Genomic DNA, 72,089 nt, shown 5'->3' on the forward strand with positions numbered 1-72,089 from the left:
CACTCTAACTTTCTATGATTTGAACCTCTCCTGTGAGTCCAGTTTTAGATTCCGATGCTTCACTTCACGTTTACTGTATCCCCTGACCTTCTTATTTACGAAGAAGCACACAGAAATTGCATCCGAATTTATTACAAAAGGCACAATGCCGACTTAAGTACAAGAGGACTGACAGTCTAACTTTCTATGATTTGAACCTCTCCTGTGAGTCTAGTTTTAGATTCCGATGCTTCACTTCAGGTTTACTGTATCCCTTGGACCTTCTAATTGACGATGAAACACAGAAATTGCATCCGAATTTAACACATAAGGCACAATGCCGACTTAAGTACAAGAGGACTGACACTATAACTTTTTATGATTTGAACCTCTCCTGTGAGTTGAGTTTTAGATTCCGATGCTTAACTTCATGTTTACTGTATACCTTGGACCTTCTTATTGGTGATCACACACAGAAATTGCATCCGAATTTAATACAAAAGGCACAATGCCGGCTTAAGTACATGAGGACTGACACTCTCACTTTCTATGATTTGAACCTCTCTTGTGAGTCCAGTTTTAGATTCCGATGCTTCACTTCAGGATTACAGTATACCGAAGACCTTCTTATTGACGATGAAACACAGAAATTGCATCCGAAATTAATACAAAATGCACAATGCCGACTTAAGTACAAGAGGACTGACCCTATAACTTTCTACGATTTGAACCTCTAATGTGAGTTGAGTTTTAGATTAGGATGCTCAACTTCATGTTTACTGTTTACGTTGGACCTTCTTATTGATGATCAAACACAGAAATTACATCCGAATGTAATGCAAAAGGCACAATGGCGACTGAAGTACATGAGGACTCACACTTTCTATGATTTGAACCTCTCCTGTGAGTGCAGTTTAAGATTCCGATGCTTCACTTCAGGTTCACTGTAGCCTTGGACATTCTTATAGACGATGAAACACAGAAACTCCATCCGAATTTAATACAAAAGGCAAAATGCCGACTTAAGTACAAGAGGACTGACACATTAATTTTCTATGATTTGAACCTCTCCTGTGAGTCCAGGTTTAGATTCCGATGCTTCACTTCAGATCTACTGTATCCCTTGGACCTTCTTACTGGCGATGAAACAGAGAAACTGCATCCGGATTTAATACAAATGACACAATGCCGACTTAAGTACAAGAGGACTGACACTCTAACTTTCTATGATTTGAACCTCTCCTGTGAGTCCAGTTTTAGATTCCGATGCTTCACTTTAGGTTTCCTGTAAACCTTGGACCCTCTTATTGACGATGAAACACAGAAATTGCATCCGAAATTAATAGAAAAGGCACAATGCCGACTTAAGTACAAGAGGACTGACACTCTAACTTTCTTTGATTTGAACCTCTCCTGTGAGTTGAGTTTTAGATTCCGATGCTTAACTTCATGTTAACTGTATACCTTGGACCTTCTTATTGATGATTAAACTCAGAAATTGCATCCGAATTAAATGCAAAAGGCGCAATGCCGATTTAAGTACATGAGGACTGACGCTCTCACTTTCTATGATATGAACCTCTCCTGTGAGTCCAGTTTTTGATTCCGATGCTTCACTTCAGGTTTACAGTATACCTAAGACCTTCTGATTGACGATGAAACACAGAAATTGCATCCGAATGTAATACAAAAGGCACAATGCCGACTTAAGTACAAGAGGACTGACACTCTAACTTTCTATGATTTGAACCTCTCCTGTGAGTATAGTTTTAGATTCAGATGCTTCACTTCAGGTTTACTATATACCCTGGACCTTCTTATTGACAATGAAACACAGAAATTGCATCCAAATTTAATACAAAAGGCACAATGCAGACTTAAGTACAAGGTGACAGACACTCTAACTTTCTTTGATTTAAACCTCCCCTGTGAGTCCAGTTTTAGATTCCGATGCTACACTTCAGGCTTACTGTATACCTTGGAACTTCTTATTGATGATCAAAAACAGAAAGTGCTTCCGAATTTAATACAGATGTTACAATGCAGACTTAAGTACAAGAGGACAGACACTCTAACTTTCTATGATTTGAACCTCTCCTGTGAGTCCAGTTTTAGAATCCGATGCTTCACTTCAGGTTTACTGTATCCCATGGACCTCCTTATTGACGATGAAACACAGAAATTGCATCCGAATTTAATACAAAAGGCACAATGCCGACTTAAGTACAAGAGAAGTGACACTCTCACTTTCTATGATTAGAACCTCTCCTGTGAGTCCAGTTTTAGATTCCGATGCCTCACTTCAGGTTTACTGTATACTTTGGACCTTCTTATTGATGATCAAACAGAGAAATTGCATCCGAATTTAATACAAAAGGCCAATGCTGACTTAAGTACAAGACTACTGACACTCTAACTTTCTATGATTTGAACGTCTCCAGTGAGTCCAGTTTTAGATTCCGATTCTTCACTTCAGGTTTACTGTATCCCTTGGTCCTTCTTATTGACGATGAAACACAGACATTGCATCCGAATTTAATACAAAAGGCACAATGCCGACTAAAGTACAAGAGGACTCACACTCTAACTTTCTATGATTTAAACCTCACCTGTGAGTCCAGTTTTAGATTCCGATGCTTCACTTCAGATTTACTGTATACCTTGGACCATCTTATTGACGATGAAACACAGAAATTCCATGCGAATTTAATACAAAAGGCACAATGCCGACGTAAGAAGAAGAGGACTGACACTCTAACTTTCTACGATTTGAACTTCTCTTGTGAGTCCAGTTTTAGATTCCGATGCTTCACTTCAGGTTTAATGTATCCATTAGACATTCTTATTGACGATGAAGCACAGAAATTGCATCCGAATTTAATACAAATGGCACAATGCTGACATAGAACAAGAGGAGTGACACTCTAACTTTCTATGATTTGAACCTCTCCTGTGAGTCCAGTTTTAGATTCCGATGCTTTATTTCAGATTTACTGTATCCCTTGGACCTTCTTACTGGCGATGAAACAATGAAACTGCATCCGGATTTAATACAAATGACACAATGCCGACTTAAGTACAAGAGGACTGACACTCTAACTTTCTATGATTTGAACCTCTCCTGTGAGTCCAGTTTTAGATTCCGATGCTTCACTTTAGGTTTCCTGTGTACCTTGGACCCTCTTATTGACGATGAAACACAGAAGTTGCATCCGAATTTAATACAAAAGGCACAATGCAGACTTAAGTACAAGAGGACTGACATTCTAACTTTCTATGATTTGAACCTCTCCTGTGAGTCCAGTTTTAGATTCCGATGCTTCAATTCAGGTTTACTGTATCCCTTGACCTTCTTATTTACGATGAAGCACAGAAATTGCATCCTAATTTATTACAAAAGGCACAATGCCGACTTAAGTACAAGAGGACGGACAGTCTAACTTTCTATGATTTGAACCTCTCCTGTGAGTCTAGTTTTAGATTCCGATGCTTCACATCTGGTTTACTGTATCAGTTGGACCTTCATATTGACGATGAAACACAGATATTTCATCCAAATTTAATACAAAAGGCACAATGCCGTCTTAAGTACAAGAGGACTGAAACTCTAACTTTCTATGATGTGAACCTCTCCTGTGAGTCCAGTTTTAGATTCCGATGCTTCTCTTCAGTTTTACAGTATACCTTGGACCTTCTTATTGACGATGAAACATAGAAATTGCATCCGAATTCTATACAAAAGGCACAATGCCGACTTAAGTACAAGTGGACTGACACTCTAACTTCCTTTGATTTAAACCTGACCTGTGAGTCCTGTTTTAGATTCCGAATCTTCACTTCAGGTTTACTGTATACCTTGGACCTTCTTATTGACGATGAGTCACAGAAATTGCATCCGAATTTAATACAAAAGGCACAATGTCGACTTAAGTACAAGAAGACTGACACTCTAACTTTCTATGAATTGAACCTCTCCTGTGAGTCCAGTTTTAGATTCCGATTCTTCACTTCAGGTTTACTGTATCCCTTGGTCCTTCTTATTGACGATGAAACACAGAAATTGCATCCGAGATTAATAGAAAAGGCACAATGCCGACTTAAGTACAAGAGGACTGACACTCTAACTTTCTATGATTTGAACCTCTCCTGTGAGTCCAGTTTTAGATTCCGATGCTTCACTTCAGGTTTACTGTATACCTTGGACCTACTTATTGACGATAAAAACACAGAAATTGCATTCGAATTCAATACAAAAGGCACAATGCCGACTAAAGTACAAGAGGACAGAAACTCTACCTTTCTTTGATTTAGACCTCTCCTGTGAGTCAAGTTTTAGATTCCGATGCTTCACTTCAGGTTTACTGTATCCCTTGACCTTCTTATTTACGATGAAGCTCAGAAATTGCATCCGAATTTAATACAAAAGGCACAATGCCGACTTAAGTACAAGACGACTGACATTCCAACTTTCTGTGATTTGAACCTCTCCTGTGAGTTGAGTTTTAGATTCCGATGCTTAACTTCATGTTTACTGTATACCTTGGACATCCTTATTGGTGATTAAACTCAGAAATTGCATCCGAATTAAATGCAAAAGGCGCAATGCCGACTTGAGTACATGAGGACTGACACTCTCACTTTCTATGATTTGAACCTCTCCTGTGAGTCCAGTTTTAGATTCGGATGCTTCACTTCAGGTTTACAGTATACCTAAGACCTTCTAATTGACGATGAAACACAGAAATTGCATCCGAATGTAATACAAAAGGCACAATGCCGACTTAAGTACAAGAGGACGGACACTCTAACTTTCTATGATTTGAACCTCTCCTGTGAGTCCAGTTTTAGATTCAGATGCTTCACTTCAGGTTTACTATATACCTTGGACCTTCTTATTGACCTTGAAACACAGAAATTGCATCCAAATTTAATACAAAAGGCACAATGCCGACTTAAGTACAAGAGGACTCACACTGTAACTTTCTATGATTTGAACCTCACCTGTGAGTCCAGTTTTTGAATCCGATGTTTCACTTCAGGTTTACTGTATACCTTGGACCTTCTTATTGACGATGAAACACAGAAATTGCATCCGAAACTAATACAAAAGGCACTATAAAGGGTTAAGTACAAGAGGACTGTCACTCTGACTTTCTATGATTTGAACTTCCACTGTGAGTCCAGTTTTAGGTTCAGATGCTTCACTTCAGGTTTACTATATACCTTGGACCTTCTTATTGACGATGAAACACAGAAATTGCATCTGAATTTAACACAAAAGGCACAATGCCGACTTAAGTACAAGAGGACTGACACTAAAACTCTTTATGATTTGAACCTCTCCTGTGAGTTGAGTTTTAGATTCCGATGCTTAACTTCATGTTTACTATATACCTTGGACCTTCTTATTGATGATCAAACACAGAAATTACATCCGAATTTAATGCAAAAGGCACAATGCCGACTGAAGTACATGAGGACTGACACTCACACTTTCTATGTTTTGAACCTCTCTTGTGAGTCCAGTTTTAGATTCCGGTGCTTCACTTCACGTTTACTGTATCCCTTAGAACTTCTTATTTACGATGAAGCACAGAAATTGCATCCGAAATTAATACAAAATGCACAATGCCGACTTAAGTACAAGAGGACTGACCCTATAACTTTCTATAATTTGAACCTCTAATGTGAGTTGAGTTTTAGATTAGGATGCTTAACTTCATGTTTACCGTATACGTTGGACCTTCTTATTGATGATCAAACACAGAAATTACATCCGAATTTAATGCAAAAGGCACAATGCCGACTGAAGTACATGAGGACTGACACTCACACTTTCTATGATTTGAACCTCTCCTGTGAGTTCAGTTTTAGATTCCGATGCTTCACTTCAGGTTTACTGTAGCCTTGGACATTCTTATAGACGATGAAACACAGAAATTCCATCCGAATTTAATACAAACGGCAAAGTGCCGACTTAAGTACAAGAGGACTGACACATTAATTTTCTATGATTAGAACCTGTATTGTGAGTTAAGTTTTAGATTCCGATGCTTCACTTCAGGTTTACTGTATAATTTGGACCTTCTTATTGATGATCAAACACAGAAATTGCATCCGAATTTAATACAATAGGCACAATGCCGACTTAAGTACAAGAGGACAGACAGTCTAACTTTCTATGATTTGAACCTCTCCTGTGAGTCCAGTTTTAGATTCCGATGCATCACGTCAGGTTTACTGTATCCCATGGACCTTCTTATTGACGATGAAACACAGAAATTGCATCCGAATTTAATACAAAAAGCCAATGCTGACTTAAGTACAAGAGGACTGACACTCTAACTTTCTATGATTTGAACCTCTCCAGTGAGTCCAGTTTTAGATTCCGATTCTTCACTTCAGGTTTACTGTATCCCTTGGTCCTTCTTATTGACGATGAAACACAGACATTGCATCCGAATTTAATACAAAAGGCACAATGCCGACTAAAGTACAAGAGGACTCACACTCTAACTTTCTATGATTTGAACCTCACCTGTGAGTCCAGTTTTAGAGTCCGATGCTTCACTTCAGATTTACTGTATACCTTGGACCATCTTATTGACGATGAAACACAGAAATTAAATGCGAATTTAATACAAAAGGCACAATGCCGACGTAAGAAGAAGAGGACTGACGCTCTAACTTTCTACGATTTGAACTTCTCTTGTGAGTCCAGTTTTAGATTCCGATGCTTCACTTCAGGTTTACTGTATCCATTAGCCTTCTTATTGACGATGAAGCACAGAAATTGCATCCGAATTTAATACAAATGGCACAATGCTGACATAAGTACAAGAGGAGTGACACTCTAACTTTCTATGATTTGAACCTATCCTGTGAGTCCAGTTTTAGATTCCGATGCTTTATTTTAGATTTACTGTATCCCTTGGACCTTCTTACTGGCGATGAAACACAGAAACTGCATCCGGATCTAATACAAATGACACAATGCCGACTTAAGTACAAGAGGACTGACACTCTAACTTTCTATGATTTGAACCTCTCCTGTGAGTCCAGTTTCAGATTCCGATGCTTCACTTTAGGTTTCCTGTGTACCTTGGACCCTCTTATTGACGATGAAACACAGAAGTTGCATCAGAATTTAATACAAAAGGCACAATGCAGACTTAAGTACAAGAGGACTGACACTCTAACTTTCTATGATTTGAACCTCTCCTGTGAGTCCAGTTTTAGATTCCGATGCTTCACTTCAGGTTTACTGTATCCCTTGACCTTCTTATTTACGATGAAGCACAGAAATTGCATCCGAATTTATTACAAAAGGCACAATGCCGACTTAAGTACAAGAGGTCGGACAGTCTAACTTTCTATGATTTGAACCTCTCCTGTGAGTCTAGTTTTAGATTCCGATGCTTCACATCTGGTTTACTGTATCTCTTGGACCTTCTTATTGACGATGAAACACAGATATTTCATCCAAATTTAATACAAAAGGCACAATGCCGTCTTAAGTACAAGAGGACTGAAACTCTAACTTTCTATGATGTGAACCTCTCCTGTGAGTCCAGTTTTAGATTCCGATGCTTCTCTTCAGTTTTACAGTATACCTTGGACCTTCTTATTGACGATGAAACATAGAAATTGCATCCGAATTCTATACAAAAGGCACAATGCCGACTTAAGTACAAGTGGACTGACACTCTAACTTCCTTTGATTTAAACCTGACCTGTGAGTCCTGTTTTAGATTCCGAATCTTCACTTCAGGTTTACTGTATCCCTTGGTCCTTCTTATTGACGATGAAACACAGAAATTGCATCCGAGATTAATAGAAAAGGCACAATGCCGACTTAAGTACAAGAGGACTGACAATCTAACTTTCTATGATTTGAACCTCTCCTGTGAGTCCAGTTTTAGATTCCGATGCTTCACTTCAGGTTTACTGTATACCTTGGAATTACTTATTGACGATAAAAACACAGAAATTGCATCCGAATTCAATACAAAAGGCACAATGCCGACTAAAGTACAAGAGGACAGACACTCTACCTTTCTTTTATTTAAACCTCTCCTGTGAGTCAAGTTTTAGATTCCGATGCTTCACTTCAGGTTTACTGTATCCCTTGACCTTCTTATTTACGATGAAGCTCAGAAATTGCATCCGAATTTAATACAAAAGGCACAATGCCGACTTAAGTACAAGACGACTGACATTCCAACTTTCTGTGATTTGAACCTCTCCTGTGAGTTGAGTTTTAGATTCCGATGCTTAACTTCATGTTTACTGTATTCCTTGGACATTCTTATTGGTGATTAAACTCAGAAATTGCATCCGAATTAAATGCAAAAGGCGCAATGCCGACTTGAGTACATGAGGACTGACACTCTCACTTTCTATGATTTGAACCTCTCCTGTGAGTCCAGTTTTAGATTCAGATGCTTCACTTCAGGTTTACAGTATACCTAAGACCTTCTAATTGACGATGAAACACAGAAATTGCATCCGAATGTAATACGAAAGGCACAATGCCGACTTAAGTACAAGAGGACTGACACTCTAACTTTCTATGATTTGAACCTCTCCTGTGAGTCCAGTTTTAGATTCAGATGCTTCACTTCAGGTTTACTATATACCTTGGACCTTCTTATTGACGTTGAAACACAGAAATTGCATCCAAATTTAATACAAAAGGCACAATGCCGACTTAAGTACAAGAGGACTCACACTGTAACTTTCTATGATTTAAACCTCTCCTGTGAGTCCAGTTTTAGAATCCGATGTTTCACTTCAGGTTTACTGTATACCTTGGACCTTCTTATTGACGATGAAACACAGAAATTGCATCCGAAACTAATACAAAAGGCACCATGAAGTGTTAAGTACAAGAGGACTGTCACTCTGACTATCTATGATTTGAACTTCCACTGTGAGTCCAGTTTTAGGTTCAGATGCTTCACTTCAGGTTTACTATAAACCTTGGACCTTCTTATTGACGATGAAACACAGAAATTGCATCTGAATTTAACACAAAAGGCACAATGCCGACTTAAGTACAAGAGGACTGACACTAAAACTCTTTATGATTTGAACCTCTCCTGTGAGTTGAGTTTTAGATTCCGATGCTTAACTTCATGTTTACTATATACCTTGGACCTTCTTATTGATGATCAAACACAGAAATTACATCCGAATTTAATGCAAAAGGCACAATGCCGACTGAAGTACATGAGGACTGACACTCACACTTTCTATGATTTGAACCTCTCTTGTGAGTCCAGTTTTAGATTCCGATGCTTCACTTCACGTTTACTGTATCCCTTAGAACTTCTTATTGACGATGAAGCACAGAAATTGCATCCGAAATTAATACAAAATGCACAATGCCGACTTAAGTACAAGAGGACTGACCCTATAACTTTCTATGATTTGAACCCCTAATGTGAGTTGAGTTTTAGATTAGGATGCTTAACTTCATGTTTACTGTATACGTTGGACCTTCTTATTGATGATCAAACACAGAAATTACATCCGAATTTAATGCAAAAGGCACAATGCCGACTGAAGTACATGAGGACTGACACACACACTTTCTATGATTTGAACCTCTCCTGTGAGTGCAGTTTCAGATTCCGATGCTTCACTTCAGGTTTACTGTAGCCTTGGACATTCTTATAGACGATGAAACACAGAAATTCCATCCGAATTTAATACAAACGGCAAAATGCCGACTTAAGTACAAGAGGACTGACACATTAATTTTCTATGATTTGAACCTGTATTGTGAGTTAAGTTTTAGATTCCGATGCTTCACTTCAGGTTTACTGTATAATTTGGACCTTCTTATTGATGATCAAACACAGAAATTGCATCCGAATTTAATACAAAAGGCCAATGCTGACTTAAGTACAAGAGGACTCACACTCTAACTTTCTATGATTTGAACCTCTCCAGTGGGTCCAGTTTTAGATTCCGATTCTTCACTTCAGGTTTACTGTATCCCTTGGTCCTTCTTATTGACGATGAAACACAGACATTGCATCCGAATTTAATACAAAAGGCACAATGCCGACTAAAGTACAAGAGGACTCATACTCTAACTTTCTATGATTTGAACCTCACCTGTGAGTCCAGTTTTAGATTCCGATGCTTCACTTCAGATTTACTGTATACCTTGGACCATCATATTGACGATGAAACACAGAAATTCCATGCGAATTTAATACAAAAGGCACAATGCCGACGTAAGAAGAAGAGGACTGACACACTAACTTTCTACGATTTGAACCTCTCCTGTGAGTCCAGTTTTAGATTCCGATGCTTCACTTCAGGTTTACTGTATCCCTTGACCTTCTTATTTACGATGAAGCTCAGAAATTGCATCCGAATTTAATACAAAAGGCACAATGCCGACTTAAGTACAAGACGACTGACATTCCAACTTTCTGTGATTTGAACCTCTCCTGTGAGTTGAGTTTTAGATTCCGATGCTTAACTTCATGTTTACTGTATTCCTTGGACATTCTTATTGGTGATTAAACTCAGAAATTGCATCCGAATTAAATGCAAAAGGCGCAATGCCGACTTGAGTACATGAGGACTGACACTCTCACTTTCTATGATTTGAACCTCTCCTGTGAGTCCAGTTTTAGATTCAGATGCTTCACTTCAGGTTTACAGTATACCTAAGACCTTCTAATTGACGATGAAACACAGAAATTGCATCCGAATGTAATACGAAAGGCACAATGCCGACTTAAGTACAAGAGGACTGACACTCTAACTTTCTATGATTTGAACCTCTCCTGTGAGTCCAGTTTTAGATTCAGATGCTTCACTTCAGGTTTACTATATACCTTGGACCTTCTTATTGACGTTGAAACACAGAAATTGCATCCAAATTTAATACAAAAGGCACAATGCCGACTTAAGTACAAGAGGACTCACACTGTAACTTTCTATGATTTAAACCTCTCCTGTGAGTCCAGTTTTAGAATCCGATGTTTCACTTCAGGTTTACTGTATACCTTGGACCTTCTTATTGACGATGAAACACAGAAATTGCATCCGAAACTAATACAAAAGGCACTATGAAGTGTTAAGTACAAGAGGACTGTCACTCTGACTATCTGTGATTTGAACTTCCACTGTGAGTCCAGTTTTAGGTTCAGATGCTTCACTTCAGGTTTACTATAAACCTTGGACCTTCTTATTGACGATGAAACACAGAAATTGCATCTGAATTTAACACAAAAGGCACAATGCCGACTTAAGTACAAGAGGACTGACACTAAAACTGTTTATGATTTGAACCTCTCCTGTGAGTTGAGTTTTAGATTCCGATGCTTAACTTCATGTTTACTATATACCTTGGACCTTCTTATTGATGATCAAACACAGAAATTACATCCGAATTTAATGCAAAAGGCACAATGCCGACTGAAGTACATGAGGACTGACACTCACACTTTCTATGATTTGAACCTCTCTTGTGAGTCCAGTTTTAGATTCCGATGCTTCACTTCACGTTTACTGTATCCCTTAGAACTTCTTATTGACGATGAAGCACAGAAATTGCATCCGAAATTAATACAAAATGCACAATGCCGACTTAAGTACAAGAGGACTGACCCTATAACTTTCTATGATTTGAACCCCTAATGTGAGTTGAGTTTTAGATTAGGATGCTTAACTTCATGTTTACTGTATACGTTGGACCTTCTTATTGACGATCAAACACAGAAATTACATCCGAATTTAATGCAAAAGGCACAATGCCGACTGAAGTACATGAGGACTGACACACACACTTTCTATGATTTGAACCTCTCCTGTGAGTGCAGTTTCAGATTCCGATGCTTCACTTCAGGTTTACTGTAGCCTTGGACATTCTAATAGACGATGAAACACAGAAATTCCATCCGAATTTAATACAAACGGCAAAATGCCGACTTAAGTACAAGAGGACTGACACATTAATTTTCTATGATTTGAACCTGTATTGTGAGTTAAGTTTTAGATTCCGATGCTTCACTTCAGGTTTACTGTATAATTTGGACCTTCTTATTGATGATCAAACACAGAAATTGCATCCGAATTTAATACAAAAGGCCAATGCTGACTTAAGTACAAGAGGACTCACACTCTAACTTTCTATGATTTGAACCTCTCCAGTGGGTCCAGTTTTAGATTCCGATTCTTCACTTCAGGTTTACTGTATCCCTTGGTCCTTCTTATTGACGATGAAACACAGACATTGCATCCGAATTTAATACAAAAGGCACAATGCCGACTAAAGTACAAGAGGACTCATACTCTAACTTTCTATGATTTGAACCTCACCTGTGAGTCCAGTTTTAGATTCCGATGCTTCACTTCAGATTTACTGTATACCTTGGACCATCATATTGACGATGAAACACAGAAATTCCATGCGAATTTAATACAAAAGGCACAATGCCGACGTAAGAAGAAGAGGACTGACACACTAACTTTCTACGATTTGAACCTCTCCTGTGAGTCCAGTTTTGGATTCCGATGCTTCACTTCAGGTTTACTGTATCCCTTGACCTTCTTATTTCCGATGAAGCACAGAAATTGCATCCGAATTTATTACAAAAGGCACAATGCCGACTTAAGTACAAGAGGACGGATAGTCTAACTTTCTATGATTTGAACCTCTCCTGTGAGTCTAGTTTTAGATTCCGATGCTTCACTTCTGGTTTACTGTATCCCTTGGACCTTCTTATTGACGATGAAACACAGATATTTCATCCGAATATAATACAAAAGGCACAATGCCGACTTAAGTACAAGAGGACTGACACTCTAACTTTCTATGATTTGAACCTCTCCTGTGAGTCCAGTTTTAGATTCCGATGCTTCACTTCAGGTTTACTGTATACCTTGGACCTACTTATTGACGATAAAAACACAGAAATTGCATCCGAATTCAATACAAAAGGCACAATGCAGACTAAAGTACAAGAGGAAAGACACTCCACCTTTCTTTGATTGAAACCTCTCCTGTGAGTCAAGTTTTAGATTCCGATGCTTCACTTCAGGTTTACTGTATCCCTTGACCTTCTTATTTACGATGAAGCTCAGAAATTGCATCCGAATGTAATACAAAAGGCACAATGCCGACGTAAGTACAAGAGGACTGACAGTCTAACTTTCTATGAATTGAACCTCTCCTGTGAGTCTTGTTTTAGATTCCGATGCTTCACTTCAGGTTTACTGTATCCCTTCGACCTTCTTATTGTCGATGAAACGCAGAAATTCTATACGAATTTAATACAAAGGGCACAATGCCGACTTAAGTACAAGAGGACTATGACTCTAACTTTCTATGATGTGAACCTCTCCTGTGAGTCCAGTTTTGGATTCCGATGCTTCTCTTCAGTTTTACAGTATACCTTGGACCTTCTTATTGACGATGAAACATAGAAATTGCATCCTAAATTTATACAAGAGGCACAATGCCGACTTAAGTACAAGATGCCTGACACTCTAACTTTCTATGATTTGAACCTCACCTGTGAGTCCAGTTCTAGATTCGGATGCTTCACTTCAGGTTTACTATATACCTTGGACCTTCTTATTGACGATGAAACACAGAAATTGCATCCGAATTTAATATCCAAAGGCACAATGCCGACTTAAGTACAAGAGAACTGACACTCTCACTTTCTATGATTTGAACGTCTCCTGTGAGTCCAGTTTTAGATTCCAATGCTTCACTTCAGGTTTACTATATACCTTGGACCTTCTTATTGACGATGAAACACAGAAATTGCATCCGAATTTTATACAAAAGGCACAATGCCGACATAAGTACAAGACGACTGGCACTCTAACTTTCTTTGATTTAAACCTCTCCTGTGAGTCCAGTTTTAGATTCCGATGCTACACTTCAGGTTTACTGTATACCTTGGAACTTCTTATTGATGATCAAAAACAGAAAGTGCTTCCGAATTTAATACAAAAGTTACAATGCAGACTTAAGAACAAGAGGACAGACACTCTAACTTTCTATGATTTGAACCTCTCCAGTGGGCCCAGTTTTAGATTCCGATTCTTCACTTCAGGTTTACTGTATCCCTTGGTCCTTCTTATTGACGATGAAACACAGACATTGCATCCGAATTTAATACAAAAGGCACAATGCCGACTAAAGTACAAGAGGACTCACACTCTAACTTTCTATGATTTGAACCTCACCTGTGAGTCCAGTTTTAGATTCCGATGCTTCACTTCAGATTTACTGTATACCTTGGACCATCATATTGACGATGAAACACAGAAATTCCATGCGAATTTAATACAAAAGGCACAATGCCGACTTAAGTACAAGAGGACAGAAACTCTAACTTTCTATGATTTGAACCTCTCCTGTGAGTCCAGTTTTAGATTCCGATGCATCACTTCAGGTTTACTGTATCCCATGGACCTTCTTATTGACGATGAAACACAGAAATTGCATCCGAATTTAATACAAAAGGCACAATGCCGACTTAAGTACAAGAGAACTGACACTCTCACTTTCTATGATTTGAACCTCTCCTGTGAGTCCAGTTTTAGATTCCGATGCTTCACTTCAGGTTTACTATATACCTTGGACCTTCTTATTGACGATGAAACACAGAAATTGCATCCGAATTTAACACAAAAGGCACAATGCCGACATAAGTACAAGAGGACTGACACTATAACATTCTATGATTTGAACCTCACCTGTGAGTTGAGTTTTAGATTCCGATGCTTAACTTCATGTTTACTGTATACCTTGGACCTTCTTATCGATGATCAAACACAGAAATTGCATCCGAATTTAATACAAAAGGCACAATGCCGGCTTAAGTACATGAGGACTGACATTCTCACTTTCTATGATTTGAACCTCTCCTGTGTGTCCAGTTTACATTCCGATTCTTCACTTCAGGTTTACAGTATACCTAAGACCTTCTTATTTACGATGAAACACAGAAATTGCATCCGAAATTAATAGAAAAGGCACAATGTCGACTAAAGTACAAGAGGAAAGACACTCTACCTTTCTTTGATTAAAACCACTCCTGTGAGTCAAGTTTTAGATTCCGATGCTTCACTTCAGGTTTACTGTATCCCTTGACCTTCTTATTTACGATGAAGCTTAGAAATTGCATCCGAATGTAATACAAAAGGCACAATGCCGACGTAAGTACAAGAGGACTGACAGTCTAACTTTCTATGAATTGAACCTCTCCTGTGAGTCTTGTTTTAGATTCCGATGCTTCACTTCAGGTTTACTGTATCACTTGGACCTTCTTATTGTCGATGAAACACAGAAATTCTATCCGAATTTAATACCAAAGGCACAATGCTGACTTAAGTACAAGAGGACTATAACTCTAACTTTCCATGATGTGAACCTCTCCTGTGAGTCCAGTTTTAGATTCCGATGCTTCTCTTCAGTTTTACAGTATACCTTGGACCTTCTTATTGACGATGAAACATAGAAATTGCATCCGAATTCTATACAAAAGGCACAATGCCGACATAAGTACAAGAGGACTGACACTATAACATTCTATGATTTGAACCTCTCCTGTGAGTTGAGTTTTAGATTCCGATGCTTAACTTCATGTTTACTGTATACCTTGGACCTTCTTATCGATGATCAAACACAGAAATTGCATCCGAATTTAATACAAAAGGCACAATGCCGGCTTAAGTACGTGAGGACTGACACTCTCACTTTCTATGATTTGAACCTCTCCCGTGTGTCCAGTTTACATTCCGATGCTTCACTTCAGGTTTACAGTATACCTAAGACCTTCTTATTGACGATGAAACACAGAAATTGCATCCGAAATTAATAGAAAAGGCACAATGCCGACATAAGTACAAGAGGACTGACACTCTAACTTTCTATGATTTGAACCTCTCCTGTGAGTCCAGTTTTAGATTCCGATGCTTCACTTCAGGTTTACTGTATACCTTGGACCTACTTATTGACGATAAAAACACAGAAATTGCATCCGAATTCAATACAAAAGGCACAATGCAGACTAAAGTACAAGAGGAAAGACACTCCACCTTTCTTTGATTGAAACCTCTCCTGTGAGTCAAGTTTTAGATTCCGATGCTTCACTTCAGGTTTACTGTATCCCTTGACCTTCTTATTTACGATGAAGCTCAGAAATTGCATCCGAATGTAATACAAAAGGCACAATGCCGACGTAAGTACAAGAGGACTGACAGTCTAACTTTCTATGAATTGAACCTCTCCTGTGAGTCTTGTTTTAGATTCCGATGCTTCACTTCAGGTTTACTGTATCCCTTCGACCTTCTTATTGTCGATGAAACGCAGAAATTCTATACGAATTTAATACAAAGGGCACAATGCCGACTTAAGTACAAGAGGACTATGACTCTAACTTTCTATGATGTGAACCTCTCCTGTGAGTCCAGTTTTGGATTCCGATGCTTCTCTTCAGTTTTACAGTATACCTTGGACCTTCTTATTGACGATGAAACATAGAAATTGCATCCTAAATTTATACAAGAGGCACAATGCCGACTTAAGTACAAGATGCCTGACACTCTAACTTTCTATGATTTGAACCTCACCTGTGAGTCCAGTTCTAGATTCGGATGCTTCACTTCAGGTTTACTATATACCTTGGACCTTCTTATTGACGATGAAACACAGAAATTGCATCCGAATTTAATATCCAAAGGCACAATGCCGACTTAAGTACAAGAGAACTGACACTCTCACTTTCTATGATTTGAACGTCTCCTGTGAGTCCAGTTTTAGATTCCGATGCTTCACTTCAGGTTTACTATATACCTTGGACCTTCTTATTGACGATGAAACACAGAAATTGCATCCGAATTTTATACAAAAGGCACAATGCCGACATAAGTACAAGACGACTGGCACTCTAACTTTCTTTGATTTAAACCTCTCCTGTGAGTCCAGTTTTAGATTCCGATGCTACACTTCAGGTTTACTGTATACCTTGGAACTTCTTATTGATGATCAAAAACAGAAAGTGCTTCCGAATTTAATACAAAAGTTACAATGCAGACTTAAGAACAAGAGGACAGACACTCTAACTTTCTATGATTTGAACCTCTCCAGTGGGCCCAGTTTTAGATTCCGATTCTTCACTTCAGGTTTACTGTATCCCTTGGTCCTTCTTATTGACGATGAAACACAGACATTGCATCCGAATTTAATACAAAAGGCACAATGCCGACTAAAGTACAAGAGGACTCACACTCTAACTTTCTATGATTTGAACCTCACCTGTGAGTCCAGTTTTAGATTCCGATGCTTCACTTCAGATTTACTGTATACCTTGGACCATCATATTGACGATGAAACACAGAAATTCCATGCGAATTTAATACAAAAGGCACAATGCCGACTTAAGTACAAGAGGACAGACACTCTAACTTTCTATGATTTGAACCTCTCCTGTGAGTCCAGTTTTAGATTCCGATGCATCACTTCAGGTTTACTGTATCCCATGGACCTTCTTATTGACGATGAAACACAGAAATTGCATCCGAATTTAATACAAAAGGCACAATGCCGACTTAAGTACAAGAGAACTGACACTCTCACTTTCTATGATTTGAACCTCTCCTGTGAGTCCAGTTTTAGATTCCGATGCTTCACTTCAGGTTTACTATATACCTTGGACCTTCTTATTGACGATGAAACACAGAAATTGCATCCGAATTTAACACAAAAGGCACAATGCCGACATAAGTACAAGAGGACTGACACTATAACATTCTATGATTTGAACCTCACCTGTGAGTTGAGTTTTAGATTCCGATGCTTAACTTCATGTTTACTGTATACCTTGGACCTTCTTATAGATGATCAAACACAGAAATTGCATCCGAATTTAATACAAAAGGCACAATGCCGGCTTAAGTACATGAGGACTGACATTCTCACTTTCTATGATTTGAACCTCTCCTGTGTGTCCAGTTTACATTCCGATTCTTCACTTCAGGTTTACAGTATACCTAAGACCTTCTTATTTACGATGAAACACAGAAATTGCATCCGAAATTAATAGAAAAGGCACAATGTCGACTAAAGTACAAGAGGAAAGACACTCTACCTTTCTTTGATTAAAACCACTCCTGTGAGTCAAGTTTTAGATTCCGATGCTTCACTTCAGGTTTACTGTATCCCTTGACCTTCTTATTTACGATGAAGCTTAGAAATTGCATCCGAATGTAATACAAAAGGCACAATGCCGACGTAAGTACAAGAGGACTGACAGTCTAACTTTCTATGAATTGAACCTCTCCTGTGAGTCTTGTTTTAGATTCCGATGCTTCACTTCAGGTTTACTGTATCCCTTCGACCTTCTTATTGTCGATGAAACGCAGAAATTCTATACGAATTTAATACAAAGGGCACAATGCCGACTTAAGTACAAGAGGACTATGACTCTAACTTTCTATGATGTGAACCTCTCCTGTGAGTCCAGTTTTGGATTCCGATGCTTCTCTTCAGTTTTACAGTATACCTTGGACCTTCTTATTGACGATGAAACATAGAAATTGCATCCTAAATTTATACAAGAGGCACAATGCCGACTTAAGTACAAGATGCCTGACACTCTAACTTTCTATGATTTGAACCTCACCTGTGAGTCCAGTTCTAGATTCGGATGCTTCACTTCAGGTTTACTATATACCTTGGACCTTCTTATTGACGATGAAACACAGAAATTGCATCCGAATTTAATATCCAAAGGCACAATGCCGACTTAAGTACAAGAGAACTGACACTCTCATTTTCTATGATTTGAACGTCTCCTGTGAGTCCAGTTTTAGATTCCGATGCTTCACTTCAGGTTTACTATATACCTTGGACCTTCTTACTGACGATGAAACACAGAAATTGCATCCGAATTTTATACAAAAGGCACAATGCCGACATAAGTACAAGACGACTGGCACTCTAACTTTCTTTGATTTAAACCTCTCCTGTGAGTCCAGTTTTAGATTCCGATGCTACACTTCAGGTTTACTGTATACCTTGGAACTTCTTATTGATGATCAAAAACAGAAAGTGCTTCCGAATTTAATACAAAAGTTACAATGCAGACTTAAGAACAAGAGGACAGACACTCTAACTTTCTATGATTTGAACCTCTCCAGTGGGCCCAGTTTTAGATTCCGATTCTTCACTTCAGGTTTACTGTATCCCTTGGTCCTTCTTATTGACGATGAAACACAGACATTGCATCCGAATTTAATACAAAAGGCACAATGCCGACTAAAGTACAAGAGGACTCACACTCTAACTTTCTATGATTTGAACCTCACCTGTGAGTCCAGTTTTAGATTCCGATGCTTCACTTCAGATTTACTGTATACCTTGGACCATCATATTGACGATGAAACACAGAAATTCCATGCGAATTTAATACAAAAGGCACAATGCCGACTTAAGTACAAGAGGACAGACACTCTAACTTTCTATGATTTGAACCTCTCCTGTGAGTCCAGTTTTAGATTCCGATGCATCACTTCAGGTTTACTGTATCCCATGGACCTTCTTATTGACGATGAAACACAGAAATTGCATCCGAATTTAATACAAAAGGCACAATGCCGACTTAAGTACAAGAGAACTGACACTCTCACTTTCTATGATTTGAACCTCTCCTGTGAGTCCAGTTTTAGATTCCGATGCTTCACTTCAGGTTTACTATATACCTTGGACCTTCTTATTGACGATGAAACACAGAAATTGCATCCGAATTTAACACAAAAGGCACAATGCCGACATAAGTACAAGAGGACTGACACTATAACATTCTATGATTTGAACCTCACCTGTGAGTTGAGTTTTAGATTCCGATGCTTAACTTCATGTTTACTGTATACCTTGGACCTTCTTATCGATGATCAAACACAGAAATTGCATCCGAATTTAATACAAAAGGCACAATGCCGGCTTAAGTACATGAGGACTGACATTCTCACTTTCTATGATTTGAACCTCTCCTGTGTGTCCAGTTTACATTCCGATTCTTCACTTCAGGTTTACAGTATACCTAAGACCTTCTTATTTACGATGAAACACAGAAATTGCATCCGAAATTAATAGAAAAGGCACAATGTCGACTAAAGTACAAGAGGAAAGACACTCTACCTTTCTTTGATTAAAACCACTCCTGTGAGTCAAGTTTTAGATTCCGATGCTTCACTTCAGGTTTACTGTATCCCTTGACCTTCTTATTTACGATGAAGCTTAGAAATTGCATCCGAATGTAATACAAAAGGCACAATGCCGACGTAAGTACAAGAGGACTGACAGTCTAACTTTCTATGAATTGAACCTCTCCTGTGAGTCTTGTTTTAGATTCCGATGCTTCACTTCAGGTTTACTGTATCACTTGGACCTTCTTATTGTCGATGAAACACAGAAATTCTATCCGAATTTAATACCAAAGGCACAATGCTGACTTAAGTACAAGAGGACTATAACTCTAACTTTCCATGATGTGAACCTCTCCTGTGAGTCCAGTTTTAGATTCCGATGCTTCTCTTCAGTTTTACAGTATACCTTGGACCTTCTTATTGACGATGAAACATAGAAATTGCATCCGAATTCTATACAAAAGGCACAATGCCGACATAAGTACAAGAGGACTGACACTATAACATTCTATGATTTGAACCTCTCCTGTGAGTTGAGTTTTAGATTCCGATGCTTAACTTCATGTTTACTGTATACCTTGGACCTTCTTATCGATGATCAAACACAGAAATTGCATCCGAATTTAATACAAAAGGCACAATGCCGGCTTAAGTACGTGAGGACTGACACTCTCACTTTCTATGATTTGAACCTCTCCCGTGTGTCCAGTTTACATTCCGATGCTTCACTTCAGGTTTACAGTATACCTAAGACCTTCTTATTGACGATGAAACACAGAAATTGCATCCGAAATTAATAGAAAAGGCACAATGCCGACATAAGTACAAGAGGACTGACACTCTAACTTTCTATGATTTGAACCTCTCCTGTGAGTCCAGTTTTAGATTCCGATGCTTCACTTCAGGTTTACTGTATACCTTGGACCTACTTATTGACGATAAAAACACAGAAATTGCATCCGAATTCAATACAAAAGGCACAATGCAGACTAAAGTACAAGAGGAAAGACACTCCACCTTTCTTTGATTGAAACCTCTCCTGTGAGTCAAGTTTTAGATTCCGATGCTTCACTTCAGGTTTACTGTATCCCTTGACCTTCTTATTTACGATGAAGCTCAGAAATTGCATCCGAATGTAATACAAAAGGCACAATGCCGACGTAAGTACAAGAGGACTGACAGTCTAACTTTCTATGAATTGAACCTCTCCTGTGAGTCTTGTTTTAGATTCCGATGCTTCACTTCAGGTTTACTGTATCCCTTCGACCTTCTTATTGTCGATGAAACGCAGAAATTCTATACGAATTTAATACAAAGGGCACAATGCCGACTTAAGTACAAGAGGACTATGACTCTAACTTTCTATGATGTGAACCTCTCCTGTGAGTCCAGTTTTGGATTCCGATGCTTCTCTTCAGTTTTACAGTATACCTTGGACCTTCTTATTGACGATGAAACATAGAAATTGCATCCTAAATTTATACAAGAGGCACAATGCCGACTTAAGTACAAGATGCCTGACACTCTAACTTTCTATGATTTGAACCTCACCTGTGAGTCCAGTTCTAGATTCGGATGCTTCACTTCAGGTTTACTATATACCTTGGACCTTCTTATTGACGATGAAACACAGAAATTGCATCCGAATTTAATATCCAAAGGCACAATGCCGACTTAAGTACAAGAGAACTGACACTCTCACTTTCTATGATTTGAACGTCTCCTGTGAGTCCAGTTTTAGATTCCGATGCTTCACTTCAGGTTTACTATATACCTTGGACCTTCTTATTGACGATGAAACACAGAAATTGCATCCGAATTTTATACAAAAGGCACAATGCCGACATAAGTACAAGACGACTGGCACTCTAACTTTCTTTGATTTAAACCTCTCCTGTGAGTCCAGTTTTAGATTCCGATGCTACACTTCAGGTTTACTGTATACCTTGGAACTTCTTATTGATGATCAAAAACAGAAAGTGCTTCCGAATTTAATACAAAAGTTACAATGCAGACTTAAGAACAAGAGGACAGACACTCTAACTTTCTATGATTTGAACCTCTCCAGTGGGCCCAGTTTTAGATTCCGATTCTTCACTTCAGGTTTACTGTATCCCTTGGTCCTTCTTATTGACGATGAAACACAGACATTGCATCCGAATTTAATACAAAAGGCACAATGCCGACTAAAGTACAAGAGGACTCACACTCTAACTTTCTATGATTTGAACCTCACCTGTGAGTCCAGTTTTAGATTCCGATGCTTCACTTCAGATTTACTGTATACCTTGGACCATCATATTGACGATGAAACACAGAAATTCCATGCGAATTTAATACAAAAGGCACAATGCCGACTTAAGTACAAGAGGACAGACACTCTAACTTTCTATGATTTGAACCTCTCCTGTGAGTCCAGTTTTAGATTCCGATGCATCACTTCAGGTTTACTGTATCCCATGGACCTTCTTATTGACGATGAAACACAGAAATTGCATCCGAATTTAATACAAAAGGCACAATGCCGACTTAAGTACAAGAGAACTGACACTCTCACTTTCTATGATTTGAACCTCTCCTGTGAGTCCAGTTTTAGATTCCGATGCTTCACTTCAGGTTTACTATATACCTTGGACCTTCTTATTGACGATGAAACACAGAAATTGCATCCGAATTTAACACAAAAGGCACAATGCCGACATAAGTACAAGAGGACTGACACTATAACATTCTATGATTTGAACCTCACCTGTGAGTTGAGTTTTAGATTCCGATGCTTAACTTCATGTTTACTGTATACCTTGGACCTTCTTATCGATGATCAAACACAGAAATTGCATCCGAATTTAATACAAAAGGCACAATGCCGGCTTAAGTACATGAGGACTGACATTCTCACTTTCTATGATTTGAACCTCTCCTGTGTGTCCAGTTTACATTCCGATTCTTCACTTCAGGTTTACAGTATACCTAAGACCTTCTTATTTACGATGAAACACAGAAATTGCATCCGAAATTAATAGAAAAGGCACAATGTCGACTAAAGTACAAGAGGAAAGACACTCTACCTTTCTTTGATTAAAACCACTCCTGTGAGTCAAGTTTTAGATTCCGATGCTTCACTTCAGGTTTACTGTATCCCTTGACCTTCTTATTTACGATGAAGCTTAGAAATTGCATCCGAATGTAATACAAAAGGCACAATGCCGACGTAAGTACAAGAGGACTGACAGTCTAACTTTCTATGAATTGAACCTCTCCTGTGAGTCTTGTTTTAGATTCCGATGCTTCACTTCAGGTTTACTGTATCACTTGGACCTTCTTATTGTCGATGAAACACAGAAATTCTATCCGAATTTAATACCAAAGGCACAATGCTGACTTAAGTACAAGAGGACTATAACTCTAACTTTCCATGATGTGAACCTCTCCTGTGAGTCCAGTTTTAGATTCCGATGCTTCTCTTCAGTTTTACAGTATACCTTGGACCTTCTTATTGACGATGAAACATAGAAATTGCATCCGAAATTTATACAAGAGGCACAATACCGACTTAAGTACAAGATGCCTGACACTCTAACTTTCTATGATTTGAACCTCTCCTGTGAGTCCAGATCTAGATTCGGATGCTTCACTTCAGGTTCACTATATACCTTGGACCTTCTTATTGACGATGAAACACAGAAATTGCATCCGAATTTAATACAAAAGGCACAATGCCGGCTTAAGTACATGAGGACTGACACTCTCACTTTCTATGATTTGAACCTCTCCTGTGTGTTCAGTTTACATTCCGATGCTTCACTTCAGGTTTACAGTATACCTAAGACCTTCTAATTGACGATGAAACACAGAAATTGGATCCGAATGTAATACAAAAGGCACAATGCCGACTTAAGTACAAGAGGACAGACACTCTACCTTTCTTTGATTTAAACCTCTCCTGTGAGTCAAGTTTCGATTCCGATGCTTCACTTCAGGCCTACTGTATCCGTTGGATCTTCTTATTGACGATGAAGCACAGAAATTGCATCCGAATTTAAAACAAAAGGCACAATGCCGACTTAAGTACAAGAGGACTGACACTCTAACTTTCTATGATTTCAACCTCTCCTGTGAGTCCAGTTTTAGATTCCGATGCTTCACTTCCGGTTTACTGTAAACCTTGGACCTTCTTATTGACGATGATACACAGAAATTGCATCCGAATTTAATACAAAAGGCGTGATGCAGACTTAAGTACAAGAGGACTGACACTCTAACTTTCATTGATTTGAACCTCTCCTGTGAGTCCAGTTTTAGATTCCGATGCTTCACTTCAGGTTCACTGTATCCCTTGACCTTCTTATTTACGATGAAGCATAGAAATTGCATCCGAATTTATTACAAAAGGCACAATGCCGACTTAAGTACAAGAGGACGGACAGTCTAACTTTCTATGATTTGAACCTCTCCTGTGGGTCTAGTTTTAGATTCCGATGCTTCACTTCTGGTTTACTGTATCCCTTGGACCTTCTTATTGACGATGAAACACAGATATTTCATCCGAATTTAATACAAAAGGCACAATGCCGACTTAAGTACAAGAGGACAGACACTCTAACTTTCTATGATTTGAACCACTCCTGTGAGTTGAGTTCTAGATTCCGACGCTTCACTTCAGGTTTACTGTATCCCTTGACCTTCTTATTTACGATGAAGCTCAGAAATTGCATCCGAATGTAATACAAAAGGCACAATGCCGACGTAAGTACAAGAGGACTGACAGTCTAACTTTCTATGAATTGAACCTCTCCTGTGAGTCTTGTTTTAGATTCCGATGCTTCACTTCAGGTTTACTGTATCCCTTGGACCTTCTTATTGTCGATGAAACACAGAAATTCTATCCGAATTTAATACAAAAGGCACAATGCCGACTTAAGTACAAGAGGACTATAACTCTAACTTTCTATGATGTGAACCTCTCCTGTGAGTCCAGTTCTAGATTCGGATGCTTCACTTCAGGTTTACTATATACCTTGGACCTTCTTATTGACGATGAAACACAGAAATTGCATCCGAATTTAATACAAAAGGCACAATGCCGGCTTAAGTACATGAGGACTGACACTCTCACTTTCTATGATTTGAACCTGTCCTGTGTGTCCAGTTTACATTCCGATGCTTCACTTCAGGTTTACGGTATACCTAAGACCTACTAATTGACGATGAAACACAGAAATTGGATCCGAATGTAATACAAAAGGCACAATGCCGACTTAAGTACAAGAGGACAGACACTCTACCTTTCTTTGATTTAAACCTCTCCTGTGAGTCAAGTTTCGATTCCGATCCTTCACTTCAGGCCTACTGTATCCGTTGGATCTTCTTATTGACGATGCAGCACAGAAATTGCATCCGAATTTAAAACAAAGGCACAATGCCGACTTAAGTACATGAGGACTGACACTCTAACTTTCTATGATTTGAACCACTCCTGTGTGTTGAGTTCGAGATTCCGACGCTTCACTTCAGGTTTACTGAATCCCTTGGACCTTCTTATTGACGATGAAGCACAGAAATTGCATCCGAATTTAAAACAAAAGGCACAATGCCGACTTAAGTACAAAATGACTGACACTCTAACTTTCTATGATTTGAACCTCTCCTGTGAGTCCTGTTTCAGATTCGGATGCTTCACCTTAGGTTTACTGTATCCCTTGGACCTTCTTATTGACGATGAAGCACAGAAATTGCATCCGAATTTAATACAAAATGCACTATGCCGACTTAAGTACAAGATGACTGACACTCTAACTTTCTGTTTTGAACCTCTCCAGTGAGTCCAGTTTTAGATTCGGATGCTTCACTTCAGGTTTACTATATAGCTTAAACCTTCTTATTGACGATGAAACACAGAAATTGCATCCGAATTTAATATAAAAGGCACAATGCCGACTTAAGTACAAGTGGACTGACATTATAACTTTCTATGATTTGAACGTCTCCTGTGAGTTGAGTTTTAGATTCCGATGCTTCACTTCAGGTTTACTGCATACCTTGGACCTTCTTATTGATGATGAAACACAGAAATTGCATCCGAATTTAATACAAAAGGCACAATGCCGACTTATGTACATGAGGTCTGACACTCTCACTTTCTATGATTTGAACCTCTCCTGTGGGTCCAGTTTTAGATTCCGATGCTTCACTTCAGGTTTACAGTATACCTAAGACCTTCTTATTGACGATGAAACACAGAAATTGCATCCGAATTTAATACAAAAGTCACAATGCCGACTTAAGTACAAGAGGACTGACGCTCTAACTTTCTATGATTTGAACCTCTCCTGTGAGTCCAGTTTTAGATTCCGATGCTTCACTTCAGGTTTACTGTATACCTTGGACCTTCTTATGGACGATGAAACACAGAAATTGCATCCGAATTTAATACAAAAGGCACAATGCCGACTTAGGTACAAGAGGACAGACACTCCAACTTTCTTTGATTTAAACATGTCCTGTGAGCCCAGTTTTAGATTCCGATGCTTCACTTCAGGTTTAGTGTATCCCTTGGACCTTCTTATTGACGATGAAACACAGAAATTGCATCCGAATTTAATACAAAATGCACAATGCCGACCTAAGTAGAAAAGGAGCGACAGTCTAACCTTCTATGATTTCAACCTCTCCTGTGAGTCCAGTTTTAGATTCCGATGCTTCACTTCAGGTTTACTGTATACCTTGGACCTTCCTATTGATGTTCAAACACAGAAATTGCATCCGAATTTAATACAAAAGGTACAATGCCGACTTAAGTACAAGAGGACTGACACTCTAACTTTCTTTGATTTAAACTACTCCTGTGAGTCCAGTTTCAGAGTCCGATGCTTCACTTCAGGTTTACTGTATCCCTTTGACCTTCTTATTGACGATAAAACACAGAAATTGCATCCGAATTCAATACAAAAGGCACAATGTCGACTTAAGTATAAGGGGAACGACAATCTAACTTTCTATGATTTGGACCTCTCCCGTGAGTCCAGTTTTCGATTCGGATGCTTCACTTCAGGTTTACTATATACCTTGGACCTTCTTATTGATGATCACACACAGAAATTGCATCCGAATTTAATACAAAAGGCACAATGCCGGCTTAAGTACATGAGGACTGACACTCTCACTTTCTATGATTTGAACCTCTCTTGTGAGTCCAGTTTTAGATTTTGATGCTTTACTTCAGGTTTACAGTATACCGAAGTCCTTCTTACTGACGATGAAACACAGAAATTGCATCCGAAATTAATACAAAATGCACAATGCCGACTTAAGTACAAGAGGACTGACCCTATAACTTTCTATGATTTGAACCTCTCCTGTGAGTCCAGTTTTAGATTCCGATGCTTCACTTTAATTTTCCTGTATACCTTGGACCCTCTTATTGACGATGAAACACAGATATTGCATCAGAATTTAATACAAAAGGCACAATGCAGACTTAAGTACAAGAGGACTGACACTCTAACTTTCTATGATTTGAACCTCTCCTGTGAGTCCAGTTTTAGATTCCGATGCTTCACTTCAGGTTTACTGTATCCCTTGACCTTCTTATTTACGATGAAGCACAGAAATTGCATCCGAATTTATTACAAAAGGCACAATGCCGACTTAAGTACAAGAGGACGGACAGTCTAACTTTCTATGATTTGAACCTCTCCTGTGAGTCTAGTTTTAGATACCGATGCTTCACTTCTGGTTTATTGTATCCCTTGGACCTTCTTATTGACGATGAAGCACAGATATTTCATCCGAATTTAATACAAAAGGCACAATGCTGACTTAAGTACAAGAGGACTGAAACTCTAACTTTCTATGATGTGAACCTCTCCTGTGAGTCCAGTTTTAGATTCCGATGCTTCTCTTCAGTTTTACTGTATACCTTGGACCTTCTTATTGACGATGAAACATAGAAATTGCATCTGAATTCTATACAAAAGGCACAATGCCGTCTTAAGTACAAGACGACTGACAGTCTAACTTTCTGTGATTTGAACCTCTCCTGTGAGTCCCGTTTTAGATTCCGATGCTTCACTTCAGGTTTACTGTATCCCTTGGACCTTCTTATTGACGATGAAACACAGAAATTGCATCCGAATTTAACACAAAAGGCACAATGCCGACTTAAGTACAAGTGGACTGACACTATAACTTTCTATGATTTGAATCTCTCCTGTGAGTTGAGTTTTAGATTCCGATGCTTAACTTCATGTTTACTGTATACCTTGGACTTTCTTATTGATGATTAAACTCAGAAATTGCATCCGAATTAAATGCAAAAGGCGCAATGCCGACTTAAGTACATGAGGACTGACACTCTCACTTTCTATGATTTGAAACTCTCCTGTGAGTCCAGTTTTAGATTCCGATGCTTCACTTCAGGTTTACAGTATACCTAAGACCTTCTAATTGACGATGAAACACAGAAATTGCATCCGAATGTAATACAAAGGCACAATGCCGACTTAAGTACAAGAGGACTGACACTCTAACTTTCTATGATTTGAACCTCTCCTGTGAGTCCAGTTTTAGATTCCGATGCTTCACTTCAGGTTTACTGTATACCTAGGACCTTCTTATTGACGATGAAACACAGAAATTGCATCCGAATTCAATACAAAAGGTACAATGCCGACTTAAGTACAAGAGGACAGACACCCTACCTTTCTTTGATTTAAACCTCTCCTGTGAGTCGAGTTTCGATTCCGATGCTTCACTTCAGGCCAACTGTATCCGTTGGATCTTCTTATTGACGATGAAGCACAAAAATTGCATCCGAATTTAATACAAAAGGCACAATGCCGACTTAAGTACAAAATGACTGACACTCTAACTGTCTATGATTTGAACCTCTCCTGTGAGTCCTGTTTCAGATTCGGATGCTTCACCTTAGGTTTACTGTATCTCTTGGACCTTCTTATTGACGATGAAGCACAGAAATTGCATCCGAATTTAAAACAAAAGGCACAATGCCGACTTAAGTACAAAGGACTGACACTCTAACTTCCTATGATTTGAACCTCTCCTGTGAGTCCAGTTTTAGATTCCGATGCTTCACTTCCGGTTTACTGTAAACCTTGGACCCTCTTATTGACGATGATACACAGAAATTGTATCCGAATTTAATACAAAAGGCACGATGCAGACTTAAGTACAAGAGTACTGACACTCTAACTTTCTATGATTTGAACCTCTCCTGTGAGTCCAGTTTTAGAATCCGATGCTTCACTTCAGGTTTACTGTATACCTAGGCCCTTCTTATTGACGATGAAACACAGAAATTGCATCCGAATTTAATACAAAAGGGACAATGCCGACTTAAGTACAAGATGAGTGACACTCTAACCTTCTATGATTTCAACCTCTCCTGTGAGCGCAGTATTAGATTCCGGTGCTTCACTTCAGATTTACTGTATCCCTTGGACCTTCTTATTGACGATGAAACACAGAAATTGCATCCAAATTTAATACAAAAGGCACAATGCCGACTTAAGTACAAGTGGACTGACATTATAACTTTCTATGATTTGAACGTCTCCTGTGAGTTGAGTTTTAGATTCCGATGCTTCTCTTCAGGTTTACTGTATACCTTGGACCTTCTTATTGATGATGAAACACAGAAATAGCATCCGAATTTAATACAAAAGGCACAATGCCGACTTAAGTACATGTGGTCTGACACTCTCACTTTCTATGATTTGAACCTCTCCTGTGCGTCCAGTTTTAGATTCCGATGCTTCACTTCAGGTTTACTGTATCCCTTGACCTTCTTATTTACGATGAAGCACAGAAATTGCTTCCGAATTTATTACAAAAGGCACAATGCCGACTTAAGTACAAGAGGACGGACAGTCTAACTTTCTATGATTTGAACCTCTCCTGTGTGTCTAGTTTTAGATACCGATGCTTCACTTCTGGTTTATTGTATCCCTTGGACCTTCTTATTGACGATGAAGCACAGATATTTCATCCGAATTTAATACAAAAGGCACAATGCTGACTTAAGCACAAGAGGACTGAAACTCTAACTTTCTATGATGTGAACCTCTCCTGTGAGTCCAGTTTTAGATTCCGATGCTTCTCTTCAGTTTTACTGTATACCTTGGACCTTCTTATTGACGATGAAACATAGAAATTGCATCTGAATTCTATACAAAAGGCACAATGCCGTCTTAAGTACAAGACGACTGACAGTCTAACTTTCTGTGATTTGAACCTCTCCTGTGAGTCCCGTTTTAGATTCCGATGCTTCACTTCAGGTTTACTGTATCCCTTGGACCTTCTTATTGACGATGAAACACAGAAATTGCATCCGAATTTAACACAAAAGGCACAATGCCGACTTAAGTACAAGTGGACTGACACTATAACTTTCTATGATTTGAATCTCTCCTGTGAGTTGAGTTTTAGATTCCGATGCTTAACTTCATGTTTACTGTATACCTTGGACTTTCTTATTGATGATTAAACTCAGAAATTGCATCCGAATTAAATGCAAAAGGCGCAATGCCGACTTAAGTACATGAGGACTGACACTCTCACTTTCTATGATTTGAAACTCTCCTGTGAGTCCAGTTTTAGATTCCGATGCTTCACTTCAGGTTTACAGTATACCTAAGACCTTCTAATTGACGATGAAACACAGAAATTGCATCCGAATGTAATACAAAGGCACAATGCCGACTTAAGTACAAGAGGACTGACACTCTAACTTTCTATGATTTGAACCTCTCCTGTGAGTCCAGTTTTAGATTCCGATGCTTCACTTCAGGTTTACTGTATACCTAGGACCTTCTTATTGACGATGAAACACAGAAATTGCATCCGAATTCAATACAAAAGGTACAATGCCGACTTAAGTACAAGAGGACATACACCCTACCTTTCTTTGATTTAAACCTCTCCTGTGAGTCGAGTTTCGATTCCGATGCTTCACTTCAGGCCAACTGTATCCGTTGGATCTTCTTATTGACGATGAAACACAGAAATTGCATCCGAATTTAAAACAAAAGGCACAATGCCGACTTAAGTACAAGAGGACTGACACTCTAACTTTCTATGATTTGAACCTCTCCTGTGAGTCCAGTTTTAGATTCCGATGCTTCACTTCCGGTTTACTGTAAACCTTGGACCTTCTTATTGGCGATGATACACAGAAAATGCATCCGAATTTAATACAAAAGGCACGATGCAGACTTAAGTACAAGAGGACTGACACTCTAACTTTCTATGATTTGAACCTCTCCTGTGAGTCCAGTTTTAGATTCCGATGCTTCACTTCAGGTTTACTGTATACCTAGGCCCTTCTTATTGACGATGAAACACAGAAATTGCATCCGAATTTAATACTAAAGGCACAATGCCGACTTAAGTACAAGATGAGTGACACTCTAACCTTCTATGATTTCAACCTCTCCTGTGAGCGCAGTATTAGATTCCGATGCTTCACTTCAGGTTTACTGTATCCCTTGGACCTTCTTATTGACGATGAAACACAGAAATTGCATCCAAATTTAATACAAAAGGCACAATGCCGACTTAAGTACAAGATGAGTGACACCCTAACCTTCTATGATTTCAACCTCTCCTGTGGGCGCAGTATTAGATTCCGATGCTTCACTTCAGGTTTACTGTATACCTTGGACCTTCTTATTGACGATGAAACACAGAAATTGCATCCAAATTTAATACAAAAGGCACAATGCCGACTTAAGTACAGGAGGACTGACACTCTAACTTTCTATGATTTGAAAATCTCCTGTGAGTCTAGTTTTAGATTTCGGTGCTTCACTTCAGGTTTACTGAATACCTGGGACCTTCTTATTGACGATGAAGCACAAAAATTGCATCCGAATTTAATACAAAAGGCACAATGCCGACTTAAGTACAAAATGACTGACACTCTAACTGTCTATGATTTGAACCTCTCCTGTGAGTCCTGTTTCAGATTCGGATGCTTCACCTTAGGTTTACTGTATCCCTTGGACCTTCTTATTGACGATGAAGCACAGAAATTGCATCCGAATTTAAAACAAAAGGCACAATGCCGACTTAAGTACAAAGGACTGACACTCTAACTTCCTATGATTTGAACCTCTCCTGTGAGTCCAGTTTTAGATTCCGATGCTTCACTTCCGGTTTACTGTAAACCTTGGACCCTCTTATTGACGATGATACACAGAAATTGTATCCGAATTTAATACAAAAGGCACGATGCAGACTTAAGTACAAGAGTACTGACACTCTAACTTTCTATGATTTGAACCTCTCCTGTGAGTCCAGTTTTAGAATCCGATGCTTCACTTCAGGTTTACTGTATACCTAGGCCCTTCTTATTGACGATGAAACACAGAAATTGCATCCGAATTTTATACAAAAGGGACAATGCCGACTTAAGTACAAGATGAGTGACACTCTAACCTTCTATGATTTCAACCTCTCCTGTGAGCGCAGTATTAGATTCCGGTGCTTCACTTCAGATTTACTGTATCCCTTGGACCTTCTTATTGACGATGAAACACAGAAATTGCATCCAAATTTAATACAAAAGGCACAATGCCGACTTAAGTACAAGTGGACTGACATTATAACTTTCTATGATTTGAACGTCTCCTGTGAGTTGAGTTTTAGATTCCGATGCTTCTCTTCAGGTTTACTGTATACCTTGGACCTTCTTATTGATGATGAAACACAGAAATAGCATCCGAATTTAATACAAAAGGCACAATGCCGACTTAAGTACATGTGGTCTGACACTCTCACTTTCTATGATTTGAACCTCTCCTGTGCGTCCAGTTTTAGATTCCGATGCTTCACTTCAGGTTTACAGTATACCTAAGACCTTCTTATTGACGATGAAACACTGAAATTGCATCCGAAATCAATACAAAAGGCATAATGTCGACTTAAGTGTAAGGGGACTGACATTATAACTTTTTATGATTTGAATCTCTCCTGTGAGTTGAGTTTTAGATTCCGATGCTTCACTTCAGGTTTACTGTATACCTTGGACCTTCTTATTGATGATCAAACACAGAAATTGCATCCGAATTTAATACAAAAGGCACAATGCCGACCTAAGTACATGAGGACTAACACTCTCACTTTCTATGATTTGAACCTCTCCTGTGAGTCTAGTTTTAGATTCCGATGCTTCACTTCAGGTTTACAGTATACCTAAGACCATCTTATTGACGATGAAACAAAGAAATTGCATCCGAATTTAGTACAAAAGGCACAATGCCGACTGAAGCACAAGAAGATTGACACTCTAACTTTCTATGATTTGAACCTCTCCTGTGAGTCCAGTTTTAGATTCTGATGCTTCACTTCAGGTTTACAGTATACCTTGGACCTTCTTATTGACGATGAAACACAGAAATTGCATCCGAATTTAATACAAAAGGCACAATGCCGACTTAAGTACAAGCGGACAGATACTCTAACTTTCTTTGATTTAAACCTCTCCTGTGAGTCAAGTTTTTAACTCCTATGCTTCACTTCAATCTTACCGTATCCGTTGGACCTTCTTATTGACGATGAAGCACAGAAATTGCATCCGAATTTAATACAAAAGGCACAATGCTGACTTAAGTACAAGAGGACTGACATTATAACTTTTTATGATTTGAACGTCTCCTGTGAGTTGAGTTTTTGATTCCGATGCTTCACTTCTTGTTTACTGTATACCTTGGACCTTCTTATTGATGATCAAACACAGAAATTGCATCCGAATTTAATACAAAAGGCACAATGCCGACTTCAGTACATGAGGTCTGACACTCTCACTTTCTATGATTTGAACCTCTCCTGTGGGTCCAGTTTTAGATTCCGATACTTCGCTTCAGGTTTACTGTATACCTTGGACCTTCTTATTGACGATGAAACACAGAAATTGCATCCGAATTTAATACAAAAGGCACAATGCCGACTTAAGTACAAGAGGACAGACACTCTAACTTTCTTTGATTTAAACCTGTCCTGTGAGCCCAATTTTAGATTCCGATGCTTCACTTCAGGTTTACTGTATCCCCTGGACCTTCTTATTGACGATGACACACAGATATTGCATCTGAATTTAATACAAAAGGCACAATGTCGACTTAAGTACAAGAGGACAGACACTCTACCTTACTTTGATTTATACCACTCCTGTGAGTCAAGTTTCAGATTCCGATGCTTCACTTCAGGTTTACTGTATACCTTGGACCTTCCTATTGATGATCAAACACTGAAATTGCATCCGAATTTAATACAAAAGGCACAATGCCGACTTAAGTACAAGAGGACTGACACTCTAACTTTCTATGATTTGAACCTCTCCTGTGAGTCCAGTTTTAGATTCCGATGCTTCACTTCCGGTTTACTGTAAACCTTGGACCTTCTTATTGACGATGATACACAGAAAATGCATCCGAATTTAATACAAAAGGCACGATGCAGACTTAAGTACAAGAGGACTGACACTCTAACTTTCTATGATTTGAACCTCTCCTGTGAGTCCAGTTTTAGATTCCGATGCTTCACTTCAGGTTTACTGTATACCTAGGCCCTTCCTATTGACGATGAAACACAGAAATTGCATCCGAATTTAATACTAAAGGCACAATGCCGACTTAAGTACAAGATGAGTGACACTCTAACCTTCTATGATTTCAACCTCTCCTGTGAGCGCAGTATTAGATTCCGATGCTTCACTTCAGGTTTACTGTATCCCTTGGACCTTCTTATTGACGATGAAACACAGAAATTGCATCCAAATTTAATACAAAAGGCACAATGCCGACTTAAGTACAGGAGGACTGACACTCTAACTTTCTATGATTTGAAAATCTCCTGTGAGTCTAGTTTTAGATTTCGGTGCTTCACTTCAGGTTTACTGAATACCTGGGACCTTCTTATTGACGATGAAGCACAAAAATTGCATCCGAATTTAATACAAAAGGCACAATGCCGACTTAAGTACAAAATGACTGACACTCTAACTGTCTATGATTTGAACCTCTCCTGTGAGTCCTGTTTCAGATTCGGATGCTTCACCTTAGGTTTACTGTATCCCTTGGACCTTCTTATTGACGATGAAGCACAGAAATTGCATCCGAATTTAAAACAAAAGGCACAATGCCGACTTAAGTACAAAGGACTGACACTCTAACTTCCTATGATTTGAACCTCTCCTGTGAGTCCAGTTTTAGATTCCGATGCTTCACTTCCGGTTTACTGTAAACCTTGGACCCTCTTATTGACGATGATACACAGAAATTGTATCCGAATTTAATACAAAAGGCACGATGCAGACTTAAGTACAAGAGTACTGACACTCTAACTTTCTATGATTTGAACCTCTCCTGTGAGTCCAGTTTTAGAATCCGATGCTTCACTTCAGGTTTACTGTATACCTAGGCCCTTCTTATTGACGATGAAACACAGAAATTGCATCCGAATTTTATACATAAGGGACAATGCCGACTTAAGTACAAGATGAGTGACACTCTAACCTTCTATGATTTCAACCTCTCCTGTGAGCGCAGTATTAGATTCCGGTGCTTCACTTCAGATTTACTGTATCCCTTGGACCTTCTTATTGACGATGAAACACAGAAATTGCATCCAAATTTAATACAAAAGGCACAATGCCGACTTAAGTACAAGTGGACTGACATTATAACTTTCTATGATTTGAACGTCTCCTGTGAGTTGAGTTTTAGATTCCGATGCTTCTCTTCAGGTTTACTGTATACCTTGGACCTTCTTATTGATGATGAAACACAGAAATAGCATCCGAATTTAATACAAAAGGCACAATGCCGACTTAAGTACATGTGGTCTGACACTCTCACTTTCTATGATTTGAACCTCTCCTGTGCGTCCAGTTTTAGATTCCGATGCTTCACTTCAGGTTTACAGTATACCTAAGACCTTCTTATTGACGATGAAACACTGAAATTGCATCCGAAATCAATACAAAAGGCATAATGTCGACTTAAGTGTAAGGGGACTGACATTATAACTTTTTATGATTTGAATCTCTCCTGTGAGTTGAGTTTTAGATTCCGATGCTTCACTTCAGGTTTACTGTATACCTTGGACCTTCTTATTGATGATCAAACACAGAAATTGCATCCGAATTTAATACAAAAGGCACAATGCCGACCTAAGTACATGAGGACTAACACTCTCACTTTCTATGATTTGAACCTCTCCTGTGAGTCTAGTTTTAGATTCCGATGCTTCACTTCAGGTTTACAGTATACCTAAGACCATCTTATTGACGATGAAACAAAGAAATTGCATCCGAATTTAGTACAAAAGGCACAATGCCGACTGAAGCACAAGAAGATTGACACTCTAACTTTCTATGATTTGAACCTCTCCTGTGAGTCCAGTTTTAGATTCTGATGCTTCACTTCAGGTTTACAGTATACCTTGGACCTTCTTATTGACGATGAAACACAGAAATTGCATCCGAATTTAATACAAAAGGCACAATGCCGACTTAAGTACAAGCGGACAGATACTCTAACTTTCTTTGATTTAAACCTCTCCTGTGAGTCAAGTTTTTAACTCCTATGCTTCACTTCAATCTTACCGTATCCGTTGCACCTTCTTATTGACGATGAAGCACAGAAATTGCATCCGAATTTAATCCAAAAGGCACAATGCTGACTTAAGTACAAGAGGACTGACATTATAACTTTTTATGATTTGAACGTCTCCTGTGAGTTGAGTTTTTGATTCCGATGCTTCACTTCTTGTTTACTGTATACCTTGGACCTTCTTATTGATGATCAAACACAGAAATTGCATCCGAATTTAATACAAAAGGCACAATGCCGACTTCAGTACATGAGGTCTGACACTCTCACTTTCTATGATTTGAACCTCTCCTGTGGGTCCAGTTTTAGATTCCGATACTTCGCTTCAGGTTTACTGTATACCTTGGACCTTCTTATTGACGATGAAACACAGAAATTGCATCCGAATTTAATACAAAAGGCACAATGCCGACTTAAGTACAAGAGGACAGACACTCTAACTTTCTTTGATTTAAACCTGTCCTGTGAGCCCAATTTTAGATTCCGATGCTTCACTTCAGGTTTACTGTATCCCCTGGACCTTCTTATTGACGATGACACACAGATATTGCATCTGAATTTAATACAAAAGGCACAATGTCGACTTAAGTACAAGAGGACAGACACTCTACCTTACTTTGATTTATACCACTCCTGTGAGTCAAGTTTCAGATTCCGATGCTTCACTTCAGGTTTACTGTATACCTTGGACCTTCCTATTGATGATCAAACACTGAAATTGCATCCGAATTTAATACAAAAGGCACAATGCCGACTTAAGTACAAGAGGACTGACACTCTAACTTTCTATGATTTGAACCTCTCCTGTGAGTCCAGTTTTAGATTCCGATGCTTCACTTCCGGTTTACTGTAAACCTTGGACCTTCTTATTGACGATGATACACAGAAAATGCATCCGAATTTAATACAAAAGGCACGATGCAGACTTAAGTACAAGAGGACTGACACTCTAACTTTCTATGATTTGAACCTCTCCTGTGAGTCCAGTTTTAGATTCCGATGCTTCACTTCAGGTTTACTGTATACCTAGGCCCTTCCTATTGACGATGAAACACAGAAATTGCATCCGAATTTAATACTAAAGGCACAATGCCGACTTAAGTACAAGATGAGTGACACTCTAACCTTCTATGATTTCAACCTCTCCTGTGAGCGCAGTATTAGATTCCGATGCTTCACTTCAGGTTTACTGTATCCCTTGGACCTTCTTATTGACGATGAAACACAGAAATTGCATCCAAATTTAATACAAAAGGCACAATGCCGACTTAAGTACAAGATGAGTGACACCCTAACCATCTATGATTTCAACCTCTCCTGTGGGCGCAGTATTAGATTCCGATGCTTCACTTCAGGTTTACTGTATACCTTGGACCTTCTTATTGACGATGAAACACAGAAATTGCATCCAAATTTAATACAAAAGGCACAATGCCGACTTAAGTACAGGAGGACTGACACTCTAACTTTCTATGATTTGAAAATCTCCTGTGAGTCTAGTTTTAGATTTCGGTGCTTCACTTCAGGTTTACTGAATACCTGGGACCTTCTTATTGACGATGAAGCACAAAAATTGCATCCGAATTTAATACAAAAAGCACAATGCCGACTTAAGTACAAAAAGACTGACACTCTAACTGTCTATGATTTGAACCTCTCCTGTGAGTCCTGTTTCAGATTCGGATGCTTCACCTTAGGTTTACTGTATCCCTTGGACCTTCTTATTGACGATGAAGCACAGAAATTGCATCCGAATTTAAAACAAAAGGCACAATGCCGACTTAAGTACAAAGGACTGACACTCTAACTTCCTATGATTTGAACCTCTCCTGTGAGTCCAGTTTTAGATTCCGATGCTTCACTTCCGGTTTACTGTAAACCTTGGACCCTCTTATTGACGATGATACACAGAAATTGTATCCGAATTTAATACAAAAGGCACGATGCAGACTTAAGTACAAGAGTACTGACACTCTAACTTTCTATGATTTGAACCTCTCCTGTGAGTCCAGTTTTAGAATCCGATGCTTCACTTCAGGTTTACTGTATACCTAGGCCCTTCTTATCGACGATGAAACACAGAAATTGCATCCGAATTTAATACAAAAGGGACAATGCCGACTTAAGTACAAGATGAGTGACACTCTAACCTTCTATGATTTCAACCTCTCCTGTGAGCGCAGTATTAGATTCCGGTGCTTCACTTCAGATTTACTGTATCCCTTGGACCTTCTTATTGACGATGAAACACAGAAATTGCATCCAAATTTAATACAAAAGGCACAATGCCGGCTTAAGTACAAGTGGACTGACATTATAACTTTCTATGATTTGAACGTCTCCTGTGAGTTGAGTTTTAGATTCCGATGCTTCTCTTCAGGTTTACTGTATACCTTGAACCTTCTTATTGATGATGAAACACAGAAATAGCATCCGAATTTAATACAAAAGGCACAATGCCGACTTAAGTACATGTGGTCTGACACTCTCACTTTCAATGATTTGAACCTCTCCTGTGCGTCCAGTTTTAGATTCCGATGCTTCACTTCAGGTTTACAGTATACCTAAGACCTTCTTATTGACGATGAAACACTGAAATTGCATCCGAAATCAATACAAAAGACATAATGTCGACTTAAGTGTAAGGGGACTGACATTATAACTTTTTATGATTTGAATCTCTCCTGTGAGTTGAGTTTTAGATTCCGATGCTTCACTTCAGGTTTACTGTATACCTTGGACCTTCTTATTGATGATCAAACACAGAAATTGCATCCGAATTTAATACAAAAGGCACAATGCCGACCTAAGTACATGAGGACTAACACTCTCACTTTCTATGATTTGAACCTCTCCTGTGAGTCTAGTTTTAGATTCCGATGCTTCACTTCAGGTTTACAGTATACCTAAGACCATCTTATTGACGATGAAACAAAGAAATTGCATCCGAATTTAGTACAAAAGGCACAATGCCGACTGAAGCACAAGAAGATTGACACTCTAACTTTCTATGATTTGAACCTTTCCTGTGAGTCCAGTTTTAGATTCTGATGCTTCACTTCAGGTTTACTGTATACCTTGGACCTTCTTATTGACGATGAAACACAGAAATTGCATCCGAATTTAATACAAAAGGCACAATGCCGACTTAAGTACAAGAGGACAGATACTCTAACTTTCTTTGATTTAAACCTCTCCTGTGAGTCAAGTTTTTAACTCCTATGCTTCACTTCAATCTTACCGTATCCGTTGGACCTTCTTACTGACGATGAAGCACAGAAATTGCATCCGAATTTAATACAAAAGGCACAATGCTGACTTAAGTACAAGAGGACTGACATTATAACTTTTTATGATTTGAACGTCTCCTGTGAGTTGAGTTTTTGATTCCGATGCTTCACTTCATGTTTACTGTATACCTTGGACCTTCTTATTGATGATCAAACACAGAAATTGCATCCGAATTTAATACAAAAGGCACAATGCCGACTTCAGTACATGAGGTCTGACACTCTAACTTTCTATGATTTGAACCTCTCCTGTGAGTCCAGTTTTCGATTCGGATGCTTCACTTCAGGTTAACTCTATACCTTGGACCTTCTTATTGACGATGAAACACAGAAATTGCATCCGAATTTAATACAAACGGCACAATGCCGACTTAAATACAAGAGGACTGACACTATAAATTTTTATGATTTGAACCTCTCCTGTGAGTTGAGTTTTAGATTCCGATGCTTCACTTCAGGTTTACTGTATACCTTGGACCTTCTTATTGATGATCAAACACAGAAATTGCATCCGAATTTAATACAAAAGGCACAATTCCGACTTAAGTACATGAGGACTGACACTCTCACTTTCTATGATTTGAACCTCTCCTGTGAGTCTAGTTTTAGATTCCGATGCTTCACTTCAGGTTTACAGTATACCTAAGACCTTCTTGTTCACGATGAAACAAAGAAATTGCATCCGAATTTAATACAAAAGGCACAATGCCGACTGAAGCACAAGAAGACTGACACTCTAACTTTCTATGATTTGAACCTCTCCTGTGGGTCCAGTTTTAGATTCCGATGCTTCACTTCCTGTTTACTGTATACCTTGGACCTTCTTATTGACGATGAAACACAGAAATTGCATCCGAATTTAATACAAAAGGCACAATGCCGACTTAAGTACAAGAGGACACACACTCTAACTTCCTTTGATTTAAACCTCTCCTGTGAGTCAAGTTTTTGATTCCGACACTTCACTTCAATCTTACTGTATCCGTTGGACCTTCTTATTGACGATGAAGCAGAGAAATTGCATCCGAATTCAATACAAAAGGCACAATGCCGACTTAAGTACAAGATGACTGACACTCTAACTTTCTATGATTTGAACCTCTCCTGTGAGTCCAGTTTTAGATTCGGATGCTTCACTTCAGGTTTACTATATAGCGCGGACTTTCTTATATACGATGAAACACAGAAATTGCATCCGAATTTAATACAAAAGGCACAATGCCGACTTAAGTACAAGAGGACTGACATTATGACTTTCTATGATTAGAACGTCTCCTGTGAGTTGAGTTTTAGATTCCGATGCTTCACTTCATGTTTACTGTGTACCTTGGACCTTCTTATTGCTGATCAAACACAGAAATTGCATCCGAATTCAATACAAAAGGCACAATGTCGACTTAAGTATAAGGGGAGCGACACTCTAACTTTCTATGATTTGAACCTCTCCTGTGAGTCCATTTTCCATTCGGATGCTTCACTTCAGGTTTACTATATACCTTGGACCATCTTATCGACGATGAAACACAGAAATTGCATCCGAATTTAATACAAAAGGCACAATGCAAACTTAAGTACAAGAGGACTGACACAATAACTTTTTATGATTTGAACCTCTTCTGTGAGTTGAGTTTTAGATTCCGATGCTTCACATCAGGTTTACTGTATCACTTGGACCTTCTTATTGACGATGAAACACAGAAATCGCATCCGAATTTAATACAAAAGTCACAATGCCTACTTAAGTACAAGAGGAGAAACACTCTAACTTTCTTTGATTTAAACCTCTCCTGTGAGTCAAGTTTTTGATTCCGATGCTTCACTTCAGGCTTACTGTATCCGTTGGACCTTCTTATTGACGATAAAGCACAGAAATTGCATCTGAATTTAACACAAAAGGCACAAGGCCGACTTAAGTAAAGAGGAGTGACACTCCAACTTTCTATGATTCGAACCACTCTTGTGAGTCCAGTTTTAAATTCCGATGCTTTACTTAAGGTTTACTGTATCCCTTGGACCTACTTATTGACGATGAAACACAGAAATTGCATCCGAATTTAATACAAAAGGCACAATGCCGAATTAAGTACAAGAGGTCTGACACTCTAACTTTCAATGATTTGAACCTCTCCTGTGAGTCCAGTCTTAGATTCCGATGCTTCACTTCAGGTTTACTGTATACCTTGGACCTTCCTATTGACGATGAAACACAGAAATTGCATCCGAATTTAATACTAAAGGCACAATGCCGACGTATGTACAAGAGGGCAGACACTCTAACTTTCTTTGATTGAAACCTCTCCTGTGAGTCCAGTTTTAGATTCCGATGCTTCACTTCAGGTTTACTGTATACCTTGGACCTTCTTATTGACGATGAAACACAGATATTGCATCCAAAATTAATACAAAAGACACAATGCCGACTTAAGTACAAGAGGACTAACACTCCAACTTTCTATGTTTGAACCTCTCCTGTGAGTCCAGTTTTAGATTCTGATACTACACTTCGGGATTACTGTATTCCTTGCACCTTCTGCTTGACGATGAAACACAGAAATTATATCCGAATATAATACAAAAAACACAATGCTGACTTAAGTACAAGAGGACTGACACTCTAACTTCCTTTGATTTAAACCTGTCCTGTGAGCCCTGTTTAAGATTCCGAAACTTCACTTCAGGTTTACTGTATACCTTGGACCTTCTTATTGACCATGAATCACAGAAATTGCATCCGAATTTAATACAAAAGGCACAATGTCGACTTAAGTACAAGAAGACTGACACTCTACCTTTCTATGAATTGAACCTCTCCTGTGAGTCCAGTTTTAGATTCCGATTCTTCACTTCAGGTTTACTGTATCCCTTGGTCCTTCTTATTGACGATGAAACACAGAAATTGCATCCGAATTTAATACTAAAGGCACAATGCCGACTTAAGTACAAAAGGACTGACACTCTAACTTACCATGTTTTGAACCTCACCTGTGAGTCCAGTTTTAGATTCCCATGCTTCACTTCAGGTTTGCTGTATACCTTGGACCTTCTTATTGACGATGAAACCTAGAAATTGCATCCGAATTTAATACAAAAGGCACAATGCCGACTTCAGTAGAAGAGGAGTGACACTCTAACCTTCTATGATTTCAACCTCTCCTGTGAGTCCAGTTTTAGATTCCGATGCTTCACTTCACGTTTACTGTATACCGTGGACCTTCCTATTGATGATCAAACACAGAAATTGCATCCGAATTTAGTACAAAAGGTACAATGACGACTTAAGTACAAGAGGACTGACATACTAACTTTCTTTGATTTAAACTTCTCCTGTGAGTCCAGTTTTAGATTCCGATGCTTCAATTCAGGTTTACTGTATACCTTTGGCCTTCTTATTGACGATGAAACACAGAAATTGCATCCGAATTCAATACAAAAGGCACAATGTCGACTTAGGTATAAGGGGAGCGACACTCTAACTTTCTATGATTTGAACCTCTCCTGTGAGTCCAGTTTTCGATTCGGATGCTTCACTTTAGGTTTACTATATACCTTGGACCTTCTTATTGACGATGAAACACAGAAATTGCATCCGAATTTAATACAAAAGGCACAATGCCGACTTAAGTACAGGAGGACTGACACTATAACTTTTTATGATTTGGACCTTTCCTGTGAGTTGAGTTTTAGATTCCGATGCTTCATTTCAGGTTTACAGTATACCTTGGACCTTCTTATTCACGAGGAAACACAGAAATTGCATCCGAATTTAATACAAAAGCCACAATGCCGACTCAAGTACAAGAGGAGAAATACTCTAACTTTCTTTGATTTAAACCTCTCCGGTGAGTCCAGTTTTAGATTCTGATGCTTCACTTCAGGATTACTGTATTCCTTGCACCTTCTGCTTGACGATGAAATACAGAAATTATATCCGAATATAATACAAAAAACACAATGCAGACTTAAGTACAAGAGGACTGACACTCTAACTTTCTATGAATTGAACCTCTCCTGTGAGTCAAGTTTCAGATTCCGATGCTGCACTTCAGGTTTACTGTATAGCTTGGACCTTCTTATTGACGATGAATCATTGATATTGCATCCGAATTTATCACAAAAGGCACAATGATGACTGAAGTACAAGAGGACAGACACTCTAACTTCCTTTGATTTAAACCTGTCCTGTGAGCCCTGTTTTAGATTCCGAAGCTTCACTTCAGGTTTACTGTATACCTTGGACCTTCTTATTGACGATGAATCACAGAAATTGCATCCGAATATAATACAAAAAACACAATGCAGGCTTAAGTACAAGAGGACTGACACTCTAACTTTCTATGAATTGAACCTCTCCTGTGAGTCCAGTTTTAGATTCCGATTCTTCACTTCAGGTTTACGGTATCCCTTGGTCCTTCTTATTGACGATGAAACACAGAAATTGCATTCGAATTTAATACTAAAGGCACAATGCCGACTTAAGCACAAAAGGACTGACACTCTAACTTACTATGTTTTGAACCTCACCTGTGAGTCCAGTTTTAGATTCCCATGCTTCACTTCAGGATTGCTGTATACCTTGGACCTTTTTATTGACGATAAAACACAGAAATTGCATCCGAATTTAATACAAAAGGCACAATGCCGACTTCAGTAGAAGAGGAGTGACACTCTAACCTTCTATGATTTCAACCTCTCCTGTGAGTCCAGTTTTAGATTCCGATGCTTCACTTCAGGTTTACTGCATACCTTGGACCTTCCTATTGATGATCAAACACCGAAATTGCATCCGAATTTAATACTAAAGGCACAATGCCGACGTAAGTACAAGAGGACAGACACTCTAACTTTCTTTGATTGAAACCTCTCCTGTGAGTCCAGTTTTAGATTCCGATGCTTCACTTCAGGTTTACTGTATACCTTGGACCTTCTTATTGACGATGAAACACAGATATTGCATCCAAAATTAATACAAACGACACAATGCCGACTTAAGTAGAAGAGGACTGACAATCTAACTTTCTATGATTTGAACCTCTCCTGTGAGTCCAGTTTTAGATTCCGATGGTTCACTTCAGGTTTACTGTATACCTTGGAACTTCTTATTGACGATGAAACACAGAAATTGCATCCGAATTTAATACAAAATTCACAATGCCGACTGAAGTACATTAGGACTGACACTCTAACTTTCTATGATTTGAACCTCACCTGTGAGTAAGGTTTTAGATTCCGATGCGTCACTTCAGGTTTACTGTATACCTTGGACCTTCTTATTGACGATGAAACACAGATATTGCATCCGAATTTCATACAAATGGCACAATGCAGACTTAAGTACAAGAGGACTAACACTCCAACTTTTTATGATTTGAACCTCTCCTGTGAGTCCAGTTTAAGATTCTGATACTACACTTCGGGATTACCGTATTCCTTGCACCTTCTGCTTGACGATGAAACACAGAAATTATATCCGAATATAATACAAAAAACACAATGCAGACTTAAGTACCAGAGGACTGACACTCTAACTTTCTATGAATTGAACCTCTCCTGTGAGTCAAGTTTCAGATTCCGTGCTTCACTTCAGGTTTACTGTATAGCTTGGACCTTCTTATTGTCGATGAATCACTGAAATTGAATCCGAATTTATCACAAAAGGCACAATGATGACTGAAGTACAAGGGGACAGACACTCTAACTTCCTTTGATTTAAACCTGTCCTGTGAGCCCTGTTTTAGATTCCGAAGCTTCACTTCAGGTTTACTGTATACCTTGGACCTTCTTATTGACGATGAATCACAGAAATTGCATCCGAATTTAATACAAAAGGCGCAATGTCGACTTAAGTACAAGAAGACTGACACTCTAACTTTCTATGAATTGAACCTCTCCTGTGAGTCCAGTCTTAGATTCCGATTCTTCACTTCAGGTTTACGGTATCCCTTGGCCTTTCTTATTGACGATGAAACACAGAAATTGCATTCGAATTTAATACTAAAGGCACAATGCCGACTTAAGTACAAAAGGACTGACACTCTAACTTACTATGTTTTGAACCTCACCTGTGAGTCCAGTTTTAGATTCCCAAGCTTCACTTCAGGATTGCTGTATATCTTGGACCTTTTTATTGACGATAAAACACAGAAATTGCATCCGAATTTAATACAAAAGGCACAATGCCGACTTCAGTAGAAGAGGAGTGACACTCTAACCTACTATGATTTCAACCTCTCCTGTGAGTCCAGTTTTAGATTCCGATGTTTCACTTCAGGTTTACTGTATACCTTGGACCTTCCTATTGACGATCAAACACAGAAATTGCATCCGAATTTAATACAAAAGGTGCAATGACGACGTAAGTACAAGATAACTGACACTCTAACTTTCTTTGATTTAAACTTCTCCTGTGAGTCCAGTTTTAGATTCCGATGCTTTACTTAAGGTTTACTGTATCCCTTGGACCTTCTTATTGACGATGAAACACAGAAATTGCATCCGAATTTAATACAAAAGGCACAATGCCGAAATAAGTACAAGAGGTCTGACACTCTAACTTTCAATGATTTGAACCTCTCCTGTGAGTCCAGTCTTAGATTCCGATGCTTCACTTCAGGTTTACTGTATACCTTGGACCTTCTTATTGACGATGAAACACAGAAATTGCATCCGAATTTAATACAAATGGCACAATGCCGACTTAAGTACAAGGGGACTGACACTCTAACTTTCTATGACTTGAACCTCTCCTGTGAGTCCAGTTTAAGATTCCGATGCTTCACTTCAGGTTTACTGTATACCTTGGACCTTCCTATTGACGATGAAACACAGAAATTGCATCCGAATTTAATACTAAAATCACAATGCCGACGTATGTACAAGAGATCAGACACTCTAACTTTCTTTGATTGAAACCTCTCCTGTGAGTCCAGTTTTAGATTCCGATGCTTCACTTCAGGTTTACTGTATACCTTGGACCTTCTTATTGACGATGAAACACAGATATTGCATCCAAAATTAATACAAAAGACACAATGCCGACTTAAGTAGAAGAGGACTGACAATCTAACTTTCTATGATTTGAACCTCTCCTGTGAGTCCAGTTTTAGATTCCGATGGTTCACTTCAGGTTTACTGTATACCTTGGAACTTCTTATTGACGATGAAACACAGAAATTGCATCCGAATTTAATACAAAAGGCACAATGCCGACTTAAGTACATTAGGACTGACACTCTAACTTTCTATGGATTGAACCTCTCCTGTGAGTCCGGTTTTAGATTCCGATGCGTCACTTCAGGTTTACTGTATACCTTGGACCTTCTTATTGACGATGAAACACAGATATTGCATCCGAATTTAATACAAATGGCACAATGCAGACTTACGTACAAGAGGACTAACACTCCAACTTTCTATGATTTGAACCTCTCCTGTGAGTCCAGTTTTAGATTCTGATACTACACTTCGGGATTACTGTATTCCTTGCACCTTCTGCTTGACGATGAAACACAGAAATTATATAAGAATATAATACAAAAAACACAATGCAGACCTAAGTACAAGAGGACAGACACTCTAACTTTCTTTGATTGAAACCTCTCCTGTGAGTCCAGTTTTTGATTGCGATGCTTCACTTCAGGTTTACTGTATACCTTGGACCTTCTTATTGACCATGAATCACAGAAATTGCATCCGAATTTAATACAAAAGGCACAATAACGACTTAAGTACAGGAAGACTGACACTCTACCTTTCTATGAATTGAACCTCTCCTGTGAGTCCAGTTTTAGATTCCGATTCTTCACTTCAGGTTTACTGTATCCCTTGGTCCTTCTTATTGACGATGAAACACAGATATTGCATCGGAATTTAATACTAAAGACACAACGCCGACTTAAGTACAAAAGGACTGACACTCTAACTTACCATGTTTTGAACCTCACCTGTGAGTCCAGTTTAAGATTCCCATGCTTCACTTCAGGTTTGCTGTATACCTTGGACCTTCTTATTGACGATGAAACACAGAAATTGCATCCGAATTTAATACAAAAGGCACAATGCCGACTTCAGTAGAAGAGGTGTGACACTCTAACCTTCTATGATTTCAACCTCTCCTGTGAGTCCAGTTTTAGATTCCGATGCTTCACTTCACGTTTACTGTATACCGTGGACCTTCCTATTGATGATCAAACACAGAAATTGCATCCGAATTTAATACAAAAGGTACAATGACGACTTAAGTACAAGAGGACTGACACACTAACTTTCTTTGATTTAAACTTCTCCTGTGAGTCCAGTTTTAGATTCCGATGCTTCACTTCAGGTTTACTGTATACCTTTGACCTTCTTATTGACGATGAAACACAGAAATTGCATCCGAATTCAATACAAAAGGCACAATGTCGACCTAGGTATAAGGGGAGCGACACTCTAACTTTCTATGAATTGAACCTCTCCTGTGAGTCAAGTTTCAGATTCCGATGCTGCACTTCAGGTTTACTGTATAGCTTGGACCTTCTTATTGACAATGAATCACTGAAATTGCATCCGAATTTATCACAAAAGGCACAATGATGACTGAAGTACAAGAGGACAGACACTCTAACTTCCTTTGATTTAAACCTGTCCTGTGAGCCCTGTTTTAGAATCCGAAGCTTCACTTCAGGTTTACTGTATACCTTGGACCTTCTTATTGACGATGAATCACAGAAATTGCATCCGAATTTAATACAAAAGGCGCAATGTCGACTTAAGTACAAGAAGTCTGACACTCTAACTCTCTGTGAATTGAACCTCTCCTGTGAGTCCAGTTTTAGATTCCGATTCTTCACTTCAGGTTTACGGTATCCCTTGGTAATTCTTATTGACGATGAAACACAGAAATTGCATTCGAATTTAATACTAAAGGCACAATGCCGACTTAAGTACAAAAGGACTGACACTCTAACTTACTATGTTTTGAACCTCACCTGTGAGTCCAGTTTTAGATTCCCATGCTTCACTTCAGGATTGCTGTATACCTTGGACCTTTTTATTGAAGATAAAACACAGAAATTGCATCCGAATTTAATACAAAAGGCACAATGCCGACTTCAGTAGAAGAGGAGTGACACTCTAACCTTCTATGATTTCAACCTCCCCTGTGAGTCCAGTTTTAGATTCCGATGCTTCACATCAGGTTTACTGTATACCTTGGACCTTCCTATTGATGATCAAACACAGAAATTGCATCCGAATTTAATACTAAAGGCACAATGCCGACGTAAGTACAAGAGGACAGACACTCTAACTTTCTTTGATTGAAACCTCTCCTGTGAGTCCAGTTTTAGATTCCGATGCTTCACTTCAGGTTTACTGTATACCTTGGACCTTCTTATTGACGATGAAACACAGATATTGCATCCAAAATTAATACAAAAGACACAATGCCGACTTAAGTAGAAGAGGACTGACAATCTAACTTTCTATGATTTGAACCTCTCGTGTGAGTCCAGTTTTAGATTCCGATGTTTCACTTCAGGTTTACTGTATACCTTGGAACTTCTTATTGACGATGAAACACAGAAATTGCATCCGAATTTAATACAAAAGGCACAATGCCGACTTAAGTACATTAGGACTGACACTCTAACTTTCTATGATTTGAACCTCTCCTGTGAGTCCGGTTTTAGATTCCGATGCGTCACTTCAGGTTTACTGTATACCTTGGACCTTCTTATTGACGATGAAACACAGATATTGCATCCGAATTTCATACAAATAGCACAATGCAGACTTAAGTACAAGAGGACTAACACTCCAACTTCTTATGATTTGAACCTCTCCTGTGAGTCCAGTTTTAGATTCTGATACTACACTTCGGGATTACTGTATTCCTTGCACCTTCTGCTTGACGATGAAACACAGAAATTATATCCGAATATAATACAAAAAACACAATGCAGACTTAAGTACAAGAGGACAGACACTCTAACTTTCTTTGATTGAAACCTCTCCTGTGAGTGCAGTTTTAGATTGCGATGCTTCACTTCAGGTTTACTGTATACCGTGGACCTTCTTATTGACCATGAATCACAGAAATTGCATCCGAATTTAATACAAAAGGCACAATAACGACATAAGTACAAGAAGACTGACACTCTACCTTTCTATGAATTGAACCTCTCCTGTGAGTCCAGTTTTAGATTCCGATTCTTCACTTCAGGTTTACTGTATCCCTTGGTCCTTCTTATTGACGATGAAACACAGAAATTGCATCGGAATTTAATACTAAAGGCACAATGCCGACTTAAGTACAAAAGGACTGACACTCTAACTTACCATGTTTTGAACCTCACCTGTGAGTCCAGTTTAGGATTCCCATGCTTCACTTCAGGTTTGCTGTATACCTTGGACCTTCTTATTGACGATGAAACACAGAAATTGCATCCGAATTTAATACAAAAGGCACAATGCTGACTTCAGTAGAAGAGGAGTGACACTCTAACCTTCTATGATTTCAACCTCTCCTGTGAGTCCAGTTTTAGATTCCGATGCTTCACTTCACGTTTACTGTATACCGTGGACCTTCCTATTGATGATCAAACACAGAAATTGCATCCGAATTTAATAGAAAAGGTACAATGACGACTTAAGTACAAGAGGACTGACACACTAACTTTCTTTGATTTAAACTTCTCCTGTGAGTCCAGCTTTAGATTCCGATGCTTCACTTCAGGTTTACTGTATACCTTTGACCTTCTTATTGTCGATGAAACACAGAAATTGCATCCGAATTCAATACAAAAGGCACAATGTCGACTTAGGTATAAGGGGACCTCTCCTGTGAGTCCAGTTTTCGATTCGGATGCTTCACTTCAGGTTTACTATATACCTTGGACCTTCTTATTGACGATGAAACACAGAAATTGCATCCGAATTTAATACAAAAGGCACAATGCCTTCTTAAGTACAAGAGGACTGACACTATAACTTTTTATGATTTGAACCTCTCCTGTGAGTTGAGTTTTAGATTCCGATGCTTCATTTCAGGTTTACAGTATACCTTGGACCTTCTTATTGACGATGAAACACAGAAATTGCATCCGAATTTAATACAAAAGGCACAATGCCGACTCAAGTACAAGAGGAAAAATACTCTAACTTTCTTTGATTTAAACATCTCCGGTGAGTCCAGTTTTAGATTCCGATTTTTCACTTCAGGTTTACGGTATCCCTTGGTCTTTCTTATTGACGATGAACCACAGAAATTGCATTCGAATTTAATACTAAAGGCACAATGCCGACTTAAGTACAAAAGGACTGACACTCTAACTTACTATGTTTTGAACCTCACCTGTGAGTCCAGTTTTAGATTCCCATGCTTCACTTCAGGATTGCTGTATACCTTGGACCTTTTTATTGACGATAAAACACAGAAATTGCATCCGAATTTAATACAAAAGGCACAATGCCGACTTCAGTAGAAGAGGAGTGACACTCTAACCTTCTATGATTTCAACCTCTCCTGTGAGTCCAGTTTTACATTCCGATGCTTCACTTCAGGTTTACTGTATACCTTGGACCTTCCTATTGATGATCAAACACAGAAATTGCATCCGAATTTAATACAAAAGGTACAATGACGACTTAAGTACAAGAGGACTGACACTCTAACTGTCTTTGATTTAAACTTCTCCTGTGAGTCCAGTTTTACATTCTGATGCTTCACTTCAAGTTTACTGTATCCCTTTGACCTTCTTATTGACGATGAAACACAGAAATTGCATCCGAATTCAATACAAAAGGCACAATGTCGATTTAAGTATAAGGGGAGCGACACTCTAACTTTCTATGAATTGAACCTCTCCTGTGAGTCCAGTTTTAGATTCCGATTCCTCACTTCAGGTTTACGGTATCCCTTGGTCCTTCTTATTGACGATGAAACACAGAAATTGCATCCGAATTTAATACAAAAGGCACAATGCCGACTTCAGTAGAAGAGGAGTGACACTCTAACCTTCTATGATTTCAACCTCTCCTGTGAGTCCAGTTTTAGATTCCGATGCTTCACATCAGGTTTACTGTATCACTTGGACCTTCTTATTGACGATGAAACACAGAAATTGCATCCGAATTTAATACAAAAGACACAATGCCGACTCAAGTACAAGAGGAGAAACACTCTAACTTTCTTTGATTTAAACCTCTCCTGTGAGTCCAAATTTAGATTCTGATGCTTCACTTAAGGATTACTGTATTCCTTGCACCATCTGCTTGACGATGAAACACAGAAATTATATCCGAATATAATACAAAAAACACAATGCAGACTTAAGTACAAGAATACTGACACTCTCACTTTCTATGATTTGAACCTCTCCTGTGAGTCAAGTTTCAGATTCCGATGCTTCACTTCAGGTTTACTGTATACCTTGGACCTTCTTATTGACGATGAATCACTGAAATTGCATCCGAATTTAATACAAAAGGCACAATGCCGACTTAAGCACAAGAAGACTGACACTCTAAATCTCTATGATATGAACCTCTCCTGTGAGTCCAGTTTTAGATTCCGATGCTTCACTTCAGGTTTACTGTATACCTTGGACCTTCTTATTGACGATGAAACACAGAAATTGCATCCGAATTTAATACAAAAGGCACAATGACGACTTAAGTACAAGAGGACAGACACTCTAACTTTCTTTGATTTAAACCTCTCCTGTGAGTCCAGTTTTAGATTCCGATGCTTCACATCAGGTTTACTGTATCACTTGGACCTTCTTATTGACGATGAAACACAGAAATTGCATCCGAATTTAATACAAAAGGCACAATGCCGACTCAAGTACAAGAGGAGAAACACTCTAACTTTCTTTGATTTAAACCTCTCCTGTGAGTCCAGTTTTAGATTCTGATGCTTCACTTCAGGATTACTGTATTCCTTGCACCTTCTGCTTGACGATGAAACACAGAAATTACATCCGAATATAATACAAAAAACACAATGCAGACTTAAGTACAAGAGGACAGACACTCTAACTTCCTTTGATTTAAACCTGTCCTGTGTGCTCTGTTTTAGATTCCGAAGCTTCACTTCAGGTTTACTGTCTACCTTGGACCTTCTTATTGACGATGAAACACAGATATTGCATCCGAAATTAATACAAAAGGCACAATGCCGACTTAGGTAGAAGTGAACTGACACTCTAACTTTCTATGATTTGAACCTCTCCTGTGAGTCCAGTTTTAGATTCCGATGGTTCACTTCAGGTTTACTGTATACCTTGGACCTTCTTATTGACGATGAAACACAGAAATTGCATCCGAATTTAATACAAAAGGCACAATGCCGACTTAAGTACATTAGGACTGACACTCTAACTTTCTATGATTTGAACCACTCCTGTGAGTCCGGTTTTATATTCCGATGCTTCACTTCAGGTTTACTGTATACCTTGGACCTTCTTATTGACGATGAAACACAGAAATTTCATCCGAATTTAATACAAATGGCACAATGCAGACTTAAGTACAAGAGGACTGACACTCTAACTTTCCATAAATTGAACCTCTCCTGTGAGTCCAGTTTAAGATTCCGATGCTTCACTTCAGGTTTACTGTATACCTTGGACCTTCTTATTGACGATGAAACACAGAAGTTGCATCCGAATTTAATACAAAAGGCACATGCCGACTTCAGTAGAAGAGGAGTGACACTCTAACCTTCTATGATTTCAACCTCTCCTGTGAGTCCAGTTTTAGATTCCGATGCTTCACTTCAGGTTTACTGTATACCGTGGACCTTCCTATTGATGATCAAACACAGAAATTGCATCCGAATTTAATACAAAAGGTACAATGACGACTTAAGTACAAGAGGACTGACACTCTAACTTTCTTTGATTTAAACTTCTCCTGTGAGTCCAGTTTTAGATTCCGATGCTTCACTTCAGGTTTACTGTATACCTTTGACCTTCTTATTGACGCTGAAACACAGAAATTGCATCCGAATTCAATACAAAAGGCACAATGTCGACTTAGGTATAAGGGGAGCGACACTCTAACTTTCTATGAATTGAACCTCTCCTGTGAGTCCAGTTTTCGATTCGGATGCTTCACTTCAGGTTTACTATGTACCTTGGACCTTCTTATTGACGATGAAGCAAAGAAATTGCATTCGAATTTAATACAAAAGGCACAATGCCGACTTAAGTACAAGAGGACTGACACTATAAATTTTTATGATTTGAACCTCTCCTGTGAGTTGAGTTTTAGATTCCGATGCTTCACTTCAGGTTTAATGTATAGCTTGGACCTTCTTATTGACGATGAATCACTGAAATTGCATCCGAATTTATCACAAAAGGCACATTGATGACTGAAGTACAAGAGGACAGACACTCTAACTTCATTTGATTTAAACCTGTCGTGTGAGCCCTGTTTTAGATTCCGAAGCTTCACTTCAGGTTTACTGAATACCTTGGACCTTCTTATTGACGATGAATCACAGAAATTTAATCCGAATTTAATACAAAAGGCGCAACATCGACTTAAGTACAAGAAGACTGACACTCTAACTTTCTATGAATTGAACCTCTCCTGTGAGTCCAGTTTTAGATTCCGATTCTTCACTTCAGGTTTACGGTATCCCTTGGTCCTTCTTATTGACGATGAAACACAGAAATTGCATTCGAATTTAATACTAAAGGCACAATGCCGACTTAAGTACAAAAGGACTGACACTCTAACTTACTATGTTTTGAACCTCACCTGTGAGTCCAGTTTTAGATTCCCATGCTTCACTTCAGGATTGCTGTATACCTTGGAACTTTTTATTGACGATGAAACACAGAAATTGCATCCGAATTTAATACAAAAGGCACAATGCCGACTTCAGTAGAAGAGGAGTGACACTCTAACCTTCTATGATATCAACCTCTCCTGTGAGTCCAGTTTCAGATTCCGATGCTTCACTTCAGGTTTACTGTATACCTTGGACCTTCCTATTGATGATCAAACACAGAAATTGCATCCGAATTTAATAGAAAATGTACAATGACGACTTAAGTACAAGAGGACTGACACTCTAACTTTCTTTGATTTAAACTTCTCCTCTGAGTCCAGTTTTAGATTCCGATGCTTCACTTCAGGTTTACTGTATCCCTTTGACCTTCTTATTGACGATGAAACACAGAAATTGCATCCGAATTCAATACAAAAGGCACAATGTCGACTTAAGTATAAGGGGAGCGACACTCTAACTTTCCATGATTTGAACCTCTCTTGTGAGTCCAGTTTTAGATTCTGATGCTTCACTTAAGGATTACTGTATTCCTTGCACCATCTGCTTGACGATGAAACACAGAAATTGTATCCGAATATAATACAAAAACACAATGCAGACTTAAGTACAAGAATACTGACACTCTCACTTTCTATGATTTGAACCTCTCCTGTGAGTCAAGTTTCAGATTCCGATGCTTCACTTCAGGTTTACTGTATACCTTGGACCTTCTTATTGACGATGAATCACTGAAATTGCATCCGAATTTAATACAAAAGGCACAATGCCGACTTAAGCACAAGAAGACTGACACTCTAAATCTCTATGATATGAACCTCTCTTGTGAGTCCAGTTTTAGATCCCGATGCTTCACTTCAGGTCTACTGTATACCTTGGACCTTCTTATTGACGATGAAACACAGAAATTGCATCCGAATTTAATACAAAAGGCACAATGACGACTTAAGTACAAGAGGACAGACACTCTAACTTTCTTTGATTTAAACCTGTCCTGTGAGCCCTGTTTTAGATTCCGATGGTTCACTTCAGGTTTACTGTATACCTTGGACCTTCTTATTGACGATGAAACACAGAAATTGCATCCGAATTTAATACAAAAGGCACAATGCCGACTTAAGTACATTAGGACTGACACTATAACTTTCTATGATTTGAACCACTCCTGTGAGTCCGGTTTTATATTCCGATGCTTCACTTCAGGTTTACTGTATACCTTAGACCTTCTTATTGACGATGAAACACAGAAATTGCATCCGAATTTAATACAAATGGCACAATGCAGACTTACGTACAAGAGGACTAAAACTCCAACTTTCTATGATTTGAACCTCTCCTGTGAGTCCAGTTTTAGATTTTGATGCTTCCCTTCAGGATTTCTGTATTCCTTGCACTTTCTGCTTGACGATGAAACACAGAAATTGCATCCGAAATTAATACAAAAGGCACAATGCCGACTTAAGTACATTAGGACTGACACTCTAACTTTCTATGATTTGAACCACGCCTGTGAGTCCGGATTTATATTCCGATGCTTCACTTCAGGTTTACTGTATACCTTGGACCATCTTATTGACGATGAAACACAGATATTGCATCCGAAATTAATACAAAAGGCACAATGCCGACTTAAGTAGAAGAGGACTGACACTCTAACTTTCTATGATTTGAACCTCTCCTGTGAGTCCAGTTTTAGATTCCGATGGTTCACTTCAGGTTTACTGTATACCTTGGACCTTCTTATTGACGATGAAACACAGAAATTGCATCCGAATTTAACACAAAAGGCACAATGCCGACTTAAGTACATTAGGACTGACACTATAACTTTCTATGATTTGAACCTCTCCTGTGAGTCCAGTTTTAGATTCCGATGCTTCACTTCAGGTTTACTGTATCCCTTGGACATTCTTATTGACGATGAAACACAGAAATTCCATCCGAATTTAATACAAATGGCAAAATTCCGACTTAAGTACAAGAGGACTGACACTCTAATTTTCTATGATTTGAACCTGTCCTGTGAGTTGAGTTATAGATTCCGATGCTTCACTTCAGGTTTACTGTATACCTTGGACCTTCTTATTGATGAACTAACACAAAAATTGCATCCGAATTTAATACAAAAGGCACAATGCCGACTTAAGTACAAGAGGACTGACACTTTAACTTTCTATGATTTGAACCTCTCCTGTGAGTCCAGTTTTAGATTCCGATTCTTAACTTCAGGTTTACTGTATCCCTTGGTCCTTCTTATTGACGATGAAACACAGAAATTGCATCCGAATTAAACACAAAATGCACAATGCCGACTTAACTACAAGAGGACTGACACTCTAACTTTCTATGATTTAAACCTGTCCTGTGAGCCCTGTTTTAGATTCCGAAGCTTCACTTCAGGTTTACTGTATACCTTGGACGTTTTTATTGACGATGAAACACAGAAATTGCATCCGAATTTAATACAAAAGGCACAATGCCGACTTCAGTAGAAGAGGAGTGACAATCTAACCTTCTATGATTTCAACCTCTCCTGTGAGTCCAGTTTTAGATTCTGATGCTTCACTTCAGGTTTACTGTATACCTTTTACCTTCCTATTGATGATCAAACACAGAAAATGCATCCGAATATAATACAAAAGGTACAATGACGACTTAAGTACAAGAGGGCTGACACTCTAACTTTCTTTGATTTAAACTCCTCCTGTGAGTCCAGTTTTAGATTCCGATGCTTCACTTCAGGTTTACTGTATCCCTTTGACCTTCTTATTGACGATGAAACACATAAATTGCATCCGAATTCAATACAAAAGGCACAATGTCGACTTAAGTATAAGGGGAGCGACACTCTAACTTTCTATGATTTGAACCTCTCCTGTGAGTCCAGTTTTCGATTCGGATGCTTCACTTCAGGTTTACTATATACCTTGGACCTTCTTATTGACGATGAAACACAGAAATTGCATTCGAATTTAATACAAAAGGCACAATGCCGACTTAAGTACATGAGGACTGCCACTCTCACTTTCTATGATTTGAACCTCTCCTGTGAGTCTAGTTTTAAATTCCGATGCTTCACTTCAGGTTTACAGTATACCTAAGACCTTCGTATTGACGATGAAACAAAGAAATTGCATCCGAATTTAATACAAAAGGCACAATGCTGACTTAAGCACAAGAAGACTGAAACTCTAACTCTCTATGATTTGAACCTCTCCTGTGAGTCCAGTTTTAGATTCCGATGCTTCACTTCAGGTTTACTGTATACCTTGGACCTTCTTATTGATGATCAAACACGGAAATTGCATCCGAATTTAATACAAAAGGCACAATGCCGACTTAAGTACATGAGGACTGCCACTCTCACTTTCTATGATTTGAACCTCTCCTGTGAGTCTAGTTTTAGATTCCGATGCTTCACTTCAGGTTTACAGTATACCTAAGACCTTCGTATTGACGATGAAACAAAGAAATTGCATCCGAATTTAATACAAAAGGCACAATGCTGACTTAAGCACAAGAAGACTGACACTCTAACTCTCTATGATTTGAACCTCTCCTGTGAGTCCAGTTTTAGATTCCGATGCTTCACTTCAGGTTTACTGTATACCTTGGACCTTCTTATTGACGATGAAACACAGAAATTGCATCCGAGTTTAATACAAAACGCACAATGCCGACTCCAGTACAAGAGGAGAAACACTCTAACTTTCTTTGATTTAAACCACTCCTGTGAGTCAAGTTTTTGATTCCGATGCTTCACTTCAGGCTTACTGTATCCGTTGGACCTTCTTATTGACGATGAAGCACAGAAATTGCATCCGAATTTAATACAAAAGCACAATGCAGACTTAAGCACAAGAGGACTGACACTCTAACTTTCTATGATTTGAACCTCACCTGTGAGTCCAGTTTTAGATTCCGATGCTTCACTTTCGGTTTACTGTATACCTTGGACCTTCTTATTGACGATGATACACAGAAATTGCATCCGAATTTAATACAAAAGGCAAAATTCCGACTTAAGTACAAGAGGACTGACACTCTAACAATCTATGATTTGAACCTCTCCTGTGAGTCCAGTTTTAGATTCCGATGCTTCACTTCAGGTTTATTGTATACCTAGGGCCTTCTTATTCACGATGAAACACAGAAATTGCATCCGAATTTAACACAAAAGGCACAATGCCGACTTAAGTAGAAGAGGAGTGACACTCTAACTTTCTATGATTCGAACCACTCTTGTGAGTCCAGTTTTAAATTCTGATGCTTTACTTAAGGTTTACTGTATCCCTTGGACCTTCTTATTGACGATGAAACACAGAATTTGCATCCGAATTTAATACAAAAGGCACAATGCCGAATTAAGTACAAGAGGTCTGTCACTCTAACTATCAATGATTTGAACCTCTCCTGTGAGTCCAGTCTTAGATTCCGATGCTTCACTTCAGGTTTACTGTATACCTTGCACCTTCTTATTGACGATGAAACTCAGAAATTGCATCCGAATTTAATACAAAAGGCACAATGCCGACTTAAGTACAAGAGGACTGACACTCTAACTTTCTATGATTTGAACCTCTCCTGTGAGTCCAGTTTAAGATTCCGATGCTTCACTTCAGGTTTACTATATAAATTGGACCTTCTTACTGACGATGAAACACAGAAATTGCATCCGAATATAATACAAAAGGCACAATGCCGACTTAAGTACAAGCGGACAGACTCTCTAACTTTCTTTGATTGAAACCTCTCCTGTGAGTCCAGTTTCAGATTCCGATGCTTCTCTTCAGGTTTACTGTGTACCTTGGACATTCTTATTGACGATGAAACACAGATATTGCATCCGAAATTAATACAAAAGGCACAATGCTGACTTAAGTAGAAGAGGGCTGACACTCTAACTTTCTATGATTTGAACCTCTCCTGTGAGTCCAGTTTTAGAATCCGATGGTAACTTCAGGTTTACTGTATACCTTGGACCTTCTTATTGACGATAAAACACAGAAATTGCATCCAAATTTAATACAAAAGGCACAATGCCGACTTAAGTACATTAGGACTGACACTCTAACTTTCTATGATTTGTAACTCTCCTGTGAGTCCGGTTTTAGATTCCGATGCTTCACTTCAGGTTTACTGTATACCTTGGACATTCTTATTAACGATGAAACACAGAAAATCCATCAGAATTTAATACAAATGGCAAAATTCCGACTTAAGTAAAAGAGGACTGACACTCTAATTTTCTATGATTTGAACCTGTCCTGTGAGTTGAGTTATAGATTCCGATGCTTCACTTCAGGTTTACTGTATACCTTGGACCTTCTTATTGATGAACAAACACAAAAATTGCATCCGAATTTAATACAAAAGGCAAAATGCCGACTTAAGTACAAGAGGACTGACACTTTAACTTTCGATGATTTGAACTTCTCCTGTGAGTCGTTTTAGATTCCGATTCTTAACTTCAGGTTTACTGTATCCCTTGGTCCTTCTTATTGACGATGAAACACAGAAATTGCATGCGAATTAAATACAAAATGCACAATGCCGACTTAAGTACAAGAGGACAGACACTCTAACTTTCTATGATTTGAACCTCACCTGTTAGTCCAGTTTTAGATTCCCATGCTTCACTTCTGGTTTACTGTATACCTTGGACCTTTTTATTGACGATGAAACACAGAAATAGCATCCGAATTTATTCCAAAAGGCACAATGCCGACTTAAGTAAAAGAGTACTGACACTCTAACTTTCTTTGATTTAAACTTCTCCTGTGAGTCCAGTTTTAGATTCCGATGCTTCACTTCGGGTTTACTGTATCACTTGGACCTTCTTATTGACGATGAAACACAGAAATTGCATCCGAATTTAATACAAAATGCACAATGCCGACTCAAGTACAAGAGGAGAAACACTCTATTTTTCTTTGATTTAAACCTCTCCTGTGAGTCAAGTTTTTGATTCCGATGCTTGACTTCAGGCTTACTGTATCCGTCGGACCTTCTTATTGACGATGAAGCACAGAAATTGCATCCGAATTTAATACAAAAGGCACAATGCCGACTTTAGCACAAGAGAACTGACACTCTAACTTTCTATGATTTGAACCTCACCTGTGAGACCAGTTTTAGATTCCGATGCTTCAATTTCGGTTTACTGTATACCTTGGACCATCTTATTGACGATGATACACAGAAATTGCATCCGAATTTAATACAAAAGGCACGATGCAGACTTAAGTACAAGAGGACTGACACTCTAACTTTCTATGATTTGAACCTCTCCTGTGAGTCCAGTTTTAGATTCCGATGCTACACTTCAGGTTTACTGTATACCTAGGACCTTCTTATTGACGATGAAACACAGAAATTGCATCCGAATTTAACACAAAAGGCACAATGCCGACTTAAGTAGAAGAGGAGTGACACTCTAACTTTCTATGATTCGCACCACTCTTGTGAGTCCAGTTTTAAATTCCGATGCTTTACTTAAGGTTTACTGTATCCCTTGGACCTTCTTATTGACGATGAAACACAGAAATTGCATCCGAATTTAATACAAAAGGCACAATGCCGAATTAAGTACAAGAGGTCTGACACTCTAACTTTCAATGATTTGAACCTCTCCTGTGAGTCCAGTCTTAGATTCCGATGCTTCACTTCAGGTTTACTGTATACCTTGGACCTTCTTATTGACGATGAAACGCAGAAATTGCATCCGAATTTAATACAAAAGGCACAATGCCGACTTAAGTACAAGAGGACAGACACTCTAACTTTCTTTGATTGAAACCTCTCCTGTGAGTCCAGTTTTAGATTCCGATGCTTCACTTCAGGTTTACTGTATACCTTGGACCTTCTTATTGACGATGAAACACAGAAATTGCATCCGAAATTAATACAAAAGGCACAATGCCGACTTAAGTAGAAGAGGACTGACACTCTAACTTTCTATGATTTGAACCTCTCCTGTGAGTCCAGTTTTAGATTCCGATGGTTCACTTCAGGTTTACTGTATACCTTGGACCTCCTTATTGACGATGAAACACAGAAATTGCATCCGAATTTAATACAAAAGGCACAATGCCGACTTAAGTACATTAGGACTGACACTCTAACTTTCTTTGATTTGAACCTCTCCTGTGAGTCCGGTTTTAGATTCCGATGATTCACTTCAGGTTTACTGTATACCTTGGACATTCTTATTGACGATGAAACACAGAAGTTGCATCCGAATATAATACAAATGGCACAATGCAGACTTAAGTAAAAGAGGACTAACACTCCAACTTTCTATGATTTGAACCTCTCCTGTGAGTCCAGTTTTAGATTCTGATGCTTCACTTCACGATTACTGTATTCCTTGCACCTTCTGCTTGACGGTGAAACACAGAAATTATATCCGAATATAATACAAAAAACACAATGCAGACTTAAGTACAAGAGGACTGACACTCTAACTTTCTATGATTTGAACCTCTCCTGTGAGTCCAGTTTCAGATTCCGATGGTTCACTTCAGGTTTACTGTATACCTTGGACCTTCTTATTGACGATGAAACACAGAAATTGCATCCGAATTTAATACTAAAGGCACAATGCCGACTTAAGTACAAAAGGACTGACACTCTAACTTACTATGTTTTGAACCTCACCTGTGAGTTCAGTTTTAGATTCCCATGCTTCACTTCAGGTTTGCTGTATATCTTGGACCATTTTATTGACGATGAAACACAGAAATTGCATCCGAATTTAATACAAAAGGCACAATGCCGACTTAAATACAAGAGGACTGACGACGGTAATTTCTATGATTTGAACCTCTCCTGTGAGTCCAGTTTGAGACTCCGATGCTTCACTTCAGGTTTACTGTATCCCTTGGTCCTTCTTATTGACGATGAAACACAGAAATTGCATCTGAATGTTATACAATTGCACAATGCCGACTTAAGTAAAAGAAGACTGACACTCTAAGTTTCTTTGATTTAAACTTCTCCTGTGAGTCCAGTTTTAGATTCCGATGCTTCACTTCAGGTTTACTGTATACCTTGGACCTTTTTATTGACGATGAAACACAGAAATTGCATCCGAATTCAATACAAAAGGCACAATGCCGAATTAAGTACAATAGGTCTGACACTCTAACTTTCAATGATTTGAACCTCTCCTGTGAGTCCAGTCTTAGATTCCGATGCTTCACTTCAGGATTACTGTATACCTTGGACCTTCTTATTGACGATGAAACACAGAAATTGCATCCGAATTTAATACAAAAGGCACAATGCCGACTTAAGCACAAGAGGACAGACACTCTAACTTTCTTTGATTGAAACCTCTCCTGTGTGTCCAGTTTTAGATTCCGATGCTTCACTTCAGGTTTACTGTATACCTTGGACCTTCTTATTGACGATGAAACACAGATATTGCATCCAAAATTAATACAAAAGGCACAATGCCGACTTAAGTTGAAGAGGACTGACACTCTAACTTTCTATGATTTGAACCTCTCCTGTGAGTCCAGTTTTATATTCCGATGGTTCACTTCAGGTTTACTGTATACCTTGGACCTTCTTATTGACGATGAAACACAGAAATGGCATCCGAATTTAATACAAAAGGCACAATGCTGACTTAAGTACATTACGACCGACACTCTAACTTTCTTTGATTTGAACCTCTCCTGTGAGTCCGGTTTTAGATTCCGATGATTCACTTCAGGTTTACTGTATACCTTGGACCTTCTTATTGACGATGAAACACAGAAGTTGCATCCGAATATAATACAAATGGCACAATGCCGACTTAAGTACAAGAGGACTAACACTCCAACTTTCTATGATTTGAACCTCTCCTGTGAGTCCAGTTTTAGATTCTGATGCTTCGCTTCACGATTACTGTATTCCTTGCACCTTCTGCTTGACGGTGAAACACAGAAATTATATCCGAATATAATACAAAAAACACAACGCAGACTTAAGTACAAGAGGACTGACACTCTAACTTTCTATGATTTGAACCTCTCCTGTGAGTCCAGTTTCAGATTCCGATGGTTCACTTCAGGTTTACTGTATACCTTGGACCTTCTTATTGACGATGAAACACAGAAATTGCATCCGAATTTAATACTAAAGGCACAATGCCGACTTAAGTACAAAAGGACTGACACTCTAACTTACTATGTTTTGTACCTCACCTGTGAGTTCAGTTTTAGATTCCCATGCTTCACTTCAGGTTTGCTGTATATCTTGGACCATTTTATTGATGATGAAACACAGAAATTGCATCCGAATTTAATACAAAAGGCACAATGCCGACTTAAATACAAGAGGACTGACGACCGTAATTTCTATGATTTGAACCTCTCCTGTGAGTTTAGTTTGAGACTCCGATGCTTCACTTCAGGTTTACTGTATCCCTTGGTCCTTCTTATTGACGATGAAACACAGAAATTGCATCCGAATGTTATACAAATGCACAATGCCGACTTAAGTAAAAGAGGACTGACACTCTAAGTTTCTTTGATTTAAACTTCTCCTGTGAGTCCAGTTTTAGATTCCGATGCTTCACTTCAGGTTTACTGTATACCTTGGACCTTCTTATTGACGATGAAACACAGAAATTGCATCCGAATTTAATACAAAAGGCACGATGCAGACTTAAGTACAAGAGGACTGACACTCTAACTTTCTATGATTTGAACCTCTCCTGTGAGTCCAGTTTTAGATTCCGATGCTACACTTCAGGTTTACTGTATACCTAGGACCTTCTTATTGACGATGAAACACAGAAATTGCATCCGAATTTAACACAAAAGGCACAATGCCGACTTAAGTAGAAGAGGAGTGACACTCTAACTTTCTATGATTCGCACCACTCTTGTGAGTCCAGTTTTAAATTCCGATGCTTTACTTAAGGTTTACTGTATCCCTTGGACCTTCTTATTGACGATGAAACACAGAAATTGCATCCGAATTTAATACAAAAGGCACAATGCCGAATTAAGTACAAGAGGTCTGACACTCTAACTTTCAATGATTTGAACCTCTCCTGTGAGTCCAGTCTTAGATTCCGATGCTTCACTTCAGGTTTACTGTATACCTTGGACCTTCTTATTGACGATGAAACGCAGAAATTGCATCCGAATTTAATACAAAAGGCACAATGCCGACTTAAGTACAAGAGGACAGACACTCTAACTTTCTTTGATTGAAACCTCTCCTGTGAGTCCAGTTTTAGATTCCGATGCTTCACTTCAGGTTTACTGTATACCTTGGACCTTCTTATTGACGATGAAACACAGAAATTGCATCCGAAATTAATACAAAAGGCACAATGCCGACTTAAGTAGAAGAGGACTGACACTCTAACTTTCTATGATTTGAACCTCTCCTGTGAGTCCAGTTTTAGATTCCGATGGTTCACTTCAGGTTTACTGTATACCTTGGACCTCCTTATTGACGATGAAACACAGAAATTGCATCCGAATTTAATACAAAAGGCACAATGCCGACTTAAGTACATTAGGACTGACACTCTAACTTTCTTTGATTTGAACCTCTCCTGTGAGTCCGGTTTTAGATTCCGATGATTCACTTCAGGTTTACTGTATACCTTGGACATTCTTATTGACGATGAAACACAGAAGTTGCATCCGAATATAATACAAATGGCACAATGCAGACTTAAGTAAAAGAGGACTAACACTCCAACTTTCTATGATTTGAACCTCTCCTGTGAGTCCAGTTTTAGATTCTGATGCTTCACTTCACGATTACTGTATTCCTTGCACCTTCTGCTTGACGGTGAAACACAGAAATTATATCCGAATATAATACAAAAAACACAATGCAGACTTAAGTACAAGAGGACTGACACTCTAACTTTCTATGATTTGAACCTCTCCTGTGAGTCCAGTTTCAGATTCCGATGGTTCACTTCAGGTTTACTGTATACCTTGGACCTTCTTATTGACGATGAAACACAGAAATTGCATCCGAATTTAATACTAAAGGCACAATGCCGACTTAAGTACAAAAGGACTGACACTCTAACTTACTATGTTTTGAACCTCACCTGTGAGTTCAGTTTTAGATTCCCATGCTTCACTTCAGGTTTGCTGTATATCTTGGACCATTTTATTGACGATGAAACACAGAAATTGCATCCGAATTTAATACAAAAGGCACAATGCCGACTTAAATACAAGAGGACTGACGACGGTAATTTCTATGATTTGAACCTCTCCTGTGAGTCCAGTTTGAGACTCCGATGCTTCACTTCAGGTTTACTGTATCCCTTGGTCCTTCTTATTGACGATGAAACACAGAAATTGCATCTGAATGTTATACAATTGCACAATGCCGACTTAAGTAAAAGAAGACTGACACTCTAAGTTTCTTTGATTTAAACTTCTCCTGTGAGTCCAGTTTTAGATTCCGATGCTTCACTTCAGGTTTACTGTATACCTTGGACCTTTTTATTGACGATGAAACACAGAAATTGCATCCGAATTCAATACAAAAGGCACAATGCCGAATTAAGTACAATAGGTCTGACACTCTAACTTTCAATGATTTGAACCTCTCCTGTGAGTCCAGTCTTAGATTCCGATGCTTCACTTCAGGATTACTGTATACCTTGGACCTTCTTATTGACGATGAAACACAGAAATTGCATCCGAATTTAATACAAAAGGCACAATGCCGACTTAAGCACAAGAGGACAGACACTCTAACTTTCTTTGATTGAAACCTCTCCTGTGTGTCCAGTTTTAGATTCCGATGCTTCACTTCAGGTTTACTGTATACCTTGGACCTTCTTATTGACGATGAAACACAGATATTGCATCCAAAATTAATACAAAAGGCACAATGCCGACTTAAGTTGAAGAGGACTGACACTCTAACTTTCTATGATTTGAACCTCTCCTGTGAGTCCAGTTTTATATTCCGATGGTTCACTTCAGGTTTACTGTATACCTTGGACCTTCTTATTGACGATGAAACACAGAAATGGCATCCGAATTTAATACAAAAGGCACAATGCTGACTTAAGTACATTACGACCGACACTCTAACTTTCTTTGATTTGAACCTCTCCTGTGAGTCCGGTTTTAGATTCCGATGATTCACTTCAGGTTTACTGTATACCTTGGACCTTCTTATTGACGATGAAACACAGAAGTTGCATCCGAATATAATACAAATGGCACAATGCCGACTTAAGTACAAGAGGACTAACACTCCAACTTTCTATGATTTGAACCTCTCCTGTGAGTCCAGTTTTAGATTCTGATGCTTCGCTTCACGATTACTGTATTCCTTGCACCTTCTGCTTGACGGTGAAACACAGAAATTATATCCGAATATAATACAAAAAACACAACGCAGACTTAAGTACAAGAGGACTGACACTCTAACTTTCTATGATTTGAACCTCTCCTGTGAGTCCAGTTTCAGATTCCGATGGTTCACTTCAGGTTTACTGTATACCTTGGACCTTCTTATTGACGATGAAACACAGAAATTGCATCCGAATTTAATACTAAAGGCACAATGCCGACTTAAGTACAAAAGGACTGACACTCTAACTTACTATGTTTTGTACCTCACCTGTGAGTTCAGTTTTAGATTCCCATGCTTCACTTCAGGTTTGCTGTATATCTTGGACCATTTTATTGATGATGAAACACAGAAATTGCATCCGAATTTAATACAAAAGGCACAATGCCGACTTAAATACAAGAGGACTGACGACCGTAATTTCTATGATTTGAACCTCTCCTGTGAGTTTAGTTTGAGACTCCGATGCTTCACTTCAGGTTTACTGTATCCCTTGGTCCTTCTTATTGACGATGAAACACAGAAATTGCATCCGAATGTTATACAAATGCACAATGCCGACTTAAGTAAAAGAGGACTGACACTCTAAGTTTCTTTGATTTAAACTTCTCCTGTGAGTCCAGTTTTAGATTCCGATGCTTCACTTCAGGTTTACTGTATACCTTGGACCTTTTTATTGACGATGAAACACAGAAATTGCATCCGAATTTAATACAAAAGGCACGATGCAGACTTAAGTACATGAGGACTGACACTCTAACTTTCTATGGATTGAACCTCTCCTGTGAGTCCAGTTTTAGATTCCGATGCTTCACTTCAGGTTTACTGTATCCCTTGGACATTCTTATTGACGATGAAACACAGAAATTCCATCCGAATTTAATACAAAAGGCAAAATTCCGACTTAAGTACAAGAGGACTGACACTCTAATTTTCTATGATTTGAACCTGTCCTGTGAGTTGAGTTATAGATTCCGATGCTTCACTTCAGGTTTACTGTATACCTTGGACCTTCTTATTGATGAAGAGAAACACAGAAATTGCATCCGAATTTAATTCAAAAGGCACAATGCCGACTGAAGTACAAGAGGACTGACACTCTAACTTTCTTTGATTTGAACCTCTCCTGTGAGTCCAGTTTTAGATTCCGATTCTTCACTTCAGGTTTACTGTATCCCTTGGTCCTTCTTATTGACGATGAAACACAGAAATTGCATCCGAATTTAATACAAAATGCACAATGCCGACTTAAGTACAAGAGGACTGACACCTTAAAATTCTATGATTTTAACCTCACCTGTGAGTCCAGTTGTAGATACTAATGCTTCATTTCAAGTTTACTGTATACCTTGGACCCTTTTATTGACGATGAAACACAGAAATTGCATCCGAATCTAATAGAAAAGGCACAATGCCGACTTAAGTACAAGAGGACTGACAACCTAAATTTCTATGATTTGAACCTCTCCTGTGAGTCCAGTTTGAGATTCTGATGCTTTACTTCAGGTTTACTGTATCCCTTGGACCTTCTTATTGACGAAGAAACACAGAAATTGCATCCGAATTTAATACAAAAGGCACAATGCTGACTTAAGTACAAGAGGACAGAACCTCTAACTTTCTTTGATTTAAACCTCTCCTGTGAGTCCAGTTTTAGATTCCGATGCTTTACTTCAGGTTTACTGTATACCTTGGACCTTCGTATTGACGTTGAAACACAGAAATTGCATCCGAATTTAATACTAATGACACAATGCCGACTTAAGTAGAAGAGGACTGGCACTCTAACTTTCTATGGTTTGAACCTTTCCTGTGAGCCCAGTTTTAGATTCCGATGATTGACTTCAGGTTTACTGTATACCGTGGACCTTCTTGTTGACGATGAAACACAGAAATTGCATCCGAATTTTATACAAAAGGCACAATGCCGACTTAAGTACAAGAGGGCTGACACTCTAAGTTTCTATGACTTGGACCTCTCCTGTGAGTCCAGGTTTAGATTCCGATGTTTTGCTTCCGGTTTACTGTATACCTTGGAGCTTCTTATTCTCGATGAAACACAGAAATTGCATCCGAATTTAATACAAAAGGCACAATGCCGACTTAAGTGCATTAGGACTGACACTCTAACTTTCTATGATTTGAAGCTCTCCTGTGAGTCCGGTTTTAGATTCCGATGCTTCACTTCAGGTTTACTGTATACCTTGGACCTTCTTATTGACGATGAAACACATAAATTGCATCCGAATTTCATACAAGTGGCACAATGCAGACTTAAGTACAAGAGGACTAACACTCCAACTTTCTATGATTTGAACCTCTCCTGTGAGTCCAGTTTTAGATTCTGATGTTTCACTTTAGGATTACTGTATTCCTTGCACCTTCTGCTTGACGATGAAACACAGAAATTACTTCTAAATATAATACAAAAAACACAATGCAGACTTAAGTACATGAGGACCGACACTCTAGCTTTCTATGATTTGAACCTCTCCTGTGAGTCAAGTTTCAGATTCCGATGCTTCACTTCAGGTTTACTGCATACCTTGGACCTTCTTATTGACGATGAATCACAGAAATTGCATCCGAATTTATCACAAAAGGCACAATGCCGACTGAAGTACAAGTGGACAGACACTATAACTTCCTTTGATTTAAACCTGTCCTGTGAGTCCTGTTTTAGATTCCGAATCTTCACTTCAGGTTTACTGTATACCTTGGACCTTCTTATTGACGATGAATCACAGAAATTGCATCCGAATATAATTCAAAAGGCACAATGTCGACCTAAGTACAAGAAGACTGACACTCTAACTTTCTATGATTTGAACCTCTCCTGTGAGTCCAGTTTTAGATTCCGATTCTTCACTTCAGGTTTACTGTATCCCTTGGTCCTTCTTATTGACGATGAAACACAGAAATTGCATCCGAATTTAATACAAAATGCACAATGCCGACTTAAGTACAAGAGGACTGACACCTTAAAATTCTATGATTTGAACCTCACCTGTGAGTCCAGTTGTAGATAGTAATGCTTCATTTCAGGTTTACTGTATACCTTGGACCCTTTTATTGACGATGAAACACAGAAATTGCATCCGAATCTAATAGAAAAGGCACAATGCCGACTTAAGTACAAGAGGACTGACACCCTAAATTTCTATGATTTGAACCTCTCCTGTGAGTCCAGTTTGAGATTCTGATGCTTTACGTCAGGTTTACTGTATCCCTTGGACCTTCTTATTGACGAAGAAACACAGAAATTGCATCTGAATTTAATACAAAAGGCACAATGCTGACTTGAGTACAAGAGGACAGAACCTCTAACTTTCTTTGATTTAAACCTCTCCTGTGAGTCCAGTTTTAGATTCCGATGCTTTACTTCAGGTTTACTGTATACCTTGGACCTTCGTATTGACGTTGAAACACAGAAATTGCATCCGAATTTAATACTAATGACACAATGCCGACTTAAGTAGAAGAGGACTGGCACTCTAACTTTCTATGATTTGAACCTTTCCTGTGAGCCCAGTTTTAGATTCCGATGATTGACTTCAGGTTTACTGTATACCGTGGACCTTCTTATTGACGACGAAACACAGAAATTGCATCCGAATTTTATACAAAAGGCACAATGCCGACTTAAGTACAAGAGGGCTGACACTCTAAGTTTCTATGACTTGGACCTCTCCTGTGAGTCCAGGTTTAGATTCCGATGTTTTGCTTCCGGTTTACTGTATACCTTGGAGCTTCTTATTCACGATGAAACACAGAAATTGCATCCGATTTAATACAAAAGGCACAATGCCGACTTAAGTGCATTAGGACTGACACTCTAACTTTCTATGATTTGAACCTCTCCTGTGAGTCCGGTTTTAGATTCCGATGCTTCACTTCAGGTTTACTGTATACCTTGGACCTTCTTATTGACGATGAAACACATAAATTGCATCCGAATTTCATACAAGTGGCACAATGCAGACTTAAGTACAAGAGGACTAACACTCCAACTTTCTATGATTTGAACCTCTCCTGTAGTCCAGTTTTAGATTCTGATGTTTCACTTTAGGATTACTGTATTCCTTGCACCTTCTGCTTGACGATGAAACACAGAAATTACTTCTGAATATAATACAAAAAACACAATGCAGACTTAAGTACAAGAGGACTGACACTCTAACTTTCTATGATTTGAACCTCTCCAGTGAGTCCAGTTTTAGATTCCGATTCTTCACTTCAGGTTTACTGTATCCCTTGGTCCTTCTTATTGACGAAGAAACACAGAAATTGCATCCGAATTTAATACAAAAGGCACAATGCTGACTTAAGTGCAAGAGGACAGAACCTCTAACTTTCTTTGATTTAAACCTCTCCTGTGAGTCCAGTTTTAGATTCCGATGCTTTACTTCAGGTTTACTGTATACCTTGGACCTTCGTATTGACGTTGAAACACAGAAATTGCATCCGAATTTAATACTAATGACACAATGCCGACTTAAGTAGAAGAGGACAGGCACTCTAACTTTCTATGATTTGAACCTTTCCTGTGAGCCCAGTTTTACATTCCGATGATTGACTTCAGGTTTACTGTATACCGTGGACCTTCTTATTGACGATGAATCACAGAAATTGCATCCGAATTTATCACAAAAGGCACAATGCCGACTGAAGTACAAGTGGAAAGACACTATAACTTCCTTTGATTTAAACCTGTCCTGTGAGTCCTGTTTTAGATTCCGAATCTTCACTTCAGGTTTACTGTATACCTTGGACCTTCTTATTGACGATGAATCACAGAAATTGCATTCGAATATAATTCAAAAGGCACAATGTCGCCCTAAGTACAAGAAGACTGACACTCTAACTTTC

This window comes from Schistocerca americana, unplaced genomic scaffold, assembly GCF_021461395.2.
Source record: "Schistocerca americana isolate TAMUIC-IGC-003095 unplaced genomic scaffold, iqSchAmer2.1 HiC_scaffold_16, whole genome shotgun sequence".
Classification (NCBI taxonomy): domain Eukaryota; kingdom Metazoa; phylum Arthropoda; class Insecta; order Orthoptera; family Acrididae; genus Schistocerca; species Schistocerca americana.